Below are 72089 nucleotides of genomic sequence, written 5' to 3' on the forward strand. Positions count from 1 at the left end.
AAGGGTCCACACCTTGGAAGAGAAGACGATGCTTGCTTTTAATTTGATTCCCCATTTTAAAAAGATGTGTATCTGTTCAATTAAAAGCTCCTGACTTCTTCATGTTCATGTAATTTTTTTGAAGCTTTCTTCATGTTCATGTAGGCCCTGTTGAAAGTTTGTGTCTTCCGTGGATTCTTCCAACTAATCAAGCTCATAGTTTTGGATGCTTATTTTAAAACATCTTGTATACTACATAGTTCTGAATTTTCTGGAAACAATTAAGATGACCTGCCCCAAAAAAACTTAGCTGGATATATTTTACTAGCAAAAGGACCCGCGCATTGTAATGGGAGAAAAAGAAATATCATAAGCTTCAATTGCCATGACCATACTTAATTTGCTGCATCACAGAAATACACTATGACTCTCAATTTCGTGAAATCATGAACATTTTTTTAAACTCGTGCACATATTTGAAATGATCAATATTTTTCAAATTCCTAAACACTTTTACAATTTTTGACAATTTTCTAAAATCAAGAACATTTTTTGAAGTCTTGAACATTTCATACTATTTGCAAACATTTTCTTTAAAATTTGAGATTTTTTAAACAATTTTCTTGAATCAGCGAACTCTAGAATCGACGAACATTTTTTTGAAATTGGTGGCATTTGTTTTGAAATTGGGCAACATTTTTTTTTGATTTAATGAAAATTTTATTTTATTTAAGGAATATTTTTTGAAATGCTTGATCATTTCTTGAATTAATGAACATTTTATCAATGCATAAACTATTTTGTAGGTCACTAACAGTTTTTAAATTTTAAGATATTTTTCCATTCATGAGCATTTTTGAAAATTGGCGAATTTTTTTGAAATATTTTTAGAATTTTTGAATACACGAACTTTGGAAAAATTATGAATTTTTTTTTATTTGCCGAACAATTGTTTTCAAAATTTCAAACATTTTTGAAGAAGTAAACATTTTTTCAGAAAATTAGGAACATTTTTTGAACCACAAGAATTTTATGATTTATTAAATATTTTGTTTCAAAATTATCATTTTTAATTGTCGGGATTTTTAAGTCCCAAATTAATTAAATTAGTAACAAAGAAAACTGAAAAGATAAAGAAAAAATAAAAATAAAATTGCGAAATTTAAGAAGCAGGCCGCCCGGACATGGGCTGACCCAAACGGGCGCGCTGTGTCTTCTCCTAGTGTGCAGAGCGCAGTATAGGACGTCCCTACTGCATTGGCCGGCCTAGGCGGGGGATTCCCCTATGTGAAACGCCTTTATCACTTATAGGTGGCATTGATGGGTAGTATTTTACAATTTTGGGGATAACTTCGTGACGTGTCGCCAGAAGCAATATCCCCTTTATTATTTGGTATAGACTAGCACATATGCCTCTGCGTTGCAACGGGAGAGTTTTGGTGTGTCCACCGAAATAACCATCAACACGGAGGAAGAATATCCGAATGGTGCCAGCAGAAATTCATATAAGTAGTACTACATTAAGAAAGCATTCTACACATACAATGCTTTTGATATGATTTTCGTACGACAATTCTGATTTTCAAGAGACTCATACCATGACATTATTTTTATGTTGAAACAATGCTTAAAATTTGCACCAGGTCGTGAAAAAATCTTTAACTGTTAAACGCATTTTACACCATCTCTTCATATGTTTGAAGATGAATAAAAAAATGTTCACATCTGAGCGAAACAACCCTAGTTCATTGCATGCAACTCGACGCTTACATAGCGCCTCTCACCTTTCTGATTGCATTATTTTTGTTGCACATTACGGTCCCACACCAAGCCTTCATTTTTTAATAGATAACCCAGCTCAATTGGTTGCAACCTACTAAATGGTGGTTGATATCTCGGGTTTGAGACCACATGAATAAATTAATTTTTTCTGCGGCATAATTCTTTATCGCATAATGACCAATGGGCGGCCTCTGCAGGAAAATACCCAATTGCACCGGGGCGGAGGGCCGGGCCCATTGCCTATGTGCAACACATGCGATCAATGAGCCAAATAAATCAAAGCCAAATGATGGTTGAATTTTTTTATTTTCTGTTTTCTTTTCTTTACGTATGAAAAACAAGAGTAAGAAACATACATTATATATAGGTATATAAAAGAAAAGTACTAACTAAAGGTGCATCATAAACATAATTTAAACAATTATTAACATGCAATATAATATCATATTTAAAATCTATACATTTATTGAGAGATTTTCATATATATCATGTTAAATTTGGAGTTATCGTTTAAAAGATATAAAATTTTCAACAAATACTTGAATCTACGTAAAATAAAAAGGTAAAAAAAGTAGCTGGGGGAAGATAATATCATACTAATGATATTCGGGGAGAAAAGGCAGAAAATAGAGTGAGAACGTGGGATCAAACCTAGCTCTCCCCGATGGAGAAGCAACGCCCTAGCCAGTAGGCTGCTTGCATACTTGTGACAATGTCAGGGCCTAGCTGTAAATGATCCGGATGCAATCGGCGGCCATTTAATAAAAATGGAATCGTTTTTGTCACTTACGGGTGGTAATTGATGGGTAATTTCTATCAACTTTATGGGTAATGTTCGTGACGTACGACTAGAAGTAGTAGAGGCTTTATTATTAACAAAATATATAGATTTCTTGCGAAAAAAGCTTTTTATTTCATGGGTTCTTTTTGCGAGAAAACTTCCGATCTATTTATCTTCAATCATGGCAGTACAACGAACGCCAGAAATAAAGAATTACATCCAAATTCATAGACTACCTAGCGACGACTACAAGTACTGAAGTGAGCTGAAGGCGCGCCACCGTGATGTCTATTACACAACCTTCTTCTTGCAGACGTTGTTGGGCCTCCAAGTGCAGAGGTTTGTAGGACAGTAGCAAATTTTCCTCAAATGGACGACCTAAGATTTATCAATCCGTAGGAGGCGTAGGATGAAGATGGTCTCTCTCAAGCAACCCTGCAACCAAATAACAAAGAGTCTCTTGTGTCCCCAACACACCCAATACAATGGTAAATTGTATAGGTGCACTAGTTCGGTGAAGAGATGGTGATACAAGTGGTATATGGATGGTAGATAAAGGTTTTTGTAATCTGAAAATATAAAACAACAAGGTAACTAATGATAAAAGTGAGCGTAAACGGTATTGCAATGCTAGGAAACAAAGCCTAGGGTTCATACTTTCACTAGTGCAAGTTCTCTCAACAATAATAACATAATTGGATCACATAACTATCCCTCAACATGCAACAAAGAGTCACCCCAAAGTCACTAATAGCGGAGAACAAACGAAGAGATTATGATAGGGTACGAAACCACCTCAAAGTTATTCTTTCCAATCAATCCGTTGGGCTATTCCTATAAGTGTCACAAACAGCCCTAGAGTTCGTACTAGAATAACACCTTAAGACATAAATCAACCAAAACCCTAATGTCACCTAGATACTCCAATGTCACCTCAAGTATCCGTGGATATGATTAGACGATATGCATCACACAATATCATATTCATCTATTCAACCAACACATAGGACCTCAAAGAGTGCCCCAAAGTTTCTACCGGAGAATCACGACGAAAACGTGTGCCAACCCCTACGCATAGGTTCATGGGCGGAACCCGCAAGTTGATCACCAAAACATACATCAAGTGAATCACGTGATATCCCATTGTCACCACAAATACGCACGGCAAGACATACATCAAGTGTTCTCAAATCTTTAAAGACTCAATCCGATAAGATAACAAACTCAATCCATTACAAGAGAGTAGAGGGAGGGAGAAAACATCATAAGATCCAACTATAATAGCAAAGCTCGCGATACATCAAGATCGTGCCAAATCAAGAACACCAGGGAGAGAGAGAGAGATCAAACACATAGCTACTGGTCTATACCCTCAGCCCTGAGGGAGAACTACTCCCTCCTCGTCATGGAGAGCACCGGGATGATGAAGATGGCCACCGGAGAAGGATTCCCCCTCCGACAGGGTGCCGGAACGGGTCTAGATTGGCTTTCGGTGGTTACAGAGGCTTCTGGCGGCGGAACTCCCGATCTATTGTGCTCCCCGATTGTTTTAGGGTATATGGATATATATAGGCGGAAGAAATACACCAGGGGATCCACGAGGGGCCCACGAGGGTGGAGGACGCGCCCAGGGGTGTGGGCGCGCCCCCTGCCTCGTAGCTTCCTCGTTGATCCCCTGACATGCACTCCAAGTCTCCTGTATTGTTTTCTTTCCAAAAATAACTTTTCTGAAGGTTTCATTCCGTTTGGACTCCGTTTGATATTCCTTTTCTGCGAAACTGTGAAACAAGGAAAAAACAGAAACTGGCACTGGTCTCTAGGTTAATAGGTTAGTCCCAAAAATAATATAAAAATGTATAATAAAGCCCATAAACATCCAAAACATATAATATAATAGCATGGAACAATGAAAAATTATAGATACGTTGGAGACGTATCAGCATTCCCAAGCTTAATTCCTGCTCGTCCTCGAGTAGGTAAATTATAAAAACAGAATTTTTGATGTGTAATGCTACTTGGCATAATTTCAATGTAATTCTTCTTAATTGTGGCATGAATATTCAGATCCGAAATATTCAAGATAAAAGTTCATATTGACATAAAAATAATAATACTTCAAGCATACTAACTAAGCAATTATGTCTTCTCAAAATAACATGGCCAAAGAAAGTTCATCGCTACAAAATCATATAGTTTAGTCATGCTCCATTTTCGTCACACAAAAATGCTCTCATCATGCACAACCCCGATGACAAGCCAAGCAATTGTTTCATACATTAGTAATCCCAAACCTATAAAATTTCACGCAATATGTGAGCGCGAGCCATGGACATAGCACTATGAGTGGAATAGAATATGATGATGGGGGTTATGTGGAGAAGACAAAAAAGAAGAAAGTCTCACATCAACGAGGCTAATCAATGGGCTATGGAGATGCCCATCGATTGATTTTAATGCAAGGAGTAGGGATTGCCATGCAACAGATGCACTAGAGCTATATATGTATGAAACCTCAACAAAAGAAACTAAGTGGGTGTGCATCCAACTTGCTTGCTCACGAAGACGTAGGGCACTTGAGGAGGCCCATTGTTGGAATATACAAGCCAAGTTCTATAATGAAAAATTTCCCCTAGTATATGAAAATGACAAAACAAAAGACTCTCCATCATGAAGATTATGGTGCTACTTTGAAGCACAAGTGTGATAAAGGATAGTAGCATTGTCCCTTCTCTCTTTTTCTCTCATTTTTTGGGCCTTCTTTTTTTATGGCCTTTCTCTTTTTTTATTCCTCACTTGGGACAATGCTCTAGAAAATGATGATCATCACACTTCTATTTATTTACAACTCAATGATTACAACTCGATATTAGAACAAAGTATGACTCTATATGAATGCCTCTGGCGGTGTACCGGGATATGCAATGAATCAAGAGGGACATGTATGAAAATTATGAATGGTGGCTGTGCCACAAATAGTATGTCAACTACATGATCATGCTAAGCAATATGACAATGATGAATGTGTAATGATAAAAGGAATGGTGGAAAGATGCATGGCAATATATCTCGGAATGGCTATGGAAATGCCATAATAGGTAGGTATGGTGGCTGTTTTGAGGAATATATAAGGAGGTTTATGTGAAGAGCGTATCATATCACGGGGTTTGGATGCACCGGCGAAGTTTGCACCAACTCTCAATGTGAGAAAGGGCAATGCACGGTACCAAAGAGGCTAGCAATGATGGAAGGGTGAGAGTGCGTATAATCCTACTCAACATTAGTCATGAAGAACTCACATACTTATTGCAAAAATCTACAAGTCATCAAAAAACAAGCACTACGCGCATGCTCCTAGGGGGATAGATTGATAGGAAAAGACCATCGCTCGTCCCCGACTGCCACTCATAAGGAAGACAATCAAAGAACACCTCATGTTTCAAATTTGCTACATAACGTTTACCATACGTGCATTATGCTACGAGACTTGCAAACTTCAACACAAGAACTTCTAAAATTCACAACTACTCAACTAGCACGACTTTGATATTATTACCTCCATATCTCAAAACAATCATCAAGCATCAAACTTCTCTTAGTATTCAACACACTCATAAGAAAGTTTTTACTAGTCTTGAATACCTAGCATATTAGGATTATTTAAGCAAATTACCATGCTATTTAAGACTCTCAAAATAATATAAGTGAAGCATGAGAGTTCATCTATTTCTATAAAATAAAACCACCACCATGCTCTAAAAGGATATAAGTGAAGCACTAGAGCAACAACAAACTACTCCGAAAGATATAAGTGAAGCTCAATGAGTAGTCAAATAATTATGCAACTATGTGAAGACTCTCTAATATTTAATAATTTCAGATCTTGGTATTTTATTCAAACAGCAAGCAAAACAAAAGTAAATAAAATTACGCTCCAAGCAAAATACATATCTTGTGGAGAATAAAAATATAGCTCCAAGTAAAGTTACCGATGAACGAAGACGAAAGAGGGGATGCCATCTGGGGCATCCCCAAGCTTAGGCTCTTGTTTGTCCTTGAATATTACCTTGAGGTTCCTTGGGCATCCCCAAGCTTAGGCTCTTGCCACTCCTTATTCCATAGTCCATCGAATCTTTACCCAAAACTTGAAAACTTCACAACACAAAACTTAACAGAAAACTCGTAAGCTCCGTTAGCGAAAGAAAACAAAAACCACTTCAAGGTACTGTAATGAACTCATTCTTTATTTATATTGGTGTTAAACCTACTGTATTCCAACTTCTGTATGGTTTATAAACTATTTTACTAGCCATAGATTCATCAAAATAAGCAAACAACACATAGAAAACAGAATCTGTCAAAAACAGAACAGTCTGTAGTAATCTGTATCAAACATATACTTCTGGAACTCATAAAATTCTCAAATAAATTGCTGGACGTGAGGAATTTATTTATTAATCATCTGCAAAAAGAATTAACTAAATAGCACTCTCCAATAAAAACTGTCAGCAATTTTCGTGAGTGCTAAAGTTTCTATTTTTTACAGCAAGATCAACAAGACTTTCCCCAAGTCTTCCCAAAGGTTCTGCTTGGCACAAACACTAATTAAACACATAAAACCACATCTATACATAGGTTGGATGATTAATTTATTACTAAACATGAACAAAAGCAAGGAACAAGAATAAAGTTGGGTTGCCTCCCAATAAGCGCTATCGTTTAACGCCCCTAGCTAGGCATGATGATTTCAATGATGCTCGTATAGAAGATAAGAATTGTAACATAAAGAGAGCATCATGCCGAATATGACTAGCACATTTAAGTCTAATCTACTTCCTATGCATAGGGATTTTGTGAGCAAACAATTTATGGGAGCAATAATCAACTAGCATAGGGAGGCAAAACAAGCATAACTTCAAGATTTTCAACACATAGAGAGGAAACTTGATATTATTGCAAGTCCTACAAGCATATGTTCCTCCCTCATAATAATTTTCAGTAGCATCATGAATGAATTCAACAATATAACCAACACCCAAAACATTCTTTTCATGATCTACAAGCATAGAATTTTTATTACTCTCCACATAAGCAAATTTCTTCACATGAATAATAGTGGGAGCAAGCTCAACATAATAACTATCATGTGATTGAAAATTAAGATCAAGATGACAAGTTTCATGGTTATCATTGTTCTTTAAAGCATATGTGTCATCACAATAATCGTCATAGATAGCAGGCATGCTTTCATCATAATAAATATGCTCATCAAAACTTGGGGGGACAAAAAATATCATCTTCATCAAACATAGCTTCCCCAAGCTTGTGGCTTTGCATATCATTAGCATCATAGATATTCAAGGAATTCATACTAACAACATTGCAATCATGCTCATCATTCAAATATTTAGTGCCAAACATTCTAATGCATTCTTCCTCTAACACCTTGGCACAATTTTTCTTTTCATCATACTCACGAAAGATATTAAAAAGATGAAGCGTATGAGACAAACTCAATTTCATTTTTTGTAGTTTTATTTTATAGACTAAACTAGTGATAAAACAAGAAACTAAAAGACTCTATTGCAAGATCTAAAGTTATACCTTCAAGCGCTAGCCTCCCCGGCAACAGCGCCAGAAAAGAGCTTGATGTCTACTACACAACCTTCTTCTTGTAAACGTTGTTGGGCCTCCAAGTGTAGAGGTTTGTAGGACAGTAGCAAATTTCCCTCAAGTGGATGACCTAAGGTTTATCAATCCGTAGGAGGCATAGGATGAAGATGATCTCTCTCAAGCAACCCTGCAACCAAATAACAAAGAGTCTCTTGTGTCCCCAACACACCCAATACAATGGTAAATTGTATAGGTGCACTAGTTCGGCGAAGAGATGGTGATACAAGTAGTATATGGATGGTAGATAAATGTTTTTGTAATATGAAAATATAAAACAACAAGGTAAATAATGATAAAAGTGAGCGTAAATGGTATTGCAATGCTAGGAAACAAGGCCTAGGGTTCATACTTTCACTAGTGCAAGTTCTCTCAACAAAAATAACATAATTGGATCACATAACTATCCCTCAACATGCAACAAAGAGTCACCCCAAAGTCACTAATGGCGGAGAACAAACGAAGAGATTATGGTAGGGTACGAAACCACCTCAAAGTTATTCTTTCCAATCAATCCGTTGGGCTATTCCTATAAGTGTCACAAACATCCCTAGAGTTCGTACTAGAATAACACCTTAAGACACAAATCAACCAAAACCCTAATGTCACCTAGATACTCCAATGTCACCTCAAGTATCCATGGGTATGATTATACGATATGCATCACACAATCTCAGATTCATCTATTCAACCAACACATAGGACCTCAAAGAGTGCCCCAAAGTTTCTACTGGAGAATCACGACGAAAACGTGTGCCAACCCCTATGCATAGGTTCATGGGCGGAACCCGCAAGTTGATCACCAAAACATACATCAAGTGAATCACGTGATATTCCATTGTCACCACAGATACGCATGGCAAGACATACATCAAGTGTTCTCAAATCTTTAAAGACTCAATCCGATAAGATAACTTCAAAATGAACACTCAATCCATTACAAGAGAGTAGAGGGGGGAGAAAACATCATAAGATCCAACTATATATAATAACAAAGTTCGCGATACATCAAGATCGTGCCAAATCAAGAACACGAGAGAGAGATCAAACACATAGCTACTGGTACATACCCTCAGCCCCGAGGGAGAACTACTCCCTCTTCGTCATGGAGAGCACCGGGATGATGAAGATGGCCACCGGAGAAGGATTCCCCCTCCGGCAGGGTGCCGAAATGGGTCTAGATTGGCTTTCGGTGGCTATGGAGGCTTCTGGCGGCGGAACTCCCGATCTATTGTGCTCCCCGATTGTTTTAGGGTATATGGATATATATATAGGCGGAAGAAATATATCAGGGAGCCACGAGGGGCCCACGAGGGTGGAGGGCGCGCCCCCCTGCCTCGTGGCTTCCTCGTTGATCCCCTGACGTGCACTCCAAGTCTCCTGTATTGCTTTCTTTCCAAAAAAACTTTTCCGAAGGTTTCATTCCGTTTGGACTCCGTTTGATTTTTCTTTTCTGCGAAACTCTAAAACAAGGAAAAAACAGAAAGTGGCACTGGACTCTAGGTGAATAGGTTAGTCCCAAAAATAATATAAAAGTGTATAATAAAGCCCATAAACATCCAAAACACATAATATAATAGCATGGAACAATCAAAAATTATAGATACGTTGAAGACGTATCGCGCCGTCATTGCCCCTCCCTCGCTGGAGCCGGGCAAAACTTGTTGTAGTAGACAGTCGGTAAGTCTTCGTGCTAAGGCCCCATAGGACTGACGCAGCAGAACAACAACCACCACCGATGAAGAGTAGTGTAGATCAGAAGGATCCAACCTAAAAATACATGAACGTAGACGAACTATGACCAGATCCAAGCAAATCCACCAATGACAGATCCGCCGGAGACACATCTTCACACGCCCACCGACGATATTAGACACACCATCGGGACGAGGGCTAGGCGGAGAGAACCTTATTCCATCTTCAGGGAGCCGCCGCCATTTCATCTTCCTGAGTAGGACACAAATCCTAACAAAACACGAAGGAACAACTGAAAACAGAGCCCTCCTACCGGCAAAGGCCGAGATCCACCACGCCGCCATGGCCCTATGGCCACCGGAGACGGGCGGACCGACGGCGGCACCGGCGGGAGGCAGGCAAACCCTAGACTTTTCTTGGGGGAGGAGGCAGCAGTATTCCAGCGTTTTATTCCATGGGTTACAATCTCGAGACAAGAGTTCCTCACACCAAGGACGACCCGAATGCATCCATACCATAGTACATGCAGTACGGCTGTAATTTGGCAATCGATATGATAACCTATTTTGATCTTCTCTAATTTCGTGAGTAACAAACTCCTTAACTACCATGTGAGCTTTAATCTCAGCAGATAGATTCTTGCCTGAGAGAATAGAGATCACAGTCGACGAATTTGCTTAAGCAAATCACATGTCTGTCCGAATGTTGAATGTCGAGTGCCATACCCTACATAATTGCATGAATCTCCGCTTCTAGGGCATCATTATAGTGAAAGATGGCTCTCTCGTAAAGTGCGAGAGGAGTCGCTTCACAAATCTGGAGCTGTGGTCACATAGCGAGGCATTTTCATAATGCTTAGTAAATAAGCTTGGCAAGTATATTCTGACCACCGAGAAACAACACATGCACACAATCCATGGACGGATGCCTCTGGCTCTATGAATTTTTTAGGGTTACTATGGTGCGCCGATCTCTTGTCGGTCAGTTAAAGATTCACGTCGTCCGGTGTGAGCCTTCGGCCCGGTGGACCGGACCTGCCTTTTGGTACCGAACAGGTAATTGGACGGCCTAGATAACCCTTAGGTTCCAACAAGGACGTAACCTTTCGACCCCTTTTCCTAAACAAAAAACCTTTCAAGGCGAGGGCCGTTTTGTGTTGTCGAGCCCACGCCAGCCATAACTGGCTGCTTCTTTCGCCCTATAGCTCGGGCATCCGCACCGGATGCGTGTCTATCTAAGAGCATCTCTAGCAGACCCCGTAATATAATGTCGACCTGCAAAATGTGTTTGCAGTTCATGGAAAAATGACTTTATGGGCCGGCGCGGGTGGCCGCATAGTCAAACCCCACAAAACGGATCCATATAAAAGGGTATTCGCTGAATATGCTCTTTTATGGGTCGGCTTTGCGGGGTCTGCTCTGGTGCCGCTCCCATCAGCCCGCAAATCCGAAATTTGCAATTCAATTTGATACAAGAAAATACATTTCTTTGTGTTTTTAATGACATTGGATACATAAGACTTCACCAAATCTTAGCCAGAATAGTAAGATCAAAGAAAACAAGAACCACAATTATGCATCTTTAGAAGATATCCAACTTCCATAACTGCTCTCACTAGTTGGACCAATATCTTCATGCATTTGTTGTTGATCTGCGGATACTTGATTTTGCATTCTTCATTCTTCTTCTTTGGTTCTAGAGAAGTAGACGTTGTTTTCCCTCTACTTTCTTCTTTAATTGCACATGCAGTCGCATCATTACCTTCGATTCTACTAAAGAGTGCACGAACATCTATTAAGTTTCTTTCTATCAATAAATCAATGTATTCTCCTTCCCGAAAGCAAAATGAGCATCCATCTTCCTACAAACATGATGGTGTTCGAAATGAGCTATCGCAATTGAACCAAAGAATACGGTGCCAAAGACGAATGAAAACAATACATACCCCGTCGTTTTTGCATTTGAAGAACACCCATCCAGGGTGCTTCGGCGTGCCCGAATTTAGCCGCAGCACTGTCCGCGTGCAGTCATCGTACTGTATGAGCGGCATCTGCGAGCCACCGAGCCGTTGCGCGAGCGCTGAGCCCGGAGGACTATGCGGGGTGCTCCCCGACCATTCCATCGCTTGGGCAGTCACCGGTGGCCGGAAAAAGCCAAATCCGGCCACCCGCGTCGAACGCAGGAGGAGGTGGTGGAGGGCAACCTCGGGCGTGTGGCGACCTTTCGGCATGGTCCCGCAGGCTACTTTCGCCCGAATCGTGGGCGGCGGCCCGGCGACGGGGCGAGGGGGAGAGGGGAGGTGGTAGATGGGGAAAAACGTGGGCTAAAATGTCCTCCCCACCAACTGCTCCCGCTATATGCAGGGCGCCGACGGGCTGGGAGGGGGGAGGGGGGCAGGGGAACCCCCGTATTCGTGGGTTGGGATCGAGATTTTGCCGTGCCCTGCAAAAATATTTACGGGCCGGACGCGTTTACGGTGTCTGTTCGGGCGGGATTTTCCGCGCCGATCCGCATTTTGACGGTTATTTTACGGGTTGCCGCTTTTTACGGGATCTGCTAGAGATGCTCTAAGCATCGTCCGCAGAAGCACATCCATAACCACTCCCCTCGTCCTCCCTGCAGCTTGTATCGCTGTGCCGGCTGCATGTCGGCATCCCATCCACCGCCACACCCACGCTCGCGCTGTAGCTCGTGCCGCCGCATCATCTGCGTAGCCGCCGATGAGCCGGAAATGGAAGCCGTCCTCATCCTGCTCTGTCCAAACACCGTTGTTGACATTGCCAAGAACACCCCATGCACGTTCAGTGCCAAGGCATCTCGCTAGTTTGCGCGCATTTACCCTTACATTGAGGTGTTTGGTTCTCGGATTTGTAAGGTAAACCAATAACGATGGGACTTACTTACATTAATTTCTGTTTGGTTTAGCTTCGCCGTAATTAGATACCGTGTAATCATATAGCGCGCCTATTCAAATTTGATAACATACATATATCTCCGTTATCTCTTTGCTCTCTCAGCCGGATTCATCGCCACTAATCTCTCTCTCTCTCCGTACTCCGAACTCCAAATCATCATGACATTGGCCGACGTAGGCCGATGCCTTGAGCAGTGTCTTCGTCTCCAGCAAGCCATCACCATGACATTCCAATCCTATATTTTTCAATTCGTGTGTTTTTAGAATCCCATGAATCACAGAGTCCCTTGGTACATAACGCGCGCGCTTGCAGCTGTATAGACGCGCCTGGTGGCATGGGCCCACTTGCAACTATATTTAGACTTGCATTAACATTCTTCATCAAAAGCTATCATCCTTTTGGTTCTCTTGTTGGATTATAGCCTGCTACTATATTTCTTTGTGATATATAGATAGTTTTATGTTTCATGACTAGTGGAACCTGGTTAGTGGTTACTGGTCTATTTGGGATTACTATAAAATATGCCACCTCGCCTGTTCCGGTCACGCGGGCTTGTCACCCCATGCCATGCTACCTTCAAAACAATATGCCACCTTGACCGAAATCACTGTTCTGACCTCTTCAACAATTTTTGTCACAAAGTGAACTCGACATGAAAGTATTTCACAATGTGACTCTTTTAGCAACGCCACAGCCCATGGCGTTTCTTCTTCATATAAAAACGCCGGAGTAGCTCGCATTTCAAATCCATATTCGAAGGCCCAGCTAGCTAGCGTTTCCGAACCACATGGAAACGCCAAGCAAGTGGGCATTGTTGCCCACGCCGAAACGCCATGTTCCTTGATGTTTGTAGCTAAACTCCCGCCGGCCCTGCCCGTGGTCCAGGTGCCTGGCTGCGCCGTTCCTCTGGAAGCTATCATACTGGCCACTAACATCAAGTCTTCCATGTACGCACGTCCGGCTGCTAAAAAATCCTGGAATCTCTCCACGATTTTCACGACCCGACCATGCAACTATCATGCAGTAATTAACCAACTAACAGACTATCCTGGCTCTAGTTATCCGTCCAGCCTTCTGACTCCAGCTTCACGCTGCAGTCTCGCCAGACACGTCACTTCGCACGATGATATTCGGCAGCTCGCTTTGCATGCCATGTACGCATCACACGTACAGCTTCTGGACTACAAAGACGCACAACTATCCACGTCCAACTACATGCATGGCTGACATTAAAAATGCAAATACAGAAACGCCAACGCTTGTGACGTTTCGGCCTGGACGGCAACACCAACATGATTGGCGTTTCCATATGGATCAGAAACGCTAGCTAGCTGGGCGTTTGAATGTGGATTTAAAACGCGAGCTATTCCGGCGTTTCTATATGAAGAAGAAACACCACGGTTTATGGCGTTGCTAAAAGGTTAAATTATAAAATATTTTTATATCAAGTTCATTTTATGACAAAGATTGTTGAAAAGGTTAGAACAGTGATTTTGGTCCGCCACCTTGCCGCTCGACGCCGACCCTTGTCTGCTGTGCCACTAGCCAACTAGTACTAGTAGCGTTTTGAGTTATTTCCGTGCTTTGAAGGTGCAGGTCCTGATTAATTAATAGTCCCACACGGCTAATTGTGATCACTGGCGACACGCTTAAAAGGGGATGCTCGTGCACCTGTCTCGCTGGGCCTGGTGGCACGGGCCTGTCACCCCATGCTTTGGGGGGGGCAAAGAGTCGGCAAGGGGCGGGGCAATGCACTTTCCACGGCGACAAGCAGGGCCGGACTTCCGGCCAACGTATTTCGCCCCCACACTCTTTTTTTTTTTGTTGAGTGGGCCCACGTGCAAGTTCACTTCAAAAGTAAATTTAGTGATGGATCGAAGCGCATCACTTCGCTTTTGGCGTTCCTTCGTAGATCTACGGATTTCACCCTTACAAACGAAATTCCACGCTCCTCTGTCTTACTTGAGCGAATTGGTTTCGAGAGCATTCCGCCACTTTTTGGCGACTTTCAGTTTCAACCCGATTCACCGCCTACGTGCCCTTTACGCCCAGTCATTCCAAAGAACACTTTCCCCCCCCCCCCCGGTCTTACCGCGGTTGCTGCCACGGAGTTAGCCGGGGCTTCTTCCTCGAGTCCTGTCATGATCGCGCACTAGACGAAAGAGCTTTACAAGCGGCATTGCCCTTCATATCATAAATGAGAAGTGTTCAATTAGAACATGAACGCGTGACTCAATTGGTCTTAGTTAGTCTTCGGAACGGAGTGGAAGAAGGGCGGAGACTCTCATTGACTGAGGAGCCGTATGAGGTGAAAATCTCATGTACAGTTCTGTAAAGGGACAGTAAGGGTGACTTATCTGTCGACTTTTCCACTATCAACCCCAAAAAACTCAACTCTGCCTTACGTAAAGTTGCCAGAGTATCATGCAAGAGCACTCTGAAATACATTAGAGATGGACCAACCTATAAATGAAAAGAGCATCGACACACACGCATTCAAACTAGACGACGTCGGGGCCATGTACCAAAAATCCCATCGATTTTAAAAAATTGGCCAAATCAAAAGCTTCTTTTACCATTGTGTTCATCGATGGGATCTTCGAAATTATACCCCATATATATGGACATGTTCCAATGAATATTTTCAAAAACCGACTTTTACCATGAAAATCAAGTTTCCGGTGTGAACATGGTTTTCTAGGGCATATCAATGAAGTTGATATTTTTTTGCGAGGGTAAAGAGTTTTATTCCATTAGAATAGGGTTACAAACGAGAGACAAAAGTTCCTCTATGCATGGTGATCCATGATCTAGCCATACAGCAGTCGCATTCTCAATACGACTATACAAAGCCAACCAATTTGTTACCCTATTTTGCTCACGCTTAATTTTCCGTGGAATAAACTCACGAAGTACCATAAGATGCTTGATCTCAGCTACCAAATGTCCATATGCCGACCGAGACAGGTTATCACCGTTTAGGGACGCCAATGCCTCCGAGGAGTCCAATTGCACTATTATAGGAACATCACTATATTGAGCCACGAGATTCATACCTTGCATCAGTGCATGCAACTCAGCCTCTAGTGCATCATTGCAATTAAATAGGCAACGATATGCAGCAAAAACCACACTTTCATCATGTCTCCTCAAGATCATGCCAGCTGCCGCCGAGCCATCCATCGAAGAAAATGTCCCATCAACAGATAGTGCAACCCGATTTGTTGGCGGTGGTGACCATGGAAGCGCGCTAGAAACCACACCAGCACGAGTAGCTGAGCTGTCCTCCATTAGCAGAACCTTCCCCTTCAAAATGAAGTTGAGAATTATTTTGAATATGAATAAAACTCGACCTCATATGATTTTTTTTGCAATTCTTAATGTTTCTCGTCACGAGACTTTCAAGACTAGATCCACAGGCACTGGTTTCGATCGATATTTTTGTAAAGCTAGTGTTTAAGATAAATCTACTTTTCTCTCACAAATAGGAACGGTAACCAGGTGTTTCACCATATGTTATGCATTCTATGAGTGAAAAGCAAGTATCACGTATATTTCCGTTTGCACGTTTTTAAGAGATCGCACCTATATTTTTGAAAAGAAAATTAACGTGACGATAAGTAGCCTGCAATACAACCTTATATTTCCATCATACAACTTTTCTAGAAACACAAAAGGAATTTAAATGATATACACAAACCCTAGCCATTGCCGCCGCTAGGCCCTCCTCCCTTCTCCCTTCTAGTTAATTACGCTGCCACCAGAGGGCTGCAGGCAAAGCCCGGGCGCAGCGTATCTCGCGGTCGCAGTTTGGGTGGAGGCTCGCCGATTGATGCGGGGGTGACAGTGGTGTGCGGCATTCGATGGAGTGGTGCGAGTGGATGTCGAGAACTGAGGTGCGGCCTCATGGTATTGCACGGTGATGCTGGGCGGGCGTGACGGGGCACGTTCGTAGTGGGGGCGCCAATTGGACCATGGTGTGGCCCATATCTGGAGGCGTTGCGATGGTGGGTGCCACGGTGGCCGCCTCTTACCGGTGTGGTACTCTAGGTGGTTGCGGCTACGCTGAGGCTGTGCGGATTAGGCCTGGTCCGATATTTGGCAGCATTACTCCAAAGATGTGATCTATGGACGATGTCTTGAGGAAGAAGGCATGTATGTGCAACAGTGGCAGTCGATTTTATGGCCAGTTCAGCAGTTTCTAGTGATGAGACCTCCATGGCTACAATCCCATGTACCGGTACACGCGCGGCAACATTGACCTACTGCGTCCTAATATAGGGTTCTCTAATGTAGCGCACATGTGATGGCGTGGTCCTACGCTACTAGGTGATTGTCGCGACGAGACATGATATCTTAGATCTTCATATACGGCGGCTACATCGAGTATAATTTCTTGATTGAATCTACCTTCACAGATGAGAACGATGTAGCATAAGGATGATGTGGGATCGCCGGAGTATCCCAAATTGAGATTGTGGGGGTTCTAGCGACCTTCGATGTTCTGGCCCTTTGGTGGCGATCGACACTTCTCATGGCTCGACTGCTGCTTGTTTTAGCAAGATATTCACTTGTGTAGTATCTCAAATCAAGATTGTGTTATGTACATAGTTACTGGGATCAGGGAAAGTGGTGGTGACTATACATGTTGGCTTTCATTTGATGGTTGATGGATCAATATGGTAACACAAGTTTTTTTCTTCAGTTCTCGCCATTCCACTAACGTTAATACTTCACGAATGAAGAAACTTTGGTCTCCCGCTGGATGTGCAGGACCAAACACTACGGAAGAAAATTAATCAATACCATGGTCATTGAAGAAATTTGGAGCAACTTCCCTTTTGAGAAAATATTCATTTGGCACGCTGGAGGAGAAGATGGCGTCTGGTACAATTGTGAGCGGTTGTACCAATGGTCGTACCAAACGCTGCCACCTCCTCCTCGTCAATACAAATAACTTTTCTGAAGGCATAGAGGAAAAACATGGCAATCAGAGACCAAGCCAGAGAGGAAACATCACCATCCGAAGAAAGAAGTAGGGATCCGGGCGAGAAGAACTTCACTTAGATCCATTCCGGCCTTCTTCGATCTTCACCCCCTCCTTTCATTCATCGAGAATACCACCATAGAGAGAGTAATTCCAATTTGTAAGATTAGGGTTTGTAAATCAATTATGACTTATCCAGAGATTGAGATCGGATCGACCATTCATACTATTGTAGTACTTTACGATACTATCGATGTGATTCCTCTTCATTCAATCTCTGTGTCTATTATTTATTTCCCTCTCATGCGTGAGTAATCCTGTAGGCGTGGGAGAAATAGGGAATTGGCGAGATCGTGCCCATTCTATATGTCTGTATTTTGGGAGTAAATTGCATCATAAGTCCTAAAACTATTTGAGGTGTGCCAAGTTAGTCCCAAATCTATAAAAATTGCATATTTGAGTTCTAAAACTATCTAAGTCATTCACCGGAGGTCCTATACACCCCAAATTAGCCTTCATCTACACACATGGCGATTTGACCACCGGCACTCGGACATGCACCCCCCCCCCCCCCCCCCGCCCCGGCACTGTAGCAACATTTGTACATGCCCCCCCCCCCCCCCCCCCCCCCCCGCCCCGCCCCCGGCCACGTAGGCCAACATTTCGTACATTGCCCCCCCCCCCCCCCCACCACAACCAGCGCAGGAGTGCGTGAGTGATCGACGTACGAGCGCACCTGAATAATGGCATGCGAAAAGCCTGAGGCATCGTGTGGCAACCAATCCCGTCCGAGCCGATGAAGACGATGATGAAATAGATGCAGGCGACACAAACGGATCTATAGGTCCGAAAATGACAAAAAAACACTAATCAAATAACTGAGGCAAGATAAAAAAACGTAATCAACAGATCGAGAAAAATACTCTTTAAAGCAGCCAATCAACCTGGTTTATGGGTTGCGCAGTCCTTGGTGGAGATCAGGGAGATAGACCTCCTGAGGCAGCACCGAAATGATGATGGAGTTAGGTGTAGGATCTTGCGACAGATACTATGTAAGAGTATTAGAGAGAGGATCATTCTTGTATTGTTGAATCTTATGGGCGAATATATATTGTGTACTACATGTCTTGAGATACAAAAAAAAGCCTAGAGCATCTTCAGCCGGACTTGACAAATCCGATCACTCAAACGCCCGCGGACGCGTCCAGGCGTGCCACGGACACTAACTGGTCAAGCCTCAGATTTGCCTTCTCACAACCGAACATCTCAATTACCATACCTCAAATCTATACAAACTGATGCAACTATATCGATGCATTACACACATCGTCCGGCTAGAACATCACTAAGATGACATCGGACTACCAAAAGTTGGCATGTTTGGTTATGGTAGAGAAGACCATCCACGGCTGCCCTTGCCGTCCTTCTCGCGGAAGTACCGGCTGAAGATGCGGTAGGGATCGAGCCGACTCTACACGTCGCCGGAGCTGTCCTCACCGTCACTATCATCCTTCTCCTCCCTTGGTGGCATTTCGAGCATGGCACGGACCACCCGATTCTGCTCCCGGGCGAGGGCATGTGTGTTCCTCCACTGTCGCTTCTTCCCAATGTGGGTATGGATAGCTTCCTCTGCAGCCGCCCGTGCTGCCGCATCCGCTGTGCCCGGGTGCCCCATATCCGTCACATATTTGGGCTGGATATGAGGGTGTCGTTCACCCCGGACGCTTGAGGCCCATTTGAGGCGTCCGTCAAGGTTAATTTTTCATGACCGGTCCATCCGTCTAGACGTATAGGACGGGTTTGGGGCATCCGGCTGTAGATGCTTTTATATAGATAAGGTAGAGGATAAAGTAGAAGAGATATATGATCATATAGTACCAGATATACTCTAACATTATGGTATATAGATCAGGCAGCCGCCTAGCGACTGTGCGCTCCGTTGTTCAGTCTCTCTTTCATCTCTACTCCTTCACTTTTGTGGTGATTACCAAGCTCAAGCACGTTTTTAGGTTGGCTTTAGACTTAACTGCATCGCACGGACGCCATGCAAGATAGCTAGGAAAGTGATGTACATGGAGTATACTGATTTTATGCACGAGGAACGACGACATAACACAACGGGAACATGTACATGGCGAAAGAAACAATGGATTAAAACTCTCCCCGCTTATTATTATTCAACAACTGAGGAAATAACAACGGTTGATTTGAGCACGAACGACGACGGACAACAGGGAAACAAACTCACAGGCCAAAACGTGCAACGATAGCAAGCAAGAACAAGGCGAGAGAAAGGAAAGCGCGGGAATAGATGCTATGCAATCACGGCTTGCACAAGTCGATCTGGACGCGCTTGCGAGCAGGGGGAGAAGAGACTAATTCTCAGGGAACTAGCAGTTGAAGTAGGAGATGTCCCGGGAGACTTGCACAAGTTGATCTGGACGCGCCTGCTAGGGGTAACAAACTTATCAACATGGAACGACTTTGAGTATGAAATGTCCCCGGAGACGGTGACGTTGACGGACTCAGGCCGCCATGTGTTCTCAGCCGAGTCAAAGATGCGGAGGCCGAGGTGGCACGGCTCGTTGCCTTTTGCCTCATAGAAGGTGAAGGTGTCGAGGGAGTCCGAGTTGAACGTGGGACCATCGCCATCTATCAAGCGTATCACGCCGGCCCCGCCGGACGAATCGTACAGCTCGAAGACAACAAGCGATTCTGTGCCGCTTAGAGTCCCTTTCTTGGTCTTGACCACGAGCCGGTACTCGGCAAGCCCATTGCTGGTGCCTGCGAGGAAGGCGGCGGCCAGAATGAGGAGGGCGAGCTTGGCAATGGCCATGGCCATGGTGGTGGTGACTATCTGCGTGTACTTCGATATGATGATGATGGCTATCAGGTGGCCAGAGTGTATGGACCGCGCTCTCCAACTTGCCAACGGTGTGCTGCATTTATACGGTCTTGTGCCAGCAGCTGCTGTGCGATTGTGCGGGATTATGCGTCCCGCACGCTAGCGTTGGTCCTCCTTCCACCATTGCCGGAGTTGACTTCGTTGGTCTCGAGATATCCACAGCTGGAGGATCACATTATCAAACACTTTGCGGTTCCCGCTCTTCCACATAACCCACATTACTGATCTTCTCGATTGATCGTATGGGTTAAGCCCTGTCTCCATGCAGCAACGACAAGCACGTGGACAACCTTCTCTATCCTCATGGGATGTGCAGTTGATGTGGCATGTGCAATTGGTGAACATATGCACATGATCAACATATGCAGCTAGGAGCTGGTTATTTTATCCCTGCACATGTCAGGATAGGATAAAGTAACATGCATTTAAATAGCATGGCAGGTTAATTACCAGTCTGGCAACACTTATTGCTCAAACGAATGTATCTGATGTACATCTGCTTGAGCGACAAGTATTTTCAAACAGAGGTAGTACATAGGTAAGCAATAAGCTCATCCTCATATAGTCGGTCTATTTTTCCTACGCGCTACCGTTGTAAACAAGGCATTTTCAAGCAGAGAAACGTTCAGGCTTCAAAGCCTAGTGCTATTTTTATGAGTCTAAGTGTATTCCGTTGATGCTGCGGGCAAACACGTACACCGAGAGCAACTGTAAGCCGAGCATCTTGTTTGTTGTTCACGGCCTACTTGTACGCCGAGTGCCTGTATATAAACCGATTTCGCCTGCACAACTAAAACGATACCAGCCGTCGAGCGACAAGTATGTTCAGATGGAGGTCATACTTAAGTAAGCAATGAGCTCTCCCTCATATAGTCGGTTCGTTTGTCCTATAAAAGGGACCAGTTGTCTATGGACTACGGTTGTAATCGAGCCATTTTCAAGCAGAAAAACATTTTGACTTCAAAGCATAGTGCTACTTGTACGAGTTTAAGTGTGTCCATTTGATGCTGCTGGCAAACATGTACGCCAAGAGCAATGTAGAAGTGCATGCTCTAGCCAATGCAACCAAAAGACCGATCTAACGAAAGAGACTAGGCAGCACATTATACGTCAACACTCCCCCTCACGTGCGGCTCCCTCAGGTCTAAACATGGACCGAGTGTGGGCTGCAATATAATTGCGTCAGCCGGGTCTTGAACTCAAGACCTCTTGGCTCTGATACCATGTACAAGTGCATGCTCTAGCCAATGCAATCAAAAGACCGATCTAATGAAAGAGACTAGGCAGCACATTATACGTCAACAAGCAACTGTAAGTCAATCATCTTGTTTGTTGTTCACAGCCTAATTGTATGCCGAGTACCTATATATAAACCGATTGCCACTGTAGAGCTAAAACGGTAGCCAGCGGTAGACCAGTCATTGCCACGTGAAGCCGACTGCTCTCCCTGACCCTCGGCTTACAAATATGCCTTGACGTGGCATTTGGTACTGGTTCCTCAGGCCTTGCCATGTATCCTTTACGTCGGTGCAACACTCGGTGTACTTCCAATAATGTATTATGTCCAATTCTTTTGTCACATCAACTTGCAAAGAAGGACATAAAGATTGCGCTGGCAGGGGCATGTTTCAATGCATATGTTTGAAATTGGAAGTGGAGGGCGGGATAGGTAACTAACGGGTAAAGTTGCATCTAAAAAAGATTACTTAACTTTTTTACAAACAAACTGATGTGGAGAATTATGATTGCTAATAGGGGATGAAAGGGCCGACCCTAGTTGAATTCCGGGTGGAGAGAGAATTATTGTTTAGAAAGTTAAGTACTCCCTCCGTCTAGGTATATAAGTCATCTTTCGAAATCCAAATAATCCCAAAACGCGTGGTGCATTAACTCTCACCCCATTTCTTGACATAAATAAATGATTCAATCAATAAGAGATGTGGGGGCGTGTATGCTTTCAATGAATTGAGACTACAACATGATATGCAGTGGTCAGTTCATTACATGCAATCCTATTATGTAGTAAATAAACATTAAGTTCTCTCGATTTTCTCTCCACCTTGGTCGCGGTGCACAACCTAAGATGATTTATGCACCTGGACGGAGGGAGTAGAATGTTTGTAATTCTTTGTACGTCTAGCACTATTGGTACCTAAACCATCCTTAATTAAATCAGTGATAATTAATGATAGGTCAATTAAGTTATTATCCATTAATTAGAAAATTAACAATGCCATTGTGTCAATTAACAAAAGTGCCAACAACTACACAAGGTCTCGATTGCAACTAATAAAATTCACAAAGTATCACTATTCAAATTACAAAACTGCTAGCAAGTGCAAAATGTGCCAATCACGATTTACAAAATTTGCCATTGTTCAAATTACAAAGGTGCCAACAAGTGCATATAGTGCCTATCACAATATACAAGATTCACAAAGTGCCATATTCAAAGGCAAAGCACTTTCTATATGACCTACAAAGTGCCATTCATATACATATCACTTTCTATATATTTACAAAGTGCAAAATTCAAATACAAAGCACTTTCTACAGAACCTACAAAGTGCTATATATGTTCGTCGACAAAGCACTTTCCAAAATACTCCCTCCGTTCCAAAATATAAGGTGTATTGATTTCCGTGCAAGTCAACCACTCGAATGTTTGACCAAGATTAGAGAATAAAATAACAATATATGTAATTCCTAATAGATAAAATATGAAACTATTTTGTATGACAGATCAAATGATATAAATTTCATATTGTAGATATTGGTATGTTTTTCTAAAAACTTGGTCAAATATGCAATCATTTGACTTTTGGAAAAACAAATACACCTTATACTAAGGAACGGAGGGAGTGATTTAGAAAGTGCCATGTTCATATAGAAAGAACTTTCCATAAATTTACAAATTTCCAAAATATGTCCAAAGAACTTTCTATGCACACGCAAAGTGCATGTTTCCAAAGTACTAGAATCAAGGAGAAAGTGTTACTACTGTTATATCATGGAAGTGCCTGTTTCCTAACAAGATCCAATTATTTGATCATGGAAGTAAATGTTTACAAAACCCCACTATTATTCACAAAGCGCCTGTTTCGTAACAAAATTACGATATCACAGAAGTACTTTTGAAGAAAATCTGAAATGTTTAATCCAATTATTTGAAAACATATGTAGAAAAACATTAGGAAGGATAATGGTATTGTTATTTGCACCAATGTTAAAGGAAAAAAACGGTATTCTGAATTATGCTGCTTAGAACATAAAAAGGCAGAAAAAATGTTACTCAGGATTTGCGATTAGATGGAAACCCAACTATACATGCTTCTCATTTGATTCTTCGGCTGAGAAGAGCAGAGAGAACAGAGATAGCACAACTAGAAAAGTACACCTCTCAAAACAAATTCTTCTATGTTTTAAAGCAATGAGCTCTGGTGTGTTGATCTCTGTTTCTGTCTACAAAGGGCCTATCTATTTACTTTTATTGTTGAGTCAATTCCATCTTTCTTTCTTATGGCACCACGTATTGCACGGGGACCACTCTTAGCCTTGTATGCATTTTTATAATTTCAATTTGTTGAGCATTATTTAAGTATGATGGTTATATTCAAATTGGGGTAGCTAGTCATCATCTATACTTCTTTGGTTGCTTTATGTTTGCAATATAATCTTAAAAGATTTTTTAGATACAACATTACCGCTTAATGATATATTGAAATTAATGAAATGATGTTACTTGTTATATAAATTATCATTGCCTATGTGGTCAATGGTTTTTTCTATCATAGCATTCACGCTTCATAAATTATTTCTATTATTATTTACCTATTCAAGGACGAGCATGAATTAAGCTTGGGATGCTGATGCATTTCCAACGTATTTATAATTTATGAAGTATTAATGATATATTTACATCAATTATGTATGTGCAAGAGCATTGTTCCTCCATGTTTGGTTTTAGTATTTGATGACAATTCCTATGGACTAACGGTTGCTTTGAGTATGTATTTTACTTCTGGTGTTCATTGTACTGACATGACAAATGAAGAATAGAATTGGAAGTTTCTCCATAAAAAAGACTTAAGGCCAAAATAAAGGGGACCTTATAAATCCAAAAGGAGGGAGTACTTGTACGAACTTTTGAGTTTTCAAGAAATAACGAATACACATGAGTTGAGACAGCTAGATTAATTGGCTCTCTCCTACAGCAGAAGTGCGAAAGGCATTGATTCATAGTTTTGTTGTGTGGTCACATAGGGAGGCGTCCTCAACTACTTCATGCATAATTAATCTTCGCAAATGGCCGCCACCGTGAACTGAGTATAGCTCATATGGTTAGGTTGCTTATGGTGGAACCAGCTCATCAGGATTTAAGTCCTAAATTTGGTACTGGTGCTTGCATTTTTTGTTTCAATTTGTTTTAGGCTTTTTGGGTGATGTTCATTCTATGGGAGAATGTGTTCTCGTCGACTATGAAGGAGCCCGTGGCTATTTTGTTAATCTCAAACAGTACTATGAACTTTCTATGGCTTGGTATCTCAGACGGTGCTTATAGGGTAGGATGAGGGTATGTACGTTTATGTCTACATTTGCATTGCACTGTGTTCAAATACACGCGTACACAAAATGTTCGATCAATGCGTCTACCCTTTGCCAACCATGTCGATCTATGTACGTGCGTGCATGGCTAGTGTTTTTGAGTTGTTTCAGTGCTCTAAAGAACAAGTACGGTTACTTGATTTTTACTTTTTATTAGTCCCACACACGGGTAACTCTCATCGCTGGCGACACGCTTAAACTAGTCAGAGTGGGGAGTAACTTAGTGTAGTAACATGTATATCTTACTAGTCTATGTTACTACCTCCATAGTGGGTAGTAACATATGTGTCGTGTCATGCATCACTTCATTTATTATATTGTAGACTCATCTTTTCTTGATATGTGTGATGTTACCGTAACTAGCTATGTTACCACATGCCTCTATTTCTTCATTAATTACATGCCACGTCATCTATTTTACCTAGATAAGTGTGATGTTATCATCTATGTTACTCCCGCTGTGGATAGTCTTAAGGCTAGTCATAGTGAGAGTACCTTAGCAAGTAACGTAGCGCATTTCAAGACAAGTTTGCTTATGTGGCATATAGTTAATGAGGAGAGAGATGTTTGGAGTAACATAATATGTTACTGTAACATAACGTGATCCAAAGCAAAATGAGTTTATGATGTAATAAATGCTATCATCTATGATACTACTTGTATGTTACTTTGCACTATGAGGGCTAGTCATAGTGGGAGTAACATAAACAGTAATATACATGCCACATAAGCAAAAAAGATGATGTGTCATGTTATTAAAGAGAGAGACAAATAGAGTAACACAATATGTTACCATCACATAATGATTTGTAATGCAAAATAAGTATACAAAGCAATAAATGAAGACATGTATGTTACTACACCTATGACACTTCCCACTATAAAGGTAGTAACATAGACTAGTAACATATGTATGTTACTAGTCTAAGTTACTCCCCGCTATGACTAGCGCGAAGGTAGTAACAAAGACTAGTGTCATATGCATGAAACTAGTCTAAGTTACTCCCCACTATCACTAGCCAAAGAGGGGACGCACGAACACCCGTGCCGCCGGGCCTGCTGGCACGGGCCTGTCACCCCACGCTTTGTTGGAAATATGCCCTAGAGGCAATAATAAAATGGTTATTATTATATTTCCTTGTTTATGATAATTGTCTATTGTTCATCCTATAATTGTATTAACTAGAGACCGTAATACATGTGTGAATACGTAGACCATAATAAGTCCCTAGTAAGCCTCTAGTTGACTAGCTCATTGATCAGTAGATGGTTACAGTTTCCTGACCATGGACATTGGATGTCGTTGATAATGGGATCACATCATTAGGAGAATGATGTGATGGACAAGACCCAATCCTAAGCATAGCACAAGATCATGTAGTTTGTTTGCTAAAGCTTTTCTAATGTCAAGTATCATTTCCTTAGACCATGAGATTGTGCAACTCCCGGATACCGTAGGAATACTTTGGGTGTGCCAAACGTCACAACGTAACTGGGTGGCTATAAAGGCACACTACAGGTATCTCCAAAAGTGTCTGTTGGATTGGCACGAATCGAGACTGGGATTTGTCACTCCGTGTGACGGAGAGGTATCTCTGGGCCCACTCGGTAGGACATCATCATAATGAGGTCAATGTGACCAAAGAGTTGATCACGGGATGCTGTGTTATAGAATGAGTAAAAGTGACTTGCCGGTAACGAGAATGAACGAGGTATTGGGATACCGACGATCGAATCTCGGGCAAGTAACGTACCGATTGACAAAGGGAATTGTATACAGGATTGATTGAATCCCCAACATCGTGGTTCATCCGATGAGATCATCGTCGAACATGTGGGAGCCAACATGGGTATCCAGATGCCGCTGTTGGTTATTGGCCAGAGAGCTGTCTCGGTCATGTCTACATGATTCCCGAACCCGTAGGGTCTACACACTTAAGGTTCGGTGACGCTAGAGTTGTTATGGGAATTAGTGTGCAGTTACCGAATGTTGTTCGGAGTCCCGGATGAGATCCCGGACGTCACGAAGAGTTCCGGAATGGTCCGAAGGTAAAGATTTATATATGGGAAGTCCTATTTTGGCCACCGGAAAATGTACGGGATTTTTCGGTATTGTACCAGGAAGGTTCTAGAAGGTTCCGAAGTGGGGCCCACCTGCATGGGGGGACCCACATGAACGTGGGTAGTGGGGGCAAGGCCCCACACCTCTGGTCAAGGCACACCAAGATCCCCCCTTAGAAGGAATAAGATCATATCCCGAAGGGATAAGATCAAGATCCCTAAAAAGGGGGGATAACAATCGGTGGGGAAAGGAAATGATGGGATTTCTTCCCCCCACCTTTGCCAACACCCCAATGGACTTGGAGGGCAAGAAACCATCCGCCTGCACCCCTATATATAGTGGGGAGGGGCATGGGAGCCGCACCCCTTCCCCTGACGCAGCCCTCTCCCTCCCAACACCTCCGTAGTAGTAGTAGTGCTTGGCGAAGCCCTGCCGGAGAACTGCAAGCTCTACCACCACGCTGTCGTGCTGCCAGAGCTCTCCCTCAACTTCTCCTCTCCCCTTGCTGGATCAAGAAGGAGGAGACGTCCCCGGGCTGTACGTGTGTTGAACGCGGAGGCGCCGTTGTTCGGCGCTTAGATCGGAATCAACCGCGATCTGAATCGCTACGAGTACGACTCCTTCATCCGCGTTCTTGTAACGCTTCTGCATCGCGATCTTCAAGGGTATGAAGATGCACTCCCCTCTCTCTCGTTGCTAGTCTCTCCATAGATTTATCTTGGTGATGCGTAGAAATTTTTTAATTTCTGCAACGATCCCCAACAGTGGCATCATGAGCTAGGTCTATGCATAGTTTCTGTGCACGAGTAGAACACAAGTTGTTGTGGGCGTCGATTTTGTCAATTTACTTGTCGTTACTAGTCTTATCTTGATTCAGCGGCATCGTGGGATGAAGCGGCCCGGACCGACCTTACACGTATGCTTACGTGAGACAGGTTCCACCGACTGACATGCACTAGTTGCATAAGGTGGCTAGCGGGTGTCCGTCTCTCCCATATTAGTCGGATCGGATTCGATGAAAAGGGTCCTTATGAAGGGTAGATAGAAATTGGCATATCACGTTGTGGCTTTTGTGTAGGTAAGAAACATTCTTGCTAGAAACCCATAGCAGCCACGTAAAACATGCAACAACATTTAGAGGACGTCTCACTTGTTTTTGCAGGGTATGCTATGTGATGTGATATGGCCAAAAGAATGTGATGAATTATATATATGTCATGTATGAGATTGATCATGTTCTTGTAATAGGAATCACGACTTGCATGTCGATGAGTATGACAACCGGCAGGAGCCATAGGAGTTGTCTTAATTTATTGTAGGACCTGCGTGTCATTCAAAACGCCATGTAATTACTTTACCTTATTGCTAACCATTAGCCATAGTAGTAGAAGTAATAGTTGGCGAGACAACTTCATGAAGACACGATGATGGAGATCATGATGATGGAGATCATGATGATGGAGATCATGGTGTCATGCCGGTGACGAAGGTGATCATGCCGCGCCTCAAAGATGAAGATCAAAGGCGCGAGATGATATTGGCCATATCATGTCACTCTATGAATTGCATGTGATGATTGTCATGTTTACATCTTATTTGCTTAGAACGACGGTAGCATAAATAATATGATCCCTCATAAAATTTTAAGAAAGTGTCCCCCCCCTAACTGTGCACTGTTGCGAAAGTTTGCTGTTTCGAAGCACCACGTGATGATCGGGTGTGATAGATTCTAACGTTCGCATACAACGGGTGTAAGCCAGATTTACTCATGCAAAACACTTAGGTTGACTTGATGAGCCTAGCATGTACAGACATGGCCTCGGAACACAAGAGACCGAAAGGTCGAACATGAGTCGTATAGTGGATACGATCAACATGAAGATGTTCACCGATGATGACTAGTCCGTCTCACGTGATGATCGGACACGGCCTAGTTGACTCGAATCATGTATCACTTAGATGACTAGAGGGATGTCTATCTGAGTGGGAGTTCATTAAATAATTTGATTAGATGAACTTAATTATCATTGACATAGTCAAAAGGTCTTTGCAAATTATGTAGTAGCTCACGCTTTGGTTCTACTATTTTAGATATGTTCCTAGAGAAAATTTAGTTGAGAGTTGACAGTAGCAATTATGTGGACTGGGTTCATAAACTGAGGATTGTCCTCATTGCTGCGTAGAAGGAATATGTCCTTAATGCACCACTCAGCGTGCTGAACCTCGAGCGTCGGTTTTGGATGTTGCGAACATCTGACATGCACATTTTGATGACTACATGATAGTTCAGTGTGTAGTGTTAAATGGTTTAGAATTGAGGCACCAAAGACGTTTTTGAAACATCGCAGAACATATGAGGTATTCCAAGGACTGAAATTGGGATTTCAGGCTAGTGCCCACGTCAAGAGGTATGAGACCTCTGACAAGTTTCTTAAGCCTGCAAACTAAGGAGAAAAGCTCAATCGTTGAGCATGTGCTCAGATTGTATGAGTACTACAATCGCTTGAATCGAGTGGGAGTTAATCTTCCATATGAGATAGTGATGGTTCTCCAAAGTCACTTCCACCAAGCTACTAGAGCTTCGTGATGAACTATAACATACCAGGGATAGATATGATGATCCTTGAGCTATTCGCGACACCGCAAAAGTAGAAATCAAATAGGAGCATCATTTGTTGATGGTTAGTAAAATCACTTGTTTCAAGAAGGGCAAAGGCAAGAAAGGTATACTTCATGAAACGTCAAATCAGTTGGTGCTCTAGTGAAGAAACCCAAGGTTGAACCCACATCCGAGACTAAGTGCTTCTGAAATGAGGGGAATGGTCACTGAAGCAGAACTACCCTAGATGCTTGGTAGATGAGAAGGCTGGCAGGGCCGATAGAAGTACATTGGATATACATTATAATGTGTACTTTACTAGTACTCCTAGTAGCACCAGGGTATTGAATACCGGTTCGGTTGCAAAGTGGTAGTAACTCGAAATAAAAAGCTATGGAATAAACAGAGACTAGGTGAAGGTGAGATGACGATATGTGTTGGAAGTGTTTCCAAGGTTGATGTGATCAAGCATCGCATGCTCCCTCTACCATCGAGATTGTTGTTAAACCTAAATAATTGTTATTTGGTGTTTGCGTTGAGCATAGGCATGATTGGATTATGTTTATCACAATATGGTTATTCATTTAAGGAGAATAATGGTTACTCTGTTTATTTGAATAATACCTTCAATGGTCTTGCACCTAAAATGAATGGTTCATTGAATCTCGATCGTAGTGATACACATGTTCATGACAAAAGATATAAGATAATAATGATAGTACCACATACTTGTGGCACTGCCATTTGAGTCATATTGGTATAAAACGCATGAAGAAGCTCCATGTTGATGGATCTTTGGACTCACTCGTTTTTTGAAAAGTTTGAGACATGCGAACCATGTCTATTGGTTTATACGCATGAAGAAACTCCATGCAGATGGATCGTTTGGACTCACTTGATTTTGAATCACTTGAGACATGCAAATCATACCACATGGGCAAGATGACTGAAAGGCCTTGTTTTCGGTGAGATGAAACAAGAGAGCAACTTGTTGGAAGTAATACATTTGATGTGTGCAATCCAATGAGTGCCGAGGCACGCAGTGAATATCATTATGCTCTTACTTCACAGATGATTTGAGTAGATTCTAAGTATATTTACTTGATGAAACACAAGTCTGAATTATTGAAAGGTTCAAGTAATTTCAGAGTGAAGTTGAAGATCGTCGTGACAAGAGGATAAAATGTCTATGATATGATCATAGAGATGAATATCTGAGTTACGTGTTTGGTACACAACTAAGACATTGTGGAAATTGTTTCACAACTAATGCCGCCTGGAACACCATAGTGTGATGGTGTGTCCGAACATCATAGCTGCACCCTATTGGATGTGGTGCAAACCATGATGTCTCTTATCAAATTACCACAATTGTTTATGGGTTAGGCATTAGAGACAACCGCATTCACTTTAAATAGGGCACCACGTAATTCCATTGAGATGACACCGTATGAACTATGGTTTAGAGAAACCTAAGCTGTCATTTCTTAAAAGTTTGGGGCTGCGACGCTTATGTGAAAAGGGTTTAGCCTAATAAACTCGAACCCAAAGCGGATAAATGCATCTTCATAGGACACCCAAAACAGTTGGGTATACCTCCTATTTCGGATCCGGAAGCAAAAGTGATTGTTTCTAGAAACGGGTCCTTTCTTGAGGAAAAGTTTCTCTCGAAAGAATTGGGTGGGACGATGGTGGAGACTTGATGAGGTTATTGAACCGTCACTTCAACCAGTGTGTAGCAGGGCACAGGAAGTTGTTCCTGTAGCGCCTACACCAATTGAAGTGGAAGCTGATGATAGTGATCATGAAACTTCGGATCAAGTCACTACCAAACCTCTTAGGTCGACAAGGATGCGTACTATTTCAGAGTGGTACGTAATCATGTCTTGGAGGTCATGTTGCTAGACAACAATGAACCTAAGAGCTATGGAGAAATGATGGTGGGCCCGGATTTCGACAAATGGCTCGAGGCCATAAAATCCGAGAGGATCCATGTGTGAAAACATAGTATAGACTTTGGAAGAACTACTTGATGGTTGTAAGGCTATTGGGTACAGATGGATTTTAAAAGGAAGACGGACAATGATGGTAAGTATCACCATTAAGAAAGCTCGACTTGTCGTTAAGATGTTTTCCGACAAGTTCAAGAAGTTGACTGTGGTGAGACTTTCTCAATCGTAGCGATGCTAAGAGTCTGTTGGAATTGTATTAGTAGTCACTGCATTATTCATGAAATCCTGCAGATAGGATGTCAAAACATTGTTTCCTCGACAATTTTCTTGAGGAAAGGTTGTATGTGATACAACGAGAAGGTTTTTGTCAATCCTAAAAGATGCTAACAAGTATGCAAAGCTCCAGCAATCCTCACTACACCACAACACTTGATTGGGGGCAATTAACTGCCGGGAGAAATAACCGATCAAGGGCAAAACAACTGCCGGGACATTTGTTTCTGCCATTACAAACATCTTGGGGCAGAGAAACTGCCGGGAGAACTCGAACAATGACGACACATGCACTGCCGGTACACTTCAGGGCCCATCTGCTGCCGAGACAACTACACCACGGCCCATAATCTGCCGGGAATCGACTTTGATGCCAGACCGAAATATCGGGCCTACTAAGCGGGAGCTAACGAGCGCTCCTTCGGGAGGCTCGCAATGATCAGCGCCACTTGGCGCGCTCTCAGCCATCCGTCACGTGTCGCGCTCTGGACGCTCCCTTTAGATTTTGTTTTTTTATTTTTCCACACGCGTTTTCGGCTTTTTAAACGGTTTTTTCGGGTTTTTTCGACGTTTTGGTTTTCCCGCAGTCTTTCTTAGCTTTTCAAACAAAAAAATTTTGAATTTTTTTTACGCGAAAAAACGCGTTTTCTTTTATTTTCCTTTCGCGAAAGTCATGGTTTTTCTTCCGCGAGAGGCACGGTTGTGCTTTAGCGAGAGTCACGGTCGTGCCTTTCGGAAACGAAAAAACGCGTTTTCTGTTTTTTTTTTCTTTCGCGAGAGTCACGGTTTTGCTCCCGCGAGAGGTACAGTTGTGCTTTTGCGAGAGTCACGGCCGTGCCTCTCGGAAAGGGAAAAACAAACCGTGTTTTCTATTTTTTTTTCATGAGAGTCATGATTTTGCTTCCGCGAGAGGCACGGTTGTGCTTTCGCGAAAGTCACGACCGTGCCTCTAGAAAAGGGAAAAACAAAACTCATTTTCTGTTTTTTTATTTCGTGAGATTCGCGGTTTTGCTTCCGCGAGAGGCACGGTTGTGCTTTCGTGAAAGTCACGGACGTGCCTCTAGGAAAGGGAAAAAATACGTGTTTTCTGTTTTTTGTTCTTTCACGAGTCACGGTTTTTCTTTCGCGAGAGGCACGGTTGTGCCTTCGCGAGAGTCACGGCCGTGCCTCTCGGAAACGAAAAAAACGTGTTTTCTGTTTTTTTCCTTCCACGAGAATCACGGTTTTGCTTTCACGAGAGGCACGGTTGTGATTTCGCGAGAGGCACGGGCGTCCACCATGTGCCTCTCGTGCCGTCCACCAGATACAGCCGCCGCCGCCCCCAACCAGACCACCGCCGCCGTCGCCCCCCACTGTGCCACCCGCCCTAACCATCCCGCCGCCGCCGAACTCCCTCCACCCGGAGCACTATTGCCGTCGCCCCCAACCACTCCAGAGCGGCGGCTCCAAGCACCGAATTGACCGCAGCCGCCAACCACTCCAAATCCAAGCCGGCGGGCGCCCTCCACCCAGACCGCTGCCACCGTCCCCCCTCCCAACCACTCCAGAGCGGCGCCACTTTTATCAATGTTCGGCGCTTAGATCGGAATCAACTGCGATCTGAATCGCTATGAGTACGACTCCTTCATCTGCGTTCTTGTAACGCTTCCGCATCGTGATCTTCAAGGGTATGAAGATGCACTCCCCTCTCTCTCGTTGCTAGTCTCTCCATAGATTGATCTTGGTGATGCGTAGAAAATTTTCAATTTCTGCAACGATCCCCAACACGCTTCGGGGGGAAAAGATTCGGCAATGTCGGGGCGATGCACTTCCACGACGACGAGCAGGACTGGAGTTCTCGATGTCAGATTTAGGCGGGCACTCCATCACGCCCGTGCTTGCACGTGAGGTACATCATGCGGGTCCATCCCGGACATAGCAATTGGCTGGGTACCACCCCGACAAAGCGTCCGATCCTTAATAACTAGTTGATACCCCGCATGTTGCTGTGGACACATTTAGCACACAAAGTTTAGGTCAAGTCAATAAATAAATATATGCAGTGAAACATCCAATGGTAGTAATATTTCAGTTTTTCTAGTGAATGACAGTTAAGTAAAAGCGAATGAAAATAAATAAATTGACTATGTAGCAATACTGGCAAAAGGAAATTCAAACATGTCATGGTTGTGGGAGTGGAGGATTTTACATGCCGCAAGTGAAATGGTTTGACAAATTATACTAACTGTCGTGGTTTTGTCACGGCAGATGTCCTAGAGAAAGGACTTAGTCGTGGATCCATCACTATGGGTTAGCTTGAAGGGGTTAAAGCGGACACAAGGACGCAAGAGAGTTTATACTAGTTCGGCCCCTTCAAGGAAGGTAAAAGCCTACGTCTAGTTGTGATGGAATTGATGGGTGTTTCGATGACTAGGGAGCAAATAAGCTTTGACTATGTCTCGAGTTGTTGTCCCTTCCCCTTGAATCGCCGCCGGGTCATCCCCTTATATACATGGGTGACGCCCGTCGGTTTACAGAGTCCCAACACCGGCTCATAGATGTGTCCGGTTTGGTCTCTACTTATTCCTTACTTAGAATACAGGTTACATATTGACGCCGGTTTACGGCTACAGGCTCTCAGCCGATTATGGGTCTTGAGCCCTCATCTATCTTCATGGGCTTTAACATGCTTAACTACTGATGAAGTTAATCCGGCCCAGATAGGCCGGTTTACGCCCAGTAGTAATATCCCCAACATTAGGCCCCAGATTGATTTGAACAGGTTCATGTCAATCCTTAGCAAAACTTCATCTTCAACGTCTTCTTGTAGTTTGGTGAACCGCCGTGATGTCATTTTCTCTGATTGCTGTAAATCGGCGTGACGTCATGTATCATAAAGAAACTATCCGTGATACCTTCTTGTTTAATAGATCTGCGATAATCGAGGCGACAGCTCTGTTTCCAAACTTGCAGCTCCTTGATTTTCGCGCCTGACCCATGTCCCTTGCTTTATAAATAGGACCGAAGGGTCATTTCTTTTTCCCCTGCTTGCCCTTATGCTTCTTCTTCCTCGCGTCGCCTAGTCTTCGGAGCTCCGCCGCCGTCGTCGACCTCTGCACCAACTTTGGCCGCTGCATCACCCTGAGCGTACCAGAGCACCGCGGCGACCTTCCGCTTCTTCCTCAGCTCCGTTAAGTCTTCTATCCCTTTCATCATAGATCTGTTCTAGGGTTTCCATGTTCTCGACTGTTCATGGCTTGCTTCTTGTTCATATGATAGATCCTTAGACGAGTCTGTGAATCTTCGCTCTCTGTAGCAGTAGTTTTTATCGTCCGTTTTCACTTTCGCATATTAAGAGCATAGATCTTATCCATGCCTTTGCTTATTGATTCGGCACTGCTCCTTTAGGGCCTTGAATATTTATCTCCTTTATAAACATGTTCCAGATCCAAAGCTGTAGTATAATCTTGTGAAATCTGTTTTTGTGTACTTACTCATCCGCAGTCTTGACTGTTCAATGCTTAGATCAGGCGGTTTAACTTTGTAGAAATTTTTTACGAACCGGTATATACCATTAGTCCCCTTGTTGAACCGCCAGATGTTGGTTGCTTCATGAAACTCCGGTTCAGATAGTTTTGTCTCCGGTTTAACAGTGTCCATACCAACGTATCTTGATCAAATGCATTTTTGAACCAGGATCTTCTACCTTGTAGATTCCATCATGGCCAAGCAAGTGTATGAGTTCAATTGGGTCCCTTCTCGCGTCACAGAGGATCAACTGGACGATTTAGTCCTGATTGGCGCCTTGGGCAGCAAAGATACCATCCATTGGAGGGCTCCTGGCAAAGAATGCCCCCCCCCACACCTCGAGAAGGAGAGGCTGTTGTTTTCGTAGACCACTTAGCCCGGGGTTTTAAACCACCCGGTTCTAAATTCTACCGGGATGTTCTAGCTGATTTCCAACTCCATCCGCAAGACACTGGCCCCAACTCTGTTACAAATATGTGCCACTTCCAAGTGCTCTGTGAGGTGTTCTTTCAAGAGGAGCCCACAGTGGAATTATTCAGAGATCTTTTCCATCTAAACCGCCGTACTGAGTTTACTGATGGCTCTAATACGGAGTTGGGTGGCATGGCGATTCAAAAAAGTAAAGAGGTCACATACCCTCACGCCAAGCTGCACAGTCACCCCAAGGAGTGGAATCAGACATGGTTCTACTGCAAAGACACCTCCCCTACTGGCGAGAATCCCTTGCCTGGCTTTCGTCCGGAGCGGCTCAGCAATACCCATCCTTTTCCTCAACGATTGACTGCCCAGGAGAGAAGCAAATATGCTCCTCAGCTGTCAAAGCTCAGAGCCTTTATGGCCAACGGTTTAACAGGGGTTGACCTTGCTCGCTGTTGGATATCATGGAGCATACTGCCCCTTAGTCAGCGCTCCGGTTTGATGTGCGAATATACTGATAGTGTGGATGACCCACTGCGACATTCAAGACTCCAGCTCTCCGGTGAAGAAATCATAGAGGCTGTGCGTAAGATACTGAATGAACCGGAGCACATCTGCGCTAGAACCGGCCTGCTTCCCTTCTGTGCCACCAACAAACCGCCAGCTGTCAGACTTTGATTTTTCTCTTTGCTGAACCTGTTATTGACATGTCTGGTCATTGTTTGTAATATCAGGGTCTGTATAATCAGGGCGATGATCCATTTTGGAGCAAAAAGCTGCTGCAGGAGAAACCAGAGAAGGCAGACAAACCGGAAAGAGCAATCCGGCAAAAAACTAAAGCTGTGAAGAAGACTGCCCACAGGAAAAGAACCACTGCATCTTCTAATCCGGCTCCTGATGATGAGGTGGATAACCCGGACTTTGAGGTAGAGCTTGACTCACTTGGTTTATTTTTCATGTGTCTTATTGATGATGATATTTGTCAGGATGATGCCGAAGCCAGCCACGCGGATGTTGCAGTGGTAATTATTCTCTCTTCCGATTCAGAAACTTTGCCTTCACAAAAAATCCGTCAGGCAAACCGGAAAGTTAAATTTTCTCATCCTCTTGCTTATTTGGATCCTAAACTTCTTATGAAGACTCAACAACACGAGGCTCGCCGCACCACCCGGCATAGCGGCCAGGTAGTTACCTCCGCCGGTTTACCGAACAGTCCATTTCAGAAACGTCATTCCGAGGTCTCTAACTCGCCTATCAGTGCTTGTCCTAAAGCGGGCTGCTTTCGTCAACCTCTTAATCCGTCTGACTCCGATTACCAGGTTATCTCCCACTCATCTTCTGGCGAGTCATCGGCCACTCAGCTCCCGCCGCTCAAAACGGTGCTTGGGTAAGCCATATTTATTGTGATGTTTGCAGTACATTGCCTTAGAACACATGCTGTATTTAATTTGGTTAATCTTCTCAGGGCCAAACCTAGGCCAAGCAAGAAGGCCCGCCTGGACAAAGCGGCCGAAGAAGATGTCATTCCTGAAGCGGCTATCTCTGAGGATATTCCCAACAATCCACCGCGGCCAGATGATGATCTTATTGCTGAAGAGAGACCTGTTGATACCTCAGGCCCTATCCAACAGCCCACAGGTTCCATCCGGATTGAAAGCTCCACCGGTCCAACAAAATCTACTGAGAAGCCAACAGCTCCAGTGCAAACCGGCAGTACCAAGGATGATGAGGTTGTCATTACTGGCACTGGTCATGCTGAACCAAGCAATCCTGTCGCTTTATCCAAACATTCTGCCAAGGAAGAATTTGCTGCTTTTGGCAAAGGCATGTGGAACGCTGATCTGACGGTTTACTCTGCTCTGAACGCCCAAGATATCCATTCCGGCTATCTGAACCGGTTGTATACCAGCCGTGACTACGAAGCCGGTCTGGTTAATATGATGAAAGATAAATATGAGGTAACTTCCATATGGTCCTTCCTGCTTGTATGCTTTTATTCTTGCTGACTCTCCTAGCCCCCAAGGGCCGGTTTGAACTATTCTTTCAAACCGGGACTTAATAATATAAATCTTGATGCTTTGAAATGTGCTGATGTAGCCCCCAAGGGCCGGTTCAACTTAGCGTAGTTAAACCGGTACTTTAAGTAATTGAAACTGCCGCATCAGAATACATGTGATCAAATAGCCATTAGCCCCCAAGTGCCAAGTTGAATACTTCTATTGAGCTTGGGACTTTGTAAACAATTGAAAGATGAAGATCGAATATGCATTATCCCCCAAGTGCCAAGTTGAATACTTGTATTGAGCTTGGGACTTTGTAAACAATTGAAAGATGAAGATCGAATATGCATTAGCCCCCAAGTGCCAAGCGCATAACTTGTTATGTGGTTGGTACTTGAATCCTTCTACCGATTTGTTGAAACATATATCTGTATGCCTGTAGGCGGAGCTGAAGGCGAAAGAAAGCCAAGTCATCGATCTGCGAGAAAACCTGAAAACCCAACAGGATGAAACCTCCAAGGCAAAAGAGGAATTGGCCAGTGCCTTAAGCGCCATGGAACAACTTAAGGAGAACTTCAAGAAGAAACGGGCGGATTGGGCCACTGAAAAATCCGGTTTGATCAAACAAGCAGAGGATGCTGAGGCTGCACTGAAACCAGTGACGGATGAACTGACCAGCATAAAGCAGCACGTTCATGCCATGACCACTGCTATCTTTGGTAAGCCAGCTTGCCTTCTGAATTGGTTTTGCCTTCTTACAGAGTCGCTGGTTTATTAACCTTTTATGGTATTTCAGGGACACGCATTGGTCACTTGGGGTCAGATGTGCGGAAGAAATTGAAAGCTGCCTATACCTTGGTTGAACAATTGTATACTGGTGCCCAGCGGATCATCTGTACCGCGTCTCATAACAAACCGGCGCCCACTCTGATTCAAGATACTTTGATGAAACTGTCAGTGCTTCCTGCCCGGGTTGAAGAGCTGAAGAAATCTGCTGCTCGAACCGGTGCAATCAATGCTTTAATCCGGGTAAAAGCCTGGGTGCCGGATTTTGATCCTATTGAAGCGGCTCAGGGTTATCCCAGTTTGAAGGAAGACGGGTCAGAATTTGGTGAAGCGGATCTGCGAGCCATAAACCGGGAGGTACGTCCGCTAGCTTGTCAACTGGCTGAGGAAGCAGATTTGTCTCATTATCAAGCCCAATATGACAGCTAGAACAAGCGAATAGCTGCACCAATCTATGAATCGGAAAACCTGATCCCTCCAATCCTAAGCATACCTACGCTCCCGATATTGACCCGTCTTCGCTAATCCATGACGAAGCTGTTTTTCAAGCATTGATGGGAATCGACTGGACAACTGTGGATTTTCAGCCACTGGGTAGAGAAACGGAAGCTGAAGCGGCGCAGGATGACCCACAACCATCAGGCCAGGCTGGTGGCCAAGCTTAAACAGGAAGCCGGTTTTAAAACTGTCTCTCCTTTGTGAAAAACAATTACGTTATTATGGGCACCATGTTGCCTTGTAATAGGCTAGCTGATACCTTTGATGTTGATATGCCTTCGCGCATAACTTGTTCTTCCTGTGGTAATGAACTTTCCAAAATACTTTCTGAAATAAGAAATTCGTTAAGTGCCACCGCGGTTGTACCGTCAGGCGGAATATGATGTTTGTATATATAAAGTCAAAACATCCAAAATAAAATTTTAAGTATATGATCAAAAATTTTGAGATACATAATACCTGCCACCATTGAGTGTGAAGTTGGATTGGCCAACCTTGAAGCGGAGCTTTTGCAAACCCACACTGTTTGGAGGAAATAACAACTCCTATATATGTATATGACACTGGTTACCATGTAAACCGTGCTGGGTTATAAGGAACACCGTGTTACTCCATAAGAGGATGTTAACAACAAGGATCAAACCGGACAAATAGTCTCTGGATTGATGTGAACTGTGTTCCGTCAATTGATTGGTTAAAAAACTTTGTCGGTTTTAAAGAACACAATAAAAAGCAAAAAACCCCCTTCAAAGAAAAGTATGAAGCAAAAGCAACGACAAAAATGTTTGCCAAAAAGATTTATTTAAGCTGGTCAAATGGCGTAACCATGGCCAAACACGACCAAGCTCCCGTTAGGTGTAACTATGGTTCTAGTTAGCCAGGTCCCCAAGTGATTCTTGTGGCATTTATGCCGACCAAATGGCGTGGTCATGGTTCGGGTTCGACCAAGCCCCCAAGTGATTCTGTGGCCTTAGGGCGATCAAGAGGCATGACTGGTTCAGACATGACCAAGTCCCCAAGTGATCTGGTGGCTTTCGCCTATCAAGAGGCATGGTATTGGTTCAGACACGACCAATCCTCCAAGTGATATAACACGACTCTTTTAGCAAAGCGAACTCAAGGGGTAAACCGGAGGCCGCTTTAGAGCAACTCCGTTTAACCTCACATGATGTAAAAGAACAGATACCCCGCTTTAGCTGAGGTTCCGGTTTATTATACTTAATCATAATATATACATTGTATGTACATAAGCATAGCCAATGGCTCAGGTATAGTAAGGCCGAAGATGAGCTATATTCCACGGCCTGTTAGTCTCTTCCTCTGATGTACGTGAGTCCTTATGCTCTCGAATATCGATCAGATAGTATGACCCGTTATGCAGATTCTTGCTGACCACGAAAGGCCCCTCCCAAGGTGGGGATAGCTTATGCATATCAGTCTGATCTTGGATGAGCCGAAGCACCAAATCTCCTTCCTAGAAGGCTCTGGTTCTGACTCGGCGACTGTGATAAAGACGAAGATCCCGCTGGTAAATCGCCGATCGGGTGGCTACGATGTCACGCTCTTCATCCAACCGGTCCAAAGCATCTTGCCGTGCTGTCTCGTTGTCCGCTTCAATATAAGCCGTGCCACGAGGTGAATCATGACGGATATCACTAGGGAGAACCGCTTCCGCTCCATAAACCATGAAGAACGGTGTGCATCCTGTTGATCTGTTGGGTGTTGTATTGATGCTCCATAACACAGATGGTAATTCTTCTACCCAACAACCCGGCGTTCTCTGCAAAGGAACCATGAGCCGGGGCTTGATGCCTCTCAAGTTCTCTTGATTAGCTCTTTCTGCTTGACCATTGGACTGTGGATGTGCCACTGATGAAACGTCGAGCCGGATGTGCTCCCGTTCGCGGAACTCCTTCATAGCACCTTTGGATAAATTGGTACCATTATCTGTGATAATACTATGCGGAAAGCCAAACCGGAAAATCACCTTTTTGATGAACTGAACCGCCGTGGCCGCATCACACTTGCTAACAGGTTCTGCCTCCACCCACTTTGTAAACTTGTCCACCGCCACCAAGAGGTGGGTCTTCTTATCTGTGGACCTTTTGAAAGGCCCAACCATATCCAGCCCCCAAGTCGCAAACGGCCAAGTAATTGGAATCATCCTCAATTCTTGAGCCGGTACATGAGCACGTCTTGAAAACCTTTGGCAACCATCACATCGTCTGACCAGATCCTTCGCATCAGCATGAGCAGTTAACCAATAGAAACCATGGCAAAACGCTTTAGCCACCAGAGACTTTGAACTAGCGTGGTGACCACAATCTCCTTCGTGGATCTCCCGCAAAATTTCATGGCCTTCTTCAGGAGACACGCAACGTTGAAAAGCTCCTGATACACTGCAATGATGCAACTCACCGTTGATGACAGCCATGGACTTGGATCGCCAGATTATCTGCCGGGCCAGAATCTCATCTTCTGGCAACTCGCCCCGGTTCTTGTACGCCAGATAAGGAAGCGTCCAATCCGGAATAATATGAAGAACTGCCACCAATTGAGTCTCCGGATCAGGAATGGCTAAATCCTCTTCACCGGGGATCTTCACCGACGGGTTGTGCAGCACATCCAGAAAAACATTGGGTGGGACTGGTTTGCGCTGAGAGCCCAGCTGGCTTAAAGCATCCGCCGCTTCATTTTTCCGCCGGTCCACGTGGTCCACCTGATAGCCTCTGAAATAACCTGCAACAATATCCACCTCACGACGATATGCTGCCATGAGTGGGTCCTTGGAGTCCCAAGTGCCAGACACTTGCTGAGCCACAAGGTCCGAATCACCGAAGCACTTAACTCGACTTAGATTCATCTCCTTAGCCATCCGAAGACCATGGAGCAAGGCTTCATACTCAGCTGCATTGTTAGTACAAGGGAACATTAACGGAGAACATAACAAAACTTATCACCTCGTGGGGAAGTTAATACGACTCCAGCCCCCGAGCCTTCCAACTGCCTGGGTCCATCAAAATGGATGGTCCAATACGTATGATCCGGCTTTTCTTCAGGTGCTTGCATTTCCATCCAATCATTGATGAAATCAACAAGTGCTTGAGACTTAATCGCCGTCCGAGGCACATATTTCAAACCGTACGGCCCCAGCTCTATAGCCCACTTTGCAATCCGGCCAGTTGCTTCCCGGTTCTGGATGATATCTCCCAAAGGAGCAGAACTGACCACCGTAATTGGGTGCCCTTGGAAGTATTGCTTAAGCTTCCGGCTTGCCATAAAAACTCCGTACACCAGCTTCTGCCAATGAGGATACCTTTGCTTGGACTCAATGAGTACCTCGCTGATATAATAGACCGGACGTTGAACCGGATGCTCCTTACCTGCCTCCTTTCGTTCCACCACAATAGCCACGCTGACCGCACGAGCATTAGCAGCAACATATATTAGTAATGGCTCCTTGTCAATGGGAGCGGCGAGCACAGGCGGTTTGGCCAATTGCCGCTTTAAGTCCTCAAATGCTTCATCAGCAGCAGAACTCCAGACGAATTGATCCGTCTTCTTCAACATCTGATACAAAGGGATCGCCTTCTCACCAAGGCGGCTGATAAACCGGCTTAACGCGGCAATCCGGCCTGCCAGGCGTTGAACATCATTGATACACTTCGATTTAGCTAGGGAGGTGATGGCTGTGATCTTCTCCGGATTAGCCTCAATTCCCCTATTGGACACCAGAAAACACAATAACTTGCCCGCCGGTACACCAAAGACACACTTGTCCGGATTAAGCATCATCTTGTACGTCCTTAGGTTATCAAAGGTTTCCTTCAAATCATCAACCAGAGTCTCCTTCTCCCTGGATTTAACCACGATATCATCCACGTAAGCATGTACATTACGGCCAATCTGCTTGTGAAGACAATTTTGTACACACCGTTGATAAGTTGCCTGGGCACTTTTGAGCCCAAAGGGCATAGACACATAGCAGAAGGCTCCAAAGGGAGTTATGAATGCCGTCTTCTCCTGGTCCTTAACTGCCATTTTGATCTGATGATAGCCAGAATATGCATCCAAAAAACTTAAACGCTCACAACCCGCCGTAGCATCAATGATTTGATCAATACGGGGGAGGGCAAAAGGATCCGCTGGACAAGCTTTATGAAGATCTGTGTAATCCACACACATACCCCAGGTGCCGTTTTTCTTAAGGACTAGCACTGGATTGGCAAGCCACTCAGGGTGGAAAACTTCAACAATAAAACCAGCTGCTAAGAGCCTGGCTACCTCTTCTCCAATCGCCTTGCGTCTATCTTTGTTAAACCGGTGGAGGAACTGTTTCACCGGTTTGTATTTAGGATCCACATTAAGTGTGTGCTCAGCGAGTTGCCTCGGTATACCTAGCATGTCAGAGGGATTCCATGCAAAAATGTCCCGATTCTCACGGATGAACTCGATGAGCGCACTTTCCTATTTCGGATCCAAGTTGGCACTAATGCTGAACTGCTTGGACGAATCGCCAGGTACAAAGTCAACAAGCTTAGTTTCTGCTGCCGATTTGAACTTCAGGGCCGGATCATGCTCCGTAGTTGGCTTCTTCAACGGAGTCATGTCCGCCGGGTCAACATTGTCTTTATAGTACTTCAACTCCTCGGTGGCACAAACCGTCTCTGCATAAGCCGCATCTCCTTCCTCGCATTCCAAAGCGATTTTGCGGCTTCCGTGAACCGTTATTGTCCCCTTGTGACCCGGCATCTTGAGCTGCAAATACACATAACAGGGCCGAGCCATAAACTTGGCGTATGCCGGACGCCCAAACAGGGCATGATATGGACTTTGGATTTTCACCACATCAAACGTTAATGTCTCCGACCTGGAATCATGATCATCCCCAAAGGCCACTTCAAGAGCTATCTTACCAACGGGATATGCTGATCTGCTAAGCACTACACCGTGGAATACTGTATTGGACGGTTTGAGATTCTTATCTGTAAGTCCCATAGGATGGAAGGTCTCATAGTATAGGATGTTAATGCTGCTCCCTCCATCCATGAGCACCTTGGTGAACTTATAACCTCCCACCTGAGGCGCCACCACCAGAGGCAACTGACCCGGATTATCGACCTGGAGTGGGTGATCCTCTCTGCTCCATATGATTGGCTGTTTAGACCAACGTAGATAACGGGGTGTGGCCGGTTCAACAGAGTTGACTGCCTGCCTCTGAACCTTCCGGTCTCGCTTGTCCAAGCTAGTGGTAAAGACATGGTACTGCCCATTACTCAACTGCTTTGGGTTGCTTTGGTAACCTGACTGTTGCTGCTGTTGGTTGTAACCACCCTGGTTGTTCTGACTATTTTGACCATTATGTCCGCCCGGATTACCATTAAATCCTGAACCGGAACTTCCTCCATCGTAACCCGGCCCGGACCCTGAGCCACTGCCAGATCTGTGATAATAGCGGAAATTATTAGAATTCTTGAACTCCTGCATAATAAAGCAATCCTTCCAAAGGTGGTTTGCTGGCTCCTCCTTCGTCCCATGTCTTGGACAGGGCTGGCTTAGCAGATAGTTCAGGCGGTTTGGGTTGGGGTTGGGTGCTCCACTATGATTTTTCGGCCTACCCTTGCGCCGTTGGCCATTGTCCTGTACGTTGGTATTAGCCACAAAATCCATGTTGCCATCCGCTTTACGCTTGCCTCCTCCGCCATTGCCTTCCTAGTGATGCTGCTGACCTTTGGAGCTGCTGTTCTTCTTCCCCTTCCCTATCTTGTCATCATCAGATTCGGGATCCTTGGTACTATCAGAATCAGCATATTTTACCAAAGCGGCCATGAGGGTCCCCATGTCGGTGCAATGACGCTTCATCCGTCCCAATTTCAACTTCAGGGGCCCAAACCGGCAGTTGCCTTCTAGGGTTAATACTGCGGTGCCGGCGTTGATGCGGTCTGAGGAGTGCAACACTTGTGAAACCCGGCGCACCCAATGAGTAGTTGACTCTCCTTCCTCCTGGACGCATGCAGCTAAGTCCACTATCGACATAGGCTGTTTACAAGTATCCTTGAAATTGTTGATAAACCGGGCTCGTAATTGGGCCCATGAACTGATAGAACTAGCGGGCAAGCTTTTTAACCAAGTACGGGCCGTTCCTTCGAGCATCATGGTGAAGTATTTCGCACACGCCGTGTCATCCACATCAAGCATCTCCATGGACATCTCATAGCTCTCTACCCATGTCTCTGGTGGTTGATCCGCCGTATAATTTGGTACCTTGCGTGGGCCTTTGAAATCCTTAGGCAAGCGCACATTGCGTAAAGGGGGGACGAGGCAAGGCACCCCCAAAGAACTAGAAGTAACACCAGGTTCGATTGAAATGGTTGGACGAACCGGCGTGAGCTGCCGAGCCTGATGCTGTGCGTCTAACTCGGCCTCCCTATGCGCTCGGGCCGGGTTCACCACATCCTGAGCGTCATCAGCACCACCCGTCGGGTTGTTACCACGGGGTGCTCCACGTCGTTCATTACTCGACACTACTGGTTCATCCATATGTCTGCTATAGCTCCGGCTTGGATGGGGGGTCGAGTGGATTCGGTCGCGGCTGTACGAGTACGCCTCCTGTTGGGCCAAAGCCGTCCTCAGAAGTTCCTTGACCCGTCGCGTCTCTACTGCTTGCGGCGAGTAACCTTCAACTGGAATGGCCTCCAGTCGTGCAGCAGCGGCAACAAGATTGTCCATTGGGTTGGAGTAGTGACCCGGAGGTGTTAAAGCATCCCGAGGTATAACGGTGTTTTGACGAGGCGGGTCCATCTGACGGGGCTGAACCGGTGCACCGGTCCCAGGGGCTTCTGCCTGGTTCCCCTCCAGCGGATTACTGGCTCTTGGTCCTGGAGTGTTGAAAAGGTCTCTGGCCTCGAAAACTGGAGGTAAGTGGGACCGGTGCTTCCTCCTCATGACTTCATGCGACGCGCTCTGATCCAACATAAGCCTGTAGGCCTGCGCGTCTAAAGCGGCCCGCTCTGCGGCCATCCTGGTGTCCTCAGCTGCCAGATCCGTTTTGGCCTGGGTGATTTGTTCCTTTACCTTTACAATCTCCGTGTTGTGAGCGTCCTGATCTGGCGGATTAACTTCTGCCATAAGCACAGCCAACGCATCAAATAGTTCTGATAGAACCTGAGCCGGTGGGCGCACAGGGCCTCCCGCCCCGGCAACCGTTGCCGCTGCTGAACCGGAGATCGTTGTCGCGGCTGTCGAAGAGTGAAGCGCTGCTTGTGTTCCGGTCATGAATATTCCAACCCGGTTAGGCAGATCAGAGGGGTCCGGAATACTGTCGCCATCGGAACAGCTCTCAATCCGGCAATCTTGTAGCTGATAAAGAGATTCGGTTTCTCCGGTCGAAGATTCGTCACCGGAACGAACGGCAGTCGCCCCGCGAAGCTCCGATCCATCCTCGTAACTCCCTCCATGGATCATTCCCACGAAGGCACGCTTCATGGCCGGTTTAACCCGGGCGGATCGCGTACGCTGAGCCGTCTCGACGAGGTCGGTGCAGATGTCCGGCTCAGTGCCCGGTTCGCCGATCTTGCCAATGAAAACGTGAATGCTACCAAAGGGGACCCGGTACCCGTACTCAATTGAGCCGGCCTCGGGGCCCCAGCCTGCGTCGTCGATGTAGAGTTTGCCGCGACGACTCTTAGTCATCCGGCCTACAGCGTAGCCCTCGAGTCCTTCAAAGTGGCCCTCCAAGAATCGGAAACCATCGTGCGATAGCCCCACGGTGGGCGCCAACTGTCGTGGTTTTGTCACGGCAGATGTCCTAGAGAAAGGACTTAGTCGTGGAGCCATCGCTACGGGTTAGCTTGAAGGGGTTAAAGCGGACACAAGGACGCAAGAGAGTTTATACTAGTTCGGCCCCTTCAAGGAAGGTAAAAGCCTACGTCTAGTTGTGATGGAATTGATGGGTGTTTCGATGACTAGGGAGAAAATAAGCTTCGCCTATGTCTCGAGTTGTTGTCCCTTCCCCTTGAACCTCCACCGGGTCATCCCCTTATATACATGGGTGACGCCCGTCGGTTTACAGAGTCCCAACACCGGCTCATAGATGTGTCCGGTTTGGTCTCTACTTATTCCTTACTTACAATACAAGTTACATATTGACGCCGGTTTACGGCTACAGGCTCTCAGCCGATTATGGGTCTTGAGCCCTCATCTATCTTCATGGGCTTTAACATGCTTAACTACTGATGAAGTTAATCCGGCCCAGATAGGCCGGTTTACGCCCAGTAGTAATATCCCCAACACTAACCTATACAATTATACAATACAAATTATGCCTTATGAGCTTTTCTACAAAAGCATATGTCCAGATTGTCCAGATAGTAACAGTTACAAATAAGCTAAATGATGTTAAACATACCAGATTTTTGGATGACAGTCTAAGTGTATCACCAGAAGATATTAATTAATGACATAGCAGAGAATGTTCCAAAGTAATTTGTGATTAAATAGCTCACCCCACAGTATTTTGCACTGTTCCAATTACTAGAGCTCGCGCACGCCAATTAAATTATCAGGTACTTTCGTTTCTTGGTAATGATTCTAATGTTCATGAGAATATGATACTGCCTAAATTGGATACATTTGTTTTGCTTACAAATGAAGGGCCTGGCATGGATAACAGGGACGAACACTGGAGCAAGACCAAGCATGGAGATGATGGCATGCGTAAGGGAACAAGAACGGAGTTGCAAGTGATGATTTCAGGACTTTGAAGCCATCATAAGGAGTGCATGAAGCCTTCGACGAAATATACAAGATGCCACTTCATATATTTCGTTTAGAGGCTATTCTAGGTGTTGCATCACGTTATTATTGGGCTAGGCCCATGTAAGTTCGCAATACTTAAGTATAGGTTGTTTTTAAAGTCCATATGTGTGGGGAAACAAGACATAGGGTTGGTTTCGGACCCCTCCTCCAAGGGCCACGAAATTCCCCCCTCTTCCTCCATATATACAGCCCTTAGGGTGTTGTTTAGACTTTGGGTTTTGTTTAGATTAAAAGTTCACCATAGCTGCAACTTCGCGTACTTCGTTTGTGTTCAACAACTAGACAAAGGCGTCACAGAACCCCACCTTCATCAATAAAGCTTTCATCTTATATTCGCAATATCCACATTGCAATCTTAGTTTCTTGCCTGTTCTTCGTTTGCTTGCAGAAAATAGACCTTCGTGGTCAGGTTGATCGTGCTCCGGCGTGGTCAATAACCTCTTAGAGTTGGTTTAGCGATCGCTAAGGCGCGACGTCTTCGCACGTTCGTAGTTGCATCGTCAAAGTCTACTCCTCCAAAATGATAATCACCATCTCATCGAAAGACGAGACACCTTTGCCTCTATCACGACGCGAGGAAGCACGGGGTGTCGGTGTCAAAACCAGCGGATCTCGGGTAGGGGGTCCCAAACTATGCGTCTAAAGCGGATGGTAACAGGAGGCAGGGGACACGATGTTTTACCCAGGTTCGGGCCCTCTTGATAGAGGTAAAACCCTACGTCCTGCTTGATTGTTCTTGATGATATGAGTATTACAAGAGTTGATCTACCACGAGATCAGAGAGGCTAAACCCTAGAAGCTAGCCTATGGTATGATTGTATGTTGTCCTACGGACTAAAACCCTCCGGTTTATATAGACACCGGAAGGGGCTAGTGTTACACAAGGTCGGTTACAAAGGAGAAGATACACATATCCATATTTCCTAGCTTGCCTTCCATGCCAAGTAAAGTCCCATCCAGACACGGGACGAAGTCTTCAATCTTGTATCTTCATAGTCCAACAGTCCGACCAAAGGATATAGTCCGGCTGTCTGGAGACCCCCTAATCCAGGACTCCCTCAGTAGCCCCTGAACCAAGCTTCAATGACGATGAGTCCGGCGCGCAATATTGTCTTCGGCATTGCAAGGCGGGTTCTTCTAAAATTTTGAATGTTTGTCAAGCAGTGTCCGGACCCATAAATGTTGGACTTCTTGGCTTCTGCGCCCAATAAGCGCTATCCTCCACGCGTCGAATGAATATGAGGAGCCAGGGCGTTTTTACATTCAACCCCCCTAGCCAGATAAGTAAATCGTCTATTTAAGGGATGGGGATTCTTAGATCCAATCCATACCATCCTCCCACAGCGAGAATCCATCGGAGCGCGCTTCGGAAAAAATTCATTCCAACATGGCCGACCATCGCAGCTCCTCCTCCCGCCCCGTAGCCCTAAGCCCGGTGATTGGGAGAGATGTTCCGTCCCACACAGTCTATTAGTCGAACTGCAGACTCAGGGATTCCTCCCTCCAGCGTATATGGTTCCCGTCCGAGTCGGGCTCGCCACATACAATAGCGGGGAGCAAGCGGAGAGCTTCCCCGGCCCCTCTACGGGGGAGCGGGTGTGCCTTGTTCCCTACTTATTAAGGGGACTCGGATTTCCAATTCATCCATTCCTCCACGGGCTCCTGGAGTTTTACGGCCTCCAACTGCATAATTTCACCCCTGCTTCCATACTACACATCGCCGGCTATGTTGCCCTTTGCGAGTTATTCCTGGGCCGTGAGGCTCATTTTGAGCTGTGGAAGAGGTTATTTTGCCTCGTCCCTTGCATGCAAAAGGGGTCACTTTATCAAGTGGGCGGAGCCGAAATATGGCACATCGCCTAAACCGGATACCTGTCCGGTACTCTGAAGAAGACGTCCAAAGACTGGCCTTCGGAATGGTTTTATATGGAGGATGTCCCTCTTCTGGACCCTGTTCGGCGGGGTCTTCCTGAGTTCAACAATGCTCCTCTGAATAAACGCCGAAGCTGGCGCCCATGGAGCCCCCAGGAGGAAGACAACGGAGAAGTCCTTTACCTGATGAACCGGATTAAAGCACTGGCTCAATCAGGATTGATAGTAATCGAAGTTATGTCAATATGCATAATGCGGGGAGTGCAGCCGCTTCAATATCGAGGGAACCCCCTATGGTGTTTTAACAGGGAAGATGATGCCATCCGTTGCGGGCGTAAGGGACCGGACTCCGCTGCTGCTTTAGCAAAAATTCTGTCCGAGTTATTCAAGGGAGAGGAATAGGAGTTCATCCGCATCAAGCCACGGGATGGATTCTCCATGTACAACCCTCCAAGCTGGGTGAGTTATATCCCCTTACTCCCATTTTCCCCGCATTTCTTGTCGTAGGTACTTACCTTGCCATTTTACGGCAGGAACTGCGAAAAGCTGTAAGGGAGGTCAACAGCCGATCTCCACAACCAGAGGACCCTGACCGGGCCCTGGGTCCCAGACTTGAAGAAGATCCGGACATATTCGTGGAGCTGATAGACAGACAATTCTATCAATTGAGCTGTGATGACGCCATGGTGCCCATTATGGCCGACTACCCCGGACTGCTCGATGCATCGCACGTAAGAAAAACCAAAATCCCAACTCCAAAAACTAGGATCCCCTTTTAGACACTTCACCTACCATATACATATGGTGTTTTACAGGGAAGGCATTCGGGACGCCGTGCCGAACCCGCAGCAACTCGCCAACAAGAAGCACCGAGGCCGGGTAGGCCAAAGAGGAAGGCGGTCAGGACAGAGCCGCCGACGCAGAGGTATGAAAAAAAACCCCGCTCCGTGGTTGTCGTCTTTCTCAAAATGTAATGACGTCCGTGTTTCTTTAATAGAAAAAACGCTCGCCGGAATATGTCCGGAGAGGCTGCCGATCATGCTTCCACCAGTCGGGCTCCAGGGCCGGACATAGAGGCGGAAGCCGACATGGGGCGGACGCCGGATACTCCTCCTACAGAGGATACGGATAGACTGTCCGCTACAAATTCAGAAGTGGAGAGTGCCATGAATCATAGGCGTCGCCGGGCCGTACTCCGTGACACTTGCTTCTCACCAAAGGCATTTGATGCCTTCAATTCTGGAGACGCGTACCTCCGTGATGCTCAAAATGGTCTAGCCAGAGCCACAGACCAGTATGTAATGGATGTACGGGTAAGTAAATCCGACGATTATATGTATCAGTAGCCCCTGAGACTTGAAACAGTTGACGCAACTGATTTAAGGATCAATATTTGTGCAAGTTCTTACTGAGAAGAATACCCAACTGTCTCAAGAGCTGAACAAGTGCAAGGCCCAGCTGGAAGCCGCTGTTGCCGCATTGAAGGAGTCCACAAAGGGTCCCCCTGGTAACTCTTTTGTCTATTGCAAAGAATATCAGTACCAGGTAGTATGCGGCGTACATGCACACCTAACAATAGATGTTGTCGGTGGCCCCGGAGTGAATCCGGAGGCCGTGGAGGCGGATACAGTACGTGATGATCGACAGCGAAACACTGGCGAGCACGTGCCGACGCGAGTCAGGCAGGAGAAAAACGATCTCCAAGATGCCAATATCCGGCTGGGCGTGGAACTGAAGGATGTCCAAGCCCACCTTGCGTACTCCGTGAAGGAGAATAAACGGCTTCAGCGTGGCATTTTAAGTAAGTTCTTGAACAAACTTTTTTAAAGGAGTTCTGCGAAGAAGCCTGCTAACAGCGTTATATCTGCAGGTGTGTTGACGGGTCGTCCCACGGAAGAGATGCCTGGGTCCTCGGGTGATCTTCTGCCAGAGCTCTCACAACTGCCGAACTTGTGATGCAGATTATTGCCCAAGCCTTGTGGCCATCCGCGTCCCAGCCAGGAGGCATGTGGGAGCTTATAGAGAAGCTGGAGGGAGCACGGAGGCGCTTCCGGTTATGGAATATATCGGCCTGTCGACAGGGTGCACGGGAAGCCTGGGCTATGGTGAAGACATGATACACCAAGGCTGACCCAAACCACATGGCCGAGGTCGGACCTGTGGGGCCCGATGGGAAGGAAATCCCCGTCAGTTTAGTGTATGATCAAGTAGAGTTAGCCGCAAAGTATTCCCAATAGGATTCTAGGCTAGACAGCCAGTTGGATGGTATAGAAGAAGAATTTAATCAGTCTTAGTGACTGTGTACTTCAACTGACATATGTAATGTCCCTAGCCGGATTGTAAATCATTTGTCATGGCGGACCTTTTCGCTTCGACCTCTGGACCCGATAGCCCGGAGTGTATCCGAATACCCACTCGGTTATATAAAAACCGGGGTATGCATGGAAACCAGGCGTAGGGGTCATAAGTGCTTGAATAGACAAGTACCCAACTAGCTATGTTATATTACATGGGTAGTAAGAAACATCTTCCAGGGAGAATAGTGCCGTTAAGGGTTCCTTTCCCTGGGTACGCATGCCCTAATGTGCATGTCCGGGCTGCGAGTCGCAGGTTAAAAACATCTAGGGGCGTGTAGTAATTTAAATGAAAGTCATCTTTTATTCACCGACCGAATATTCCCTTAAGAACGCTAGCTTTCGGCTTCACCCAGTCTGAGGTACACATCCGGCTGACCCGACAGTAACAATCGCAGAGGTGCTCCCCTTATGCCCTAGCCGAATTAACGGGAACGTAGGGCATAAACACAAGAGCCAGGCAACCCAGCTTGGCCAAAACTTAAGTCATATCGATGCATATAATGGCGAAAAAAGGTACATGCGGAAGGATGACACATGTGCGGGGCATGAAGCCCGAAAAAATGATTAGATTAAGCTTCTGTATAGGAAGCCCCCAGGTAAATTGAGCGCGGTTAGCGCATCAAGATTGTGTAACCAAGACACAGGTTTAGCCCTTTAGGGCTTTGAAGATAAAAGAGAGAAAGAAAGAGGAAAAACAGATGTGCAAAAAATTCATGGAGGTAAGGAGACGAACATAGAGTCCGGCGGTAGGCGTAGAATCTTCGTAGTCTGGCTGCGTTCCATGGGTTTGACTCGAGTCGATTATTCAATGCATCCCGCAGACGGTACGCTCCACCGGTCAGAACCTGGTCAATAATGAAGGGACCTTCCCATTTGGGCTTGAGCTTGTTCTTTTTCTTCTCTGGCAGGCGCAGAACTAGTTCACCAACGTTATAGGTTTTGGCCCGCACTTCTCTGCTTTGATACCTTCAGGCCTGTTGTTGATAGAATGCGGAATGGGCTTTTGCCACGTCGTGCTCCTCCTCCAGGGCATCCAAACTGTCCTGCCGATCGAGCTCGGCCTCTCTTTCTTTATACATGCGCACTCGGGGTGAGTCATGGATTATGTCGCAAGGCAGTACCGCCTCAGCGTCGTACACCATAAAGAACGGTGTGTATCTGGTAGTGCGATTCGGCGTGGTCCGTAGCCCCCATAGTACGGAGTCGAGCTCCTCTACCCAATGGGTGTCTGATTCCTTTAAGGATCGGACTAATCTGGATTTAATACCACTCATGATAAGACCATTCACGCGTTCGACTTGCCCGTTAGTTTGCGGATGATAGACAGATGCATAATCGAGCTTAATGCCCATGTTGCTGCACCAAAGTTTCACCTCGTCGCCTGTAAAGTTTGTGCCGTTGTCAGTGATGATGCTATGGGGAACGCCATAACGGTGTACAACCCCGGATATGAAGTCTATCACCGGTACGAATTCAGCCGTTTTGACAGGTTTGGCCTCTATCCATTTGGTGAATTTGTCCATCATGACCAGTAAGTATTTTCTCTTATGGGTTCCCCCTTTGAGGGGTCCGACCATATCGAGCCCCCAGACCGCGAAGGGCCAAGTAATGGGGATGGTTTGGAGGGCGGTAGGTGGCATGTGGCTTTGGTTTGCGAAAAGCTGGCAACCAACACAATGTTGAACCAGATGCTATGCATCTGCCCGGGCCGTCGGCCAATAAAAACCTGTACGGGAGGCCTTACTTACAAGGGCCCGTGCTGCTGCGCGGTGGTCGCCGAGTCCGTCATGGATTTCTGCCAACAGCTTCTGCCCTTCCTCTTCGGAGATGCACCTTTGAAGGTCTCCGGTTGTGCTTTTCTTATAAAGCTCTCCCTCATGGACCTTGTAGGCTTTAGATCACCGCACTATGCAGCATGCCTCATTTTGGTCCTCAGGTAGTTTCTGCCTAGTTAGGTAGGCAAGGAATGGTTCTGTCCACGGGGCGATGACGGCCATAATCATGTGGGCTGAAGGTGTTATTTCGGTGGCAGAGCCTCCGATTGTGTCAGAGTGTTCAATATCTGGGGTTGTGGCCGGGTCCAGACTAATTTTGCCGGTGTCCCCTTCCCATACCACGGATGGTTTAAAAAGTCTTTCCAGGAAGATATTTGGTGGGACAGGGTCGCGTTTAGCGCCGATACGAGATAGGATGTCTGCTGCCTGGTTGTTTTCTCGAGCCACGTGGTGGAATTACGGCCCCTCGAACCGAGCTAACATTTTAAGGATGACATTGCGATATGCCGCCATTTTCGGATCCTTGGCATCGAAGTCTCCATTTATTTGGGATATTGCGAGGTTCGAGTCCCCACGCACCTCTAGGCGTTGGATGCCCGTGGAGATCGCCATCCGGAGGCCATGTAGTAGGGCCTCGTATTCGGCTGCGTTATTGGAGTCCATATATAGTATTTGGAGCACGTATTGTACCGTGTCTCCGATGAGGGACATAAGGACGACAGCAGCCCCTAGACCAGCCAGCATTTTAGAGCCGTCGAAGTGCATGATCCAATTGGAGTATTCACCGTACTCTTTAGGGAGTTCGGCTTCTTTCCATTCGGCTACGAAGTCGGCCAGTACTTGCGACTTAATGGCTCGTCGTGGCTTATATGTTATGTCGAACGGGAGGAGCTCAATAGCCCATTTGGCAATCCAGCCCGTGGCATCACGGTTGTTTATTATGTCATTGAGTGGTACTTCGGATGCCATCGTGATCGAACACTCTTGAAAGTAGTGTCGTAATTTCCGGGATGCCATAAACACCGCGTATGCTATCTTTTGGTAATGTGGGTACCGTGATTTGCATGGAGTGAGGACGGTGGATACATAATATACGGGCTTTTGTAGCGGGAATTTGTGTCCGTCCATCTCTCGTTCGACGACGAGCACTGCGCTTACAACTTGATGAGTTGCCGCTATATATAATAGCATTGGTTCGCCAATAGTTGGCGCGGCCAAGATTGGGTTGGTGGCCAGGATGGCTTTTATTTCTTCTAGTCCGACCGTGGCTGCGTCCGTCCACTCAAAGTGTTTGGTGCGCTGAAGAAGGCGATAAAGGGGAAGTGCCTTTTCTCCTAATCGGGAGATAAAGCGGTTTAGAGCCGCCACACATCCGGTTAATTTCTGGATTTGCTTAGGTCAGTTGGGATAGCCAACTGCGACAGAGTTCGGATTTTGGCCGGATTTGCTTCAATTCCTCTACTGGAGACTATGAAGCCAGGAGCTTTCCGGTGGGAACGCCGAAAACGCATTTTTCCGGATTGAGCTTAATGTCGTATGTTCAGAGATTGGCGAATGTGAGCCTCAAGTCGTCTATTAAGGAGTCGACGTGTCTGGTTTTAATGAGCACATCGTCTACATATGCCTCCACAGTCTTGTCGATCTGCTTTTCCAAACATGTCTGGATCATGCGCTGATACGTTGCGCCGGTATTTTTGAGCCCGAAGGGCATTGTGTTAAAACAGAAAGGGTCGTATGGCGTGATAAATGCCGTTGCGGCTTGATCGGACTCCGCCATCTTAATCTGGTGGTAATCGGAGTATGCGTCGAGGAAGCACAATGATTCGTGTCCTGCAGTAGCATCGATAATTTGATCGATGCGAGGGAGTGGGAAGGGATCCTTTGGGCAAGCCATATTAAGGTCTTTGAAGTCGACGCATAGGCGCCAGGATTTGTCCTTCTTTGGTACCATCACCAGGTTTGCTAGCCAGTCCGGATGTTTTATTTCTCTGATAAACCCGGCCTCCAGTAGTTTGGCTAGATCCTCTCCCATGGCTTGTCGTTTGGGTTCGGAGAAACGCCGAAGAGTCTTCTTGACCGGCTTGAATCCTTTTAGGACATTAAGGCTATGCTCGGCCAATCCGTGTGGGATTCCTGGCATGTCTGAAGGGTGCCAGGAGAATATGTCCCGATTCTCGCGCAGAAACTCCCGTAGTGCGGCGTCCACAGCAGGGTCTAACTGTGCCCCAATGGATGCTGTTTTTGTATGGTCTGTTGGATGGACTTGGAATTTAACTATTTTGTTAGCTGGTTTAAAGGAGGTGGACTTGGATCTTTTCTCTAGTATCACGTCATCCCTGTCCACCGTGGAGCGCAGCACGGTTAATTCCTCCGCCACCAGGGCTTCGGACAATGCCTCTAGGGCTAGTGCGGCTGTTTTGTTCTCGGCGTGGAGTGCTATATCCGGATCACTAGCTAGAGTGATAATTCCCTTGGGTCCTGGCATTTTCAGCTTCATGTACCCGTAATGGGGTATGGCTTGAAAAATCGTGAATGCCTCCCGCCCTAGAAGGGCGTGGTATCCGCTACTGAACGGGGCCACTTGGGATGTAATTTCTTTGGACCTGTAATTCTCCAGAGTGCTGAATACCACATCAAGTGTGATTTTCCAGTGCAGCGTGCCTCCCGACTAGGGATGATTCCTCGAAAGGTCGTACTGCTTTGCTCAATACGGTTGTTGTCGATGTCCATTTTTTGGAGAGTTTCCTCATAGATGAGGTTTAATCCGCTGCCGCCGTCCATGAGCACCTTAGTGAGCAGAAAGTCGTCCACAATTGGATTGAGGACCAAAGCGGCTGGTGCTCGGGCTGTTCGGGATTTAGGTTCATCACTGGCGTTGAAGGTTATAGCCGTGTTGCTCCATGGATTTATTGCTGCCACATGGCAGACTTTGGCAATGCCACGGAGTGCTCTCTTACGCCTATTATTTGAGGCGAAGGTCTCGAAGACCGTCAATACTGTATTGTTATCCGTGGGGCGGTGCTCTGAAGTATTTTGGATGAGGAGATCCTCACCGCGTTTGGCCACTTGCCGGAGTACCCAACATGCTCTAAGGCTGTGTGTTGAGATGGTATCCGCTGTACTATGGATTTTACAAGGCCCGTTAAGCCATCCCTCCAATACGGTTCCATGCCCTGTAGTGGGCTTTTGCTTCTTTGTAATTGAGTCGGGCGACTTATGAGAGTGCACCCTTTTAGTTCGGACTGGGGGTTTTGTCAGAGCCGGATTGTCCCGAAATTACGTTTGGGTTTTCCAGGCAATTTCAATCGCACAGTATTTCCGTACTATGTCCGTCAAGTCAGCGAAGTGTGTTACGTCACGACGACTTATGGCGTGGAGGACTCCCTTGACCTTGTTCATTACAAGGAGGAATCTGGCCCAATAGTGATGTATTGTCTCTTGGGGCGCTTGCCTAATGTGGGAAAGATAGTTTGTATCTGGGTGGGCTGGTGGATTTAAGTCCAGACCCAATCTGTGATCTCGGGGCGGGGGATTTTCCGATCTTGGAAGTTCAGGCTCCGGGATATTGCCCTGCGGGTTCGGTATGCGGCCTGATTCTGGATTCAGGGTTAGGGCGGCGTCCTCCCGCGAGCGCGTATCCTGTTCGGAGAGCTCGGGAATCCTGACATAGTTCGTCCTTAGGATAGAGGGAGAATCGCCGCATTGCTCCGCCACCACCGCTATTTGATGGGTGACCGACGGAGAGTTAATCTCCCTTTGGTCGGGTTTAAGCCCGATCCGATCGTAGTCCGTAGTGACTCCCAGAGCGGCGATGCGATCCAAGAGCTTGTTCAAAGAGGAGAGCTCCATCGGATCCATCTGCTCGGCAAACTTTGAGCCGACATGGAGGCTATTTTCGATGACCCGAGAGGTCATCGTTGACGCAGCGGCCGAGCAGGCGGTCATGACGAAGCCGCCAAGTCGGAGAGTTTGGCCTACAGCCAGGGCTCCCCCAGAGGTGATGTTGTCCTTAAAAACGAGGTGAGCCATCTTCCTTAAGATGACGACACAGTGGAACTCACAATGAAAGCACCAATGTCGGTGTCAAAACCGGCGGATCTCAGGTAGGGGGTCCCGAACTGTGCGTCTAAGGCGGATGGTAATAGGAGGCAGGGGACACGATGTTTTACCCAGGTTCGGGCCCTCTTGATAGAGGTAAAACCCTGCGTCATGCTTGATTGTTCTTGATGATATGAGTATTACAAGAGTTGATCTACCACGAGATCAGAGAGGCTAAACCCTAGAAGCTATCCTATGGTATGATTGTATGTTGTCCTACGGACTAAAACCCTCCGGTTTATATAGACACCGGAAGGTGCTAGGGTTACACAAGGTCGGTTACAAAGGAGAAGATACACATATCCATATTGCCTAGCTTGCCTTCCACGCCAAGTAAAGTCCCATCCGGACACGGGACGAAGTCTTCAATCTTGTATCTTCATAGTCCAACAGTCCGGCCAAAGTATATAGTCCGGCTGTCCGGAGACCCCCTAATCCAGGACTCCCTCACGGGGCCCGGAAGTGGACCAACTGCGGCCTGTCGTCGCCAGAGAGCTTCCGGCGGAGAGAGACGGAGGAGTACAACCGCCGACGCGCGTCCTTCTCCTCCGCGAGATCTTCGTACGCCGGGATCTCATCCTCCTACGACGCGGGCCTGCTCCCTGTGAAGAGGGAGTGGTTGGAGGACGAGGATGAGCCGGAGGAGCCGGACGAGTTCGACTTCGTCCCCGTCAAGGAGGAGCCCGAGGAGCCCGCTCCGCTCGGCCGCCGCGGAGTCATCGGGCCGGAAGACCACGTCGCCGACGTCGACGCCATTGTGGCCGCCATCGTCGAGTGGAGCATGCGCGAGGAGGCGGAGCGCCAGCGCCACGCCGAAGAGCTCGAAGCCCTCAAGTGGCGGGAGGCGGTCGCCGACAACCTCTACAACTCCGACAAGGAGGATTGAGCGTCCTGCTCCTCCACGCCGTCGTCCATTTGCCGCGACCTTGCCGCTGTCAGATCCGACCCCTCTAGTACTAGTATTAACGTAGTATGTAGTATGAACTATGTTTGTAGTGTGTTGATCATGTGAAATCTATGTAGTATGTGATGAACTACTCGCGTTAACGAGGTGTAATTTCTCCCGTGAAAGTGTCTTTTCAAATTATGCAGTTTTAGATACGGTTTCTGTTCGGTCGCGCTAGTTTCGACCCGCAAACGTGATCTTCGTGAAACCGCAAACGCGTTTTACGAGTCAAGTTTTTGCGGGGTCTGCTAGAGTTGCTCTTAGGCCTCTAGAGGGTGGAGGCTACAGAAAAGACATTGGTTTATGACTTTATTTATCAATTCCCATATCAAGTTAACGTGGATTCCACTCCCTGCTAACAGAAAATAGAAGATATCTAATGGAAGGCGCAGGAATAAATTCTTCTGTAGCACCGAGTTGTTTAATGGCCCTACTTAATTATGCTCACACTAATTACTATTTTTAAAGTTTCCTGATTCTCTTGGTTAGAGATCATGGAAGCATTGATCTCGAATGGTTAAAAAGAAATCCCGCCTGACTTAATAGCAAAGTATAAGATACTCGGAATCCCTTTTAACTTCTCCTGCTCACATTTTCTAGCGCGTGCGTTCAAAAATAGATGTATCAGAGTTAGACTTCAACATACTATTGAACGCAAAAGCTAAAATCCAGTCGGCAGGATTTTAGTAATAGATCCGAACGACTCCTTCACCGTTCGCTCCGGATCATGCGGGCGCGCTCGTCTTCCCTCTTTCCCGATTTTTGTCTTCCCTCTTTCCTTATTTTTTTGGTTTCAGTTTCCTATTCTATCCGTAGTAATTGGTTTCTCCTTTAAAACCGCACCTGCCACATTTGTACTGCTTCGATCCTGGCCGATTGTTGCTCCCACCCTGAAATCTCGTAATAATTAATGTTGGATTAATTAGCATGCATGCCGCATCATTTTTACAGGATTATTAAAGCAGCGGTCAGAGCCATGCTAAGGTTGGTTGTAATGGAGAGTATCATATACTAGTATCATGCATATGATATTAATGTGTGATACTACCTCCGTAATGCATAGTATCATAAGTTAGTATCTTAGATTGCCTTATTAATTGTCATGCATGACACAAACTAGCGGAGCATTTAATATGATATGGTATCATGATATGATACTACATCCTCTCTTTCCTCATTTAATTGTGTGCCACATCATCCAAAACGTCTAGTTGGCATGCATAATACTACTTATGATGCTCCCACTACAACCAGCCTAAAATCAACGCTTGATTAAAGCAGAAAAATGTAGGTCATTCACAGGATTTGATCCTTGGTCGTTGGTTTAGTACATTTGCTCATCAACCACCTATTATGTGCCTAGTCCTTGTGTAGATGAAAGTGTATTTTTCATAGTTGACTTTTCGTTTCTATATTAGCATTGTAGAAAAACCCATCTTCTATATCTAAATAGCTAGCCCCCACTAATATATTTCTTTCAACATACAAGCATGCCACATCATCAAGCAACATGCATGGCAAAAGGCCCACCACAACATACATTCATGCACATGAAAATGTCCACCTCAACATGCAAACATATATTAGATATTTTACAATACATTAATCAAACACAATAAAGCATATGGATTTGCAATTTTAGTTTTCGTAGTATCACTATTCACGTCCCATAGAAATCACATATCATGGAAATGTATTGCAAATATTCCCGCAACAACGTGGGGGGTATCATCTAGTTTATGTAATGCTATTAGAGTGGAACAAAATTCACCTCGCGTGGCTATGATGGTGTCGGCGCGAAACGCCCCGATGGTGCCGACGAACAATGTTAATACGAACGGATGAATATGTATAAAAATGATAATTTACGCATCGCACATCTAATAACTTGCATACAAATACTGTGATAACTTCGACGGGATTGGGAGGTTGTTGAGACTATACCCCTGATAACTTCTATGTGAAGAGCATGGTAATTTACGCATCACATACCTGATAACTTGCGTACAAACACTATGATAACTTTGGAGGGGGGTAGGGTTGTTGTAATACATCACCGATAACTTCTACATGAATAACATGGTAATTTATGCATCATAGAACTAATAACTTATGTGCAACACGCTGATAACTTTTAACCCGGGAAATAAAGTTGAAGAAATATGTCACCGGTAATTTTTGCGCGAATAACATGGTAATTTATGCACCGCAGACCAGATAGGTTAGGTACAAACATGGCGATAACTTTGACCCGGTAACTCATGTGTGAATAACATGATAATATATGCACAACTGAGTTGATAACTAACTTAGTTCAGGTGTGATAACTTCTGACAGGGATGGTGGCCACCGGGGGGGGGGGTGCATGTTGTTAAACACCCTTCGGTAACTCGTGTAAGAATAACATGGTAATATGAACACAACAGAGCTGATGATTTAGTTAGCCCTGGCCTGGTAACTTTTTGACCGAAAAGGTTATCAAAACATGCCAACGTAAGATCTAGTTTCGAATGTCTCATCGCAACGAATTTCTCATGTGAAAATGATTTTTGTAACGAAGCGGTTGTTTGAGTAACAAAACATTTTCATTTTTTTGAAATTCAGTGGAATCCTCCCTTACATTAGCATTTTGTGTCCTCTTGGGAAATGCATGAATGTGTATGTGGGGAGAAGATCGAAGAAACCATTTTATATGCCCCGGTAATTTCTGTGGAAACACTATGATAATTTATGCTCAACTAGCATGATAACTCGCGTTGCACATCCGTGATAACTTTATACCCCCCCCCCCCCCCCCCAAAAAAAGCCGTTGGAACATACCAACGTTGGATCTAGTTTCCAAGATATCATCGCGACAAAATCATTTATGTGAAAACAATTTTTCAATTAGGACGGCAGTTTGAGCTACAAAAACATTTTGAAGTTCTAAAATAGGGAGAATCTAGGATAACATCAACATTTTTTGTTATCTAGGGCATGCATGCATGTGCACATGAGAAGAAAGGCTGAAAAATAATTTTTCATGTGTGATAATTTCTTGAAAACAGGTTGGTAACTTATGTGTCAAAGGCATGATAACTTACATAGCCCAGACCTGGTAACTTTTACATGAAAAAAATTCGTCGGAACATATCAACATGTGATCTAGTTTCGAAGATCTCGTCGCGACCAACATTTTATATAAAAACATTTTTTCAATTGGATAGGGCTAGTAGTGCCTGCAGTCGGACTGCAAGATGCAGCCCTAGCGTCTCGAAGGATCCTTCCGTCTTGATCCCATCCCGGCGAGAGGCGAACTATGAACGCCAGATTTCAGTTTAGGACGATAGGAACGTGTTAATACCAGCGATAAGAGCAGGCAAGGGCAGAGGCGATGTGAGCCGAGGCAGCCGGCGTCCCTAGCAGAGAAGGCACATGAGAATGTGATCAATACAGAGGGATCCTTGGAGATGCACCGGAGACGGGATAAGGAAGCGCCGGTGGATTGTTGTGATTTGGGAGTGGAAGAGCATATCTCTTAGAGTATCTTCAGCCGCGCCCCCAACAGGCTCTACCCAAGCGATTTTTCGTGCCGGCATCCAAAAATCGGCCTAGTCGCGCCCCCAGAAACCCGTTTTTCGCTGGTTTGGGCCGAAACTGGCGTCGGCGGACCCAGGCCGAACCCGTCGCACTGGGGGGCGCCCGAGGGCGCCGGCGCGAGCGTTTTTGGCGTGAAAGAGGATGGGCCCGTCGAGTTAGCGAGACGCCGCTTCATCGCCCTCACTGCCTCGGTTCCCGCAGGAATCAATGCAAAGGTTGTCGCCCCGGTCAGTCTCAATTGATGCCTCACGGGTGGACCAGTGAATGCGCCGCGACGCGCGCCCCGCCAGGCATGCAGCCCGTCGCCGCCCAATTGCGGCTATAAAAGGCGACCTCCCCGCTGGTGGACGCCACAGCTCTCATCTCCCCCCTCCGACGCAGAAAGCAACACTCTCCCCCTCTTCCCGCCGAAGAAACAATGGCCGAGAGGTACCCAGGCAACGGCGCAGCGAACGGCTTCGGCCGCCGCCACCTCCAAGAGCCGGAGGCGCGCCTGCTCTACGAGCTCGAGTACCCGGCGCCCCCGGGCATGCGGGTGCCGGGGACGTGGAGGCTAAGCGCCGGCGGCGTCCTGGTGCCACCGTTGCCTGAAGGGGCGGTGCGGCAGGCCGAGATCGCCCCCATCTGCTCGTCCCTGACGGAGGAGCAGCGGAACGAGCCGCGCTATGCCACCGACAGTCACATCCTCTGGACCATGTACTTCCAACGCCGCCGTGAGGAGCAGATCGCCTTCACCAACGACGTCATCCCGCGGGGACGCATCAACGCCGCGGGCGGCGCGAGTGGTGGGGCGTGCCAGGCCGCACCCTCAAGGCCGTCCTCGACCACATCGACAGCGGCAACGTGCCGCGCCTCGAGTACCCGCCGCGGCCGTCCTTCTCTCGCCGTCGTGGTAGCTCCTGGACGCTGCGGCGGATGGAGCTGGGGTCGTCCTCGTCCTTGGGCTTTGGCTCGCCAGCCGCGCTCCGCCCCATCAAGCCTGATCCGAAGGAGACGCCGCTCAGGCGCCGCACCCGCAGCGGCGCCCTCGTCATCAACAAGGGTGCCCGGCCCACCCAGCGCGGTTCCTTTCACCTGGTCCAGCCGAAGCCAGAGCCGGGACTGCTCTCGGTGAAGTGGGAGCACGTCGAGATGGCGGCCTACAACGACGAGTTGGCCCTCAAGTGGGCGAAGGAGGACTACGTCCGGAAGCAGGTACGCCACCAACGCCGGGCGTACACACGCGGAGCTCCAGGTTCGACGCCGCGGGCGCGAGGAGGGCAGCGTTATCGTCCTCGACAGCTACGAGGAGGACGAGGCCGGGCCGTCCAGCGCGCCACCGCGCCTCGGCGGCCCTGGCCAGGGCTGCAATAGGGACGGCGCCGGCCCAAGCCAACCGCGCAACGACGACGAAGATGGTGACTACACCAGCTTCTACAAACTTCTCGGCATGTAGACGACGACGGTGGCGGCGGTGGCGGCTAGACGTAGTTTGGCATAGTTTAGGCGTAGTCTGCAAGTTTTCGTGTTTTTTGTACAAATTTCAATGAAGGTTTACCGAGTTCGAGCAAAAATCGCCGAGTTTGCATATATTTGTACGGAACATCGCCGAAACCCGGGGCGACCTGTGGGCCGACAACTTGGAATAAAGTCGCCCCCCACGCGTCATTCTAGCGCCGGCTCGCCCCAGGCGGCTCTTTTTCGGTGCCCTGGGAGGCCGAACGACTGGAGATGCTCTTAGAATTAATGTCGGTAAATGAAGACGAAGAGAAAGCGATCGATGTTAAGTTGTTAACTTGGGTACCAGCGGATGGGTAAATGCCAATGAGTGGTGCGCCCGGGGATTGATATTAACTGTTGGTTATTTGTGTCAGTTTCACGCGCACATCGCGGCTGTGTGGCCCGTGCTTGGCCGAGAGATAGGGAGAAATTGTTTTTATATGTGGGATCTATTTGATGACGTGGACAACTTGCAATGACATGGTGCATAGTTGATGTGGACAATGTGCATGGTAGAAGAATAGAAAATAGTGGGGAGTAATTTCTTAAGAATAATAGACGATAGATAAAGCTATTGTTCGGATCCGACTTGTCCCGAGGAGGCCCGCTCCTTGTTGCGTGAGAATTTCTCCCCCACACTTGCCACTCTTTTCTTCCTTTTTCGTTGAGTGGGTGCTCTCCATGTGCAGGAGCTCTCTAAGTATAAATTTAGTGATGGATCAACCTATGGATGTAATGAAGCGCATCCCACATGCAAGAGCACTCTAAAATACATTAGTGATGGACCAATCTATAAAATGAAAAGACCGGCAACACACATGCATTCAAACTAGACGACGTCGGCGCCATGGATGAAAAGTCGCATCGATTAAGAACTTGGCCAAATCAAAATATGATTTCGTCATTGTGTTCATTGTGATGAGATCTTCTTTGAAATTTGAGACCATATGGACATGTTCTGATGAATATTGTCGAGAAACAATTTTACCATGAAAACCAAGTTCCCGTTATGAACATGTTTCTTTGGCACATATCAATAAAATTGAGACTTGTTTTGAAGCAAGTGTTCAATACAAACCTTACTTTTCACACACAAATAGGTAGGCCAACCTGGTGTTTGACACTATATTATCATTTGCACAATTTTAAGAGACTGCGCTTGTATTGTTTACAAGAAATTAATGTGACGATATGTAGCATGCAAGACAAATTTATTCATACAACTTTTCTTCAAAGAAACTAGTATATGGTCTAAAAACACAAAAGGAACTAAATTGCTATACAAGCACCTTACCTTTTTTTGCGGGGTATACAAGCACCCTACCAACGACCGGAACACTTGTGAACCGTCCCAGATCGGATCTGAGCCCCCACGGCATCCCTCCGTGGAGTGACTCGGGTGGCGGTGCGTGCCACCCTACCCTCCCGCCGCCCTCCCAGACCTGCGCAAAACCCCTAGTGGTGGCTCGCGGCGGGGCCCGTTTACTCTGATGCTCAGGGATGGCCAATGCGGGGTGGTCTATCAAGGCGGAGGCGTCGGGAGAGCTCGGGGCTCGGTGGCACGGCGGCGGCGTCCTCGCGGAGGGCGAGCGGCGACGCGGTGTACCTCAGATTGGTGGTGGTGTCCATCTTCTCCGACGGAGGTGGTCGGCCTGATGCTGGGTGGTCGGATCTCGAGATCCGTCATCTAGTCCCGACAGCGAGTCGGGGAGACATAGTTGCCCGTGAAAAGCGAGATGACGGTGGGCGATGGTGGTGTTCAATGCTATTACCTTGATGAAGGCATCATCGTGTAACTATTATCGACCCACTCGTGCTGCTCCAGGGTAAACTCTAGGATCTCTTCTTATAGATCGGACGATGGCGGCATTGCGATGTCATTTCTCTCTTGGGAGCATAGTTTGTGGAGCATCACTGAAAGAAAAAGGTAGGAGGCGTGGAGAGGCTCCATCTTGCATGGAGCGTTGGTGGAGATGTCAAGTCATGCCTAGTCGACAGGTGCTACGCTATGTCATGCATGTTCGGCAGGTACTACGCACGACATATCTTCCAGTGTCTTCCTGTCTAGATGGACGAGCGTAGGGCGGTGGCGTCAACGGATAGCCGGACTAGCAAGGATGATGCGGATCTCTCTCCTGAAGATGGGTTAGCGGTTCGATGTTGATGTTGGCTTTTGATACATGTGCATGTAGTGTACGCTTTAGGTCTGCTGCACCGGTAGTTGGTTCCAATATGTTATGTGGATGGATTGGTATGACACCGATTTTAGATATGGGGAGTGAGAGCACTCCACATTATCGAGTTTGCAGGTGTGAGTGGTGGCTTTAGGTGGCTGATAACCCACAAGTATAGGGGATCGAACAGTTTTCGAGGATAGAGTATTCAACCCAAATTTATTGATTCGACACAAGGGGAGCCAAAGAATATTCTCAAGTATTAGCAGCTGAGTTGTCAAATTCAACCACACCTGGATACTTAATATCTACAGCAAAGTATTTAGTAGCAAAGTAATATGATAGTAGTGGTAATGGTAGCAAAAGGTAACGGTGTCAAAAGTAATATTTTTGGTGTTTTGTTGTGATGATAACAATAGCAACGGAAAATTAAATAAGCGAAGAACAATATATGAAAAGCTCGTGGGCAATGGATCGGTGATAGAGAATTATGCCGGATGCGGTTCATCATGTAATAGTCATAACCTAGGGTGACACAGAACTAGCTCCAATTCATCAATATAATGTAGGCATGTATTCCGAATATAGTCATACGTGCTTACGGAAAAGAACTAGCATGACATCTTTTGTCCTACCCTCCCGTGGCAGCGGGGTCCTATTGGAAACTAAGGGATATTAATGCCTCCTTTTAATAGAGTACCAGAACAAAGCATTAACACATAGTGAATACATGAATTCCTCAAACTGCGGTAATCACCGGGAGTGGTCCCGATTATTGTCACTTCGGGGTTGCCGGATCATAACACATAGTAGGTGACTATAGACTTGCAAGATAGGATCAAGAACTCTCATATATTGATGAAAACATAATAGGTTCATATCTGAAATCATGGCACTCGGGCCCTAGTGACAAGCATTAAGCATAGCAAAGTCATAACAACATCCAACATAGTGGATACTAGGGATCAAACCCCAACAAAAGTAACTCGATTATATGATAAATTTCATCCAACCCATCACTGTCCAGCAAGCCTACGATGGAATTACTCACACACGGCCGTGGGGATGGTTGATGATGACGATGGCGACGGATTCCCCTCTCCGGAGCCCCGAACGGATTCCAGATCAGCCCTTCCGAGAGAGTTTAGGGCTTGGCGACGGTTCCGTATCGTAAAACGCGATGAATCCTTCTTCCTGGTTTTTTTCTCCCCGAAAGTGAATATATGGAGTCAGGGTTGAGGTCGGTGGAGCGTCAGGGGGCCCACGAGGCAGGGGGCGCGCCCAGGGGGGTAGGGCGCGCCCCCACCCTCGTGGACAGGTGGAGCCCCCCCGACTTTGATCTTCCTTCCAGTATTTTTTATATATTCCAAAATAAATCTCAATTGATTTTCAGGTCATTCCGAGAAATTTTATTTCTACACAAAAATAACACCATGGCAATTCTGCTGATAACAGCGTCAGTTCGGGTTAGTTCCATTCAAATCACGAAAGTTAGAGTCCAAAACAAGGGCAAAAGTGTTTGGAAAAGTAGATACGACGGAGACGTATCAACTCCCCCATGCTTAATCCTTTGCTTGTCCTCAAGAAATTCAGTTGATAAACTGAAAGTGATAAATAAAACCCTTTACAAACTCAGTTTGCTCTTGTTGTTGTAAATATGTAAAGCCAGCATTCAAGTTTTCATCAAAGATTATGAACTAACCATAGTCACAATAATATTTAGGTCTCATGTTTACTCATATCAATGACATAATCAACTAGCGAGCAATAATAATAAATCTCGGATGACAACACTTTTTCAAAACAATCATGATATGATATAACAAGATGGTATCTCGCTAGCCCTTTCTGAAACTGCAAAACATAAATGCAGAGCACCTTTAAAGATTAAGGACTGACTAGACATTATAATTCACGGTAAAAGATATCCAGTCAAGTCATACTCAATGTAAACTAACAGTAATGAATTCAAATGGCAGTGGTGCTCTCCAGCTGGTGCTTTTTAATAAGAGGATAATGACTCAACATAAAAGTAAATAGATGGGCCCTTCGCAGAGGGAAGCAGGAATTTGTAGAGGTGCCAAAGCTCGGTTTTGAAATAGATATGAATAATATTTTGAGCGGTATACTTTCATTGTCAACATAACAACCAAGAAATGGCGATATCTTCCATGCTACACACATTATAGGTGGTTCCGAAACAGAATGGTAAAGTTTATACTCCCCCTCCTCCAACAAGCATCAATCCATGGCTTGCTCGAAACAACGAGAGCCTCCAACTAACAACAGTCCCGGGAGAGTTTTGTTTGCAATTATTTTGATTTGATTTGCATAAAGCATGGGACTGGGCATCCTGATGACCAGCCATTTTCTCGTGAGTGAGGAGCGGAGTCCACTCCTCCTGAGAGTAACCCGCCTAACATGAAAGATGCGGACAACCCTAGTTGATACATGAGCTATTCGAGCATACAAAACAGAATGTTTATTTAAAAGTTTAGAGTTTGGCACATATAAATTTACTTGGAATGGCAGGTAGATACCATATATAGGTAGGTATGATGGACTCATATGGAACAACTTTGGGGTTTATGGAATTGGATGCACAAGCAGTATTCCCGCTTAGTACAAGTGAAGGCTAGCAAAAGACTGGGAAGTGACCAGCTAGAGAGTGACAACAGTCATGAACATGCATTAAAATTAATCAACACCGAATGCAAGCATGAGTAGGATATAATGCACCATGAACATAAATATCGTAGAGGCTATGTTGATTTTGTTTCAACTACATGCGTGACCATGTGCCAAGTCAAGCCACTCGAATCGTTCAAAAGAGGATACCACCCTATCATACCACATCACAACCATTTTAATAGCATGTTGGCACGCAAGGTAAACCATTATAATCTCTAATTGTCATTGCAAACATGTTTATTTATAATAGGCTGAATCAGGAACGATGAACTAATCATATTTACAAAAAACAAGAATGGTCGAGTTCATACCAGCTTTTCTCATCTCAATAAGTTCATCATATAATCATCATTATTGCCTTTCTCTTGCACGACCAAATAGTGTGGATAATAATAATAGTGCACGTGCATTGGACTAAGCTGGAATCTGCAAGGATTCAATTCAAGAGAGAAGACAAGGTAATATGGGCTCTTTGTTAGATCAACAATAATGCATATGAGAGCCACTCAATCATTTTAATAATGGTCTTCTTCTCTTGACCCCCAAAGAATAAGAAAATAAATAAAACTATTTACACGGGAAAGCTCCCAACAAGCAAAAGAAGAACGAGAAATGTTTTTGGGTTTTCTTTTAATTATTACTACTATAGGAATGGAAAGTAAACTAGCTGAAAGATACAACTAATTTTTTTTGTTTTTCTTAAGGTTTATTAAACACACAAGAAGAAAGCATAAAAAAGGGAAAATAAACTAGCATGGATGATACAATGAAAAAGTATGAGTACCGACAACTAGCAATGAGTGTGTGAATATGAATGTAATGTCGCTGAGAAAGACGTACTCCCCCCAAGCTTAGGCTTTTGGCCTAAGTTGGTCTAGCCACGGCTGGCCTGGCGGATATCCAAAGTAATAGTTGGGGTCGTACTTGTTGGGGAACGTAGTAATTTCAAAAATTTCATACGCACACGCAAGATCATGGTCATGCATAGCAACGAGAGGGGAGAGTGTTGTCCACGTACCCTCTTAGACCGAAAGCGGAAGCGTTATATCAACGTGGTTGATGTAGTCATACGTCTTCACGATCCGACCGATCAAGTACCGAACGCACGGCACCTCCGAGTTCTGCACACGTTCAACTCGATGACGTCCCTCGAACTCCGATCCAGCCGAACTTTGAGGGAGAGTTCCATCACCACGATGGCGTGGTGACGATGATGATGTTCTACCGACGCAGGGCTTCGCCTAAGCACCGCTACGATATGACCGAGGTGGATTATGGTGGAGAGGGGCACCGCACACGGCTAAGAGATCCAAGGGATCAATTATTGTGTCTATGGGGTGCCCCTGGCCATGTATATAAACGAGTGGAGGAGGGGAGGGGCCGGTCCTCTCTATGGCGCGCCCTAGGGGAGTCCTACTCCCACCGGGAGTAGGATTCCCCCTTTCCTAGTAGAACTAGGATCCCTTCCCAGTAGTAGGAGTAGGAGAGAAGGAAAGGGAAGGGAAAGGAGAAGGAAGGAAGGGGGCGCCCCCCCTCCTTAGTCCAATTCGGACCAGCCCATTGGGAGGGGTGCGGCCACCCTTTGAGGCCTTTCTCTCCTTTCCTGTATGGCCCATTAAGGCCCGATACGAATTCCGTAACTACTCGGTACTCCCAAAAATACCCGAATCACTCGGAACCTTTCCGATGTCCGAATATAGTTGTCCAATATATCGATCTTTACGTCTCGACCATTTCGAGACTCCTCGTCATGTCCCCGATCACATCCGGGACTCCGAACTCCTTCGGTACATCAAAACAAATAAACTCATAATATAACTGTCATCGAACTTTAAGCGTGCGGACCTACGGGTTCGAGAACTATGCAGACATGACCGAGACACGTCTTCGGTCAATAACCAATAGCGGAACCTGGATGCTCATATTGGTTCCCACATATTCTACGAAGATCTTTATTGGTCAGACCGCATAACAACATACGTTGTTCCCTTTGTCATCGGTATGTTACTTGCCCGAGATTCGATCATTGGTATCTCAATACCTAGTTCAATCTTGTTACCGGCAAGTCTCTTTACCCGTTCCGTAATACATCATCCCGCAACTAACTCATTAGTTGCAATGCTTGCAAGACTCAAGTGATGTGTATTACCGAGAGGGCCCAGAGATACCTCTTCGACAATCAGAGTGACAAATCCTAATCTCGAAATACGCCAACCCAACAAGTACCTTCGGAGACACCTGTAGAGAACCTATATAATCACCCAGTTACGTTGTGATGTTTGGTAGCACACAAAGTGTTCCTACGGTAAACGGGAGTTGCATAATCTCATAGTCATACGGAACATGTATAAGTCATGAAGAAACACTACTAGGAAAACGGCTATAGATGAAATGGACACTAATGGCGCACCACGTGTGTGGTGCGCCATTAGAGTATAGCAATGGCGCACCACATACAGGTACGCCATTAGTAATATATTACTAATGGCGCACCTGGTGTGCGGTGCGCCATTAGAAGTTTTGAAAAAAAAAACAAAATTTGTTACTAATGACGCACCGTGCCTGTGGTGCGCCATTACTAGTTGACATAGTAATGGCGCACCACACCCACGGTGCGCCATTAGAAGTTTTAAAAAAAAGTAAAAAAAACAAAAAAAAATTGTTAGTAATGGCGCACCAGTGGACAGTGCGCCATTACTAGTTTTTAACTAGTAATGGCGCACTGTCCACTGGTGCGCCATTATTAAGTTTTTTTCAAAAAAAATTCAAAAAAAATTTCAAATTTTTTTATATTTTTTTCTTTCAAAACTAGTAATGGCGCACCGTGGGTGTGGTGCACCATTACTAGTTTAACTACTAATGGCGCACCACCCCACGGTGCGCTATTACTA

Source organism: Triticum urartu, chromosome 7 (genome assembly GCF_003073215.2).
Source record: "Triticum urartu cultivar G1812 chromosome 7, Tu2.1, whole genome shotgun sequence".
In the NCBI taxonomy this organism is placed as follows: domain Eukaryota; kingdom Viridiplantae; phylum Streptophyta; class Magnoliopsida; order Poales; family Poaceae; genus Triticum; species Triticum urartu.